Here is a 72,089-nt window from a genome sequence, read left to right on the forward strand (position 1 = left end):
GTTGAGACCCACAACCAAGAAGCAAGTGAAGGTGACTGCAGTAAAGCCCTAGCAGAGCATCTTGAGGGAGAAAACATAGTATATCATGATGTCCATGGGTTTTAGACTTCGGGCAGTCAATGACTGCAAAGGATTTTTATTCAGGTGTTTAAAATTATGGTAGTTTTTCCAGTTATACCTGAGCCTATAAAAATTAAGCTTTTTTAGTATAATTATCTTACCATCTGATGGAAGTCACTGGCTGACTTAAATTTAATCATCTATAGTAGATGATGAAATTTCACAAGACAAACAGAAATTTTGACATACTTGATAAAAAGTCAGTGACTCTTGAATGCCTTTTTAAAAACTCTTCTAGGAACATTTGCACTAAACTGATCCTTTAGCTGAGATGTTTTACTGGATCATGCATTTCATCACTTTAACATGCATCACATCATCAGCTTTTGGTAAATTGCATATGTTTTAAGGAATACATAAATGGCATATGTGCAGTACAAATGAAAAAGGGAATGGAAAGAATTCTTAGAAATATGGGATTATCATTAGCTTTACTGGAGAAACTCTTAGATCTCTTCCTGTTGCTCTATAAATGAGTCCATCCTGCACTCGCACCAGTTCTTCTTGGTCATTCATCGACAGACTCTCTCTTGGCGAACCGCCATGGTTCCTAATGAGGTCAGACTCCTGCCTGCTCATCTGCCCTGATCTGCAATATGTGTGCCATTATGTGAGGGTGTGTGGGAGAGAAAGCAAGTAGAAAGCCTTTTGTGTGTGTTTTTGTTTTGTGGCAGAGAAACCCTGGGATAAAGAATTTATGTAACTATGTATATCTGACACGGTGTGCTTTCTGTGCCATAGGTAATGACCTTGAATAGGGTTCGTGCTAATGAGGAGAGGGAGAGAGCGGCAGAGAAGTTCAGGGTTGCCAGGTCAGTCCTGATTTGAAATGTCATGCACTGGTTGTGCTGAATAGAAGTTGCTTTCAAGGTCTGGTGTCACACACAAAAGCTTGGCCAGTGATTTGAAGGCGGTAAGTGAATGTCTAAGGGGAAGAACCCTAGCAGCTACCACAACTAAAGCTTGGACTGTAATGCACACACAGGCTGCTGTGAACACCAAGACGAAGTAGTTTTTATTATATTATGTTCAAGTCTGATTGGAGGAAACAGCTGGTGCTCTTGTAGTGCAGGTATTACAGTAATAATAATAATAATGGATTGGATTTATATAGCGCTTTTCAAGGCACCCAAAGTGCTTTACAATGCCACTATTCATTCACTCTCGCATTCACACACTGGTGGAGGCAAGCTACGGTTGCCACAGCTGCCCTGGGGCAGACTGACATAAGCGAGGCTGCCATATCGTGCCATCGGCCGGGGATCGAACCGGCGACCTTCCGGTTACAGATGCGCTTCTGCAACAAAAATGCAGAGTTTGTGTGTGCATCTTGACAACATGTTGCTATTACTGGATCCTTTTCACCAGGGATGTGTATTGTGTCAGTACTGATACTGCTTATTGATGCAAGACGTACTTTCCTGTAATACTGTAACTGTTGGATGACGTTTTTAATCTCACTGTCACAGTAAACAGCTGGTAACTTGAGCTAGCCACAAAACATTAGGCAAGTTTAGACAGTAGTGTCAGTGCTAAGATAGCCAGTTTAAATATTGCATTAAAGGAGACTTGCAATAATCTTTCTTTTTGTACTTTTTTTTTTTTTTAATCTATGGAGATTTTTGTGAAGAATGTTTAGGCAGTGGACAACAGCTTTGGTACCCAAAGCTTTCTGGTTTCCATTTTGAATCTATTCAAAGTCGCAGTGCTATCGACTAATAAGCCTTTAGACACATACATAAACAATGTGTTTGGAGTGTAAACAAAAATGATGTTTAAAATGCATTGGAAACCAACACTTCTCATATGAACACTGGGTCCATTAAGTCTAATGAACCTTCTTCTTCTTCTTACCTCTATTTTGACCCCTATCAAGTCTGAGGGGAGATTGCATAGGTGGATCATTAGTAACAAAATCCTTGACATTCATTGTTCACTACTTTACTCCAGTATATTTCATCTAAATGCATCCCTAGACATTGAGGTACTCCCATCATAATTTGGGGAAAACGATAAATTGGCTCCCATTACTGTCCCAAGAGAAACAGATCTGGTATAGCTAATCACTGGTGTTACCATTTGGAACCAAAGAACAATAGCCATTCTAGAAACAGATATCCCCACTACGGAGTGACTTCTATTCATTTTATTGCATTATTGCCATGACAGAAATACACCATTGACGTGTTTGTCCCAAAGATGCCAACAAGAAAATCACTTTCCTAATTTTTCATCTTTGTTTTGCTGTGTACACCGCAAAAAACACTATCCATCAAAGTCTTGAGACAGCTGATTAACATCTGCAGCAAAAGTCAAATCAGGTCAAATCTCCCTAGCACTCTTCACAAAACAAATGTGAATCCTGGCAAAAGCGAGAGGGAGCAAACTGATCGTAAAATTGAAGCCATGAGTCCACGGCTGTGCCAGTTTTTTTTCATGTGTTCATGTGCAAAACATTGTTGAGCAGGAACCATTTTTGAAATCATGTGCCATTAGAGTCTTAGCCCATGTTGTCATTTCAATATTTCTCTCCTATACGCTAGTGAAACCCAGAGAATGTCTTTGTTTTACCGTCACCGTTCTCCATCTGTCCCCGGGCCCCGTTACACCCAAGACTTTGATTCAGTCGACAAACGGTGTGTATGTGCAGCAGCAGCAGCAGAGCAGGGTTTTTGTCCTGAGTTGAACTCTGCAGCAGCCGTGGTGAGGGCTGCTGCTGCTGACGGAGGGAAGAAACAGAGAGAGGGAGGGACGGAGGGAAGAGACAGAGGGAGGGAGAGCAAAAGACAGGGGAGGGTAAAAATCTGCCTGAAAGAAAAGAAGAGTGACACAGAAGGCGGACATGACAAATAAGAGAGAGAAGAAAAGTCTACGAGAGCCAAAGACAGAAAAACCAAAAACAGAATAAACAGCACGTGAGCGAGTGACACGAGGGGAGAGAATGAGCCACGAAAAAGAAGAACAATGGAAAAATTGTATGTAGGCACAAAAACAAGACAGGAAAATGAGAAAAAGCAATGGGGCAAAGACAGGAGGAAGAAGAAAATACAGATAGGGACAGGCAAGAGAAAGGGGATGTTGCAAGCAAAGACATGAAAAATCTCAAAGGAGAATGGCCAAGACTAAGAAAGATAAAGCTAAACAAAAGGATGGGGGTAGGGGAAATACAATGGTCTGGGAGAGAATGGCAGAAGAAAATTCAAACCGAAAGCAAGTGAGCAAGGCATCAAAAACAGCTACAAAATAAATATAAAAAATTTAATAAAATGAAGGAAACAGAGCCAAAGAAGAGAGAGAGAGCCAGGTACCCAGAGGGAGAGAAAGAGAGAACCCTTGCCAACTGTGAAATTTCCTCAACTCCTGGCGATAATAGCTCTGCATAATAAGCTGATTTAGCAGCTCAGTACCAATAAAACACCCAGGTGGTGCTCACTTTTCTCAGCTTGACGGACAAATGCTGTGTTTCAAGCAAATCTGCTTCTCATTGTTCTATTCGTGCTATGCTCGTAATGTTCAGCTGCTGTAAAACTGAAGAAAAAGGCGCTTTAGTTTAGGGTCACATGGTGTCAGTGATTTTTGTAGAGTAGATAAAGATTACATTGTCGTGCTGCGTTTATTGGCCTGCGTGCTTGAAATAGGTAGGACACTGCTGGTTAGAATGGACTTTTAACATAAATTTATGTGGTACTTTTTAATGTCAGCAACTCTAAATCTCCTACTTTTATTCTATTAGCATTATCATTTATGGATGCTCATTTTTGTTTTTTCATGTATGGTAATCTTTCTGTATATGAACTGGATAAAACACCTTTTTGAGATTCTTAAAGATTTCACTTCTGTTGTAAGGGGAGGGGACAGCTAGACATGCATACAGTGACATGCTAATGTTTGGCAAGTATAATAGTTTTCCATGTTAGTTTAGCATGCTAGCAAGCTAACATAATTGGGAAACAAACCATAGCTATTAGCTAATGATGGAGTCCGATGAAATGATAGTAATCATTTTTGAGATCAGCATGAACGTGTACTAATTTTCAGTGTTTTCCCATAATTGTTGAGACATTAAATCTATAAATAGTTTTACTTTGTGGTTAGCCTAAATGAGGCAGACAATCACCAGTAACATTAAGACAGCAGTGAACTGATTGGAAAGCACTGATGTATGTGCACAGTATTGTGACACTGCATCTAGTTCATGCTTAATGGAAATAGAAATTTTGACTTACTGGTGGCAGGAGATAAAAAGTTATCAAGACATCAAGTTTTTTCTGAACAATTCGTCCAACAGCTGCAGGCTCAGTAGAGGCTTAGAGTAAAAGTAGAACCGGATCCTGCTTGTAACTGGGAAAAATCCGAGTTTGCTTGGTGACTGCGCTGAATTTATTTGGAGTCAGTGGTTGTAGAGACTACGTGGTTGCACAGAGGTTCAGTGCGCAATGCTCTCAACTTCTGGTGGGAGGCATCATATCTCCAAACAATCACAGTCTGACTGGGAATGACTGCAAATACTTTCAGATATATCGTAAAAGGTCTACAAAGAATTCTCATCTAATTTATAAACTTTATATAAATTTATAAGCAGACAGATTGTTGACACATTCGATCCGAGTCAGTCTGCGCTGATGAGCTCTGTTCTTCTCTTTGCAATAGCGGACTCAAGTCAATTAGTCGCCAAAGGCTTGTACTCTGGTTACATTTTTACAGATACATTTCTATCCTGTAGCATCTACCTCATTATTTGGAGAGAATTTATTTTCTAATGTATGAGGTTCTGGAGTGAATGCAAGTAGTCATCACCATCAGGACTGGACTGGGACAACAAAACAACCCTGGCCAATATCATGCATACATGCATTATGTATATGTTTCATTTTGTTTGATTATTGATATTGAAACAGTTTTTCTTTTTAATCAGGTTGGTACAGTTGTTGTAAGGTTAGTTCTTAGTTGCACTGCACTACAGCGTGTAACAAATTACACTTTAGCTGTTAGGAGTGACCCGTGATCAAAGCAGTCATTTATTTTACTTTAATCATTGACTCTCTCGCTTCCTAATTTTGTCCCTGTTTTTTCTTACCATGGTAATTTCACCTTCCGGTGTCTCTTCCTCGCTCTCTTGTTGGGACTGCGGTCCTTCCTCCTGCGCTTCTCCACGGCTGGCGCTACCAGCAGCCTCCTGTGACTCAGAGGGCTTGTTACTAGTTGTTGCTGATACTGCAGGTGACGGTGCAGCAGCAGTCCCAACAGCTAACATGTCAGTTAATTTGACACATCTGCTGCATTTATTTCTTTTTCTGTCTCAGCTTTGCAGCTTCACCTTTTCACCACTTCTTCCACACTAAACTCTGTTCTACGAGGTGCATGAGTGCACAGCAAACATAGGGGAAGACCTGTTGTGTTAAAGAGATTTGATTGGGCAATAGTAGATGTAATGAAAATGGGCCGTGCACAGCGGCCCTTCTATTGACCCATCAGCCCAAAAGTGTGTCAGCCCACCTGGGAAATGCCCAGTATGCCAGATTAATAGTCCAGCCCTGATTACCATCATCACATTATAATCAGATTGCATGTAAATATCAACTTGACCCCATTCAAATGCAAACTGGTAGCAGACTGAATCCCATTTTATTGCATCTTGAAATACCAAAGTTGCATTGAAGACAGCAACTGACAGACACAACAAGAAGAGGGTTGCAAAAAGTTTTGTTCATGCTGCAGCCTCCAAACCCTGTTTTCTCTAGTGTAACTAACGTAACAGCAGAAATGTTCATTTCCTAAAGAAATAGGGAAAAAAAGTAAGAGGATCACCAGAGTTGTTAGGGTTCATCAAATGGGTACTATAAACTGTGGAAAATTTGAAACAATTGTAGACAACGAAGATGCATCAGCTCATTGGCACTGCCTTTTATAGAAAATCTTGCTGTTAACATATGTAAAAAAAAAATCATATTTCTTGCTGCAATCTTTATAAATATTCCTAAGAAAAACCTATTTACTGTACTTTGTTCTAAAAATCAAATGTGATTCTGCTTAGCACTGCACACTCTGCACTCGGAAAATAAGCCTTTAGTTACTTTGTCTCTTAGAAATGAAATAACAATCTGCAACCTGTTGAACTTGGCAAACTTGGTTTCTCACAGTTTGTCTTTGACTAATGAAACACAGCCACAAGCTAAATGTGGCTGAATACATGTTTAAATCCCTACTTTAGTTTCAACTTTTCCTTTTGATTGTTTAACATTTATACTGTATTCACTATTTACTTTGTAAATTTTTTTGTAGCTCTCATAACGACGCCTTGTTTTACTAAATATTGTTTCATATATTGTTTCACTGTGTCACAGGGTAGATATTTTGGTCTTACAATTCCCAGCTGTTTCTTACAGATTCCACGTTCCCACATATCACCACTGCCTGATGCAAACCTCTTAACTCCAATAGGGATGAATTGTAACATTACATGCCCCGCGTGGCCTGGGAAAGTTCACCGACCTCCTGGGTTTATGAAACCCTCACAAAAGCACCAACTGTTCTCAAAAATGTCTCGCCTTCATGATGTAAACAATGTCATTTTTCCTACTTCCTCAAAAGCTGACATTTTGGAGATACACGGTTTGCATCTGAAAGTGACTATGATGGAAAGAGACCACAGAGCTGTGAAATCCTGAGTTCTCTGCTTAACAGACAGCTGCTTTTGTCTCATACCTGAGTATCTCAGTCTGTGAAGCTATAGTCTTTTTATTATGTAGAGCTTGGGTCCATTTATTGTCCTTGGCTTCAACCATAATGATTAATGATGCTTAGTATGGTGGTGCACTATTGTAAACTCACCCAAGCTCAAAAGACAGGTTCTTTAGGGTTTTTTTGTCCTCACAGCCAGACATTTCAACTTTAGATTGTACCATCAGGTGTGTTACTTATCCTGTTCAGAGTTTAGTGAAAGTGGAACACCTGTGTTCACGCTGGACCAGTGGGTTGAGTTTCAAAGAAGAAAACAGGTTTTCCGGCGAGAGTTGATGAAAGCTTTTCATCCACGATCCTTGATGAGAGACTGTGGGGATTATGTAAACAGGCAACAAAGAGGAATACAGTATGTCAGTAATCTCTCATTCTGCAGCTTTGCTGGCCATGAGTTGGTGCATTGTTGTTGAGCGGAGGCTGCTTTGAAAGCTGCCTGTTTTTAAGCACAGGCTTTTATCTAAAATATGAATTCGACTTTTCGGTTGATACTGCGCTGTGACACATAAAGGAGCACACTTATTTTTTTCAAATAAACCCATTTTGAAATTGTACCTTGTATAAGACGTGCATTCATAAAAAATGCATTTAGTGCTTTGCTGGATCTGAGAGCAGTATACTGTATGCATGTTTTAAATGCCTCAGTTGTGAAAGCTTGATGAATGTATTCGTTGCCCACCTGCTGCTGGACTGTGCTGACACAAATCCAAACTGGAATGGTCTTTTTTTTAACTGAAACTCTTCATGAATGAACTGTTGCCAGTAAACAGTATGAAATTCAGCAGGCTTCCTTGTCACAACAGCGTCCGAAACCGGCTTTGCGATTACTGTTTGTTAGCTTTGTGGGAGTATGAGTGAGATATTATACTAACATAGTAGTGCACAGTATGATCATAATGTACGTGCAGGAGGATGATGGGATTTTAGATCCATATCTCTGGCTCAAATACTACTTTCCGGGGTTTAGAGATGTCTGTCTTTCAAACCCACTTGTGGGGTTGTTGGAGCTAAAAATCTTGCAAATTTAAGTGTGCTTCTATGAATTATGGCTGATCACGTGATGTTTGTAGGAAAGAGGAGTGTGAAATGGGCTTACACAGCCTGTTGTTGAGTTTCCATTGCATACATGGCTGCCAGCAACTAGACATTAAAGGATGGGTTCGGATGTGTTTTAGGTGTTTGTAGCACAGTAGTAATATGGCATTTTTATAATATGCAATGTATACAAGTTGAGAATTGGGATAATTTCACCTCTGCAGACTGGCTCTGACCCACAAAGAAGTATTAAGCTTGTTTGAGTTCAAATATTAAATCAAGAAGAATCTGCTTTCCAAAGTTATGGTCTATTTATCATTCTCTATATTTGTTTCCATAGCCACTGCTGGCAATAATATGTAGGTTTGTTCATGTGATAAACTGTGGGATTAGAGCTAATGTTTCCCTGCCAAAAAAAAAAAAAGATACCCATTTGATCTGTCTAACTCAGCTTCCTTTGTGACTGAAATGACACATTTAAACTAACGCTCATGTTTGCACAAGGGTTTCATTATCTACTGCCCATCTGTGTGTTGCTATTCTTTGGTCTGCAACTGACCGAAAGGAAACTTTTTTTTGTAAATTAAATTTCATGCACTGTTGCTATGTCACATGATTATAATGTAGGTACAATAATGCAGTCATGACGTTTCTTGCAAAATTGGTCATTTGTTTATTTTATTAGCAAATCCTGTTGATTGCAGCCTGTTTGCCAATATAAGTAAGAATATTACACATAGTATTAAAACAAAATTCACATAGAAACATCTGCAATCACTTTTTGGCACAAAACCTGCAATAAAATAGTTGGTGACAGGAAGTGGGCAGGTCCTGAGATGAACTCACTTTTGAGGCAAGCGATAACCAATGAGAGCGCAGGATAACGAGTGATACCGGTGACTAACATATGACAGGAAAGTTAATCTATTAGGGGTTATCTAGACTAGCGATCAGAGGTCAACTTCAAAGCAATTCATAGAGCAAATTACTTCCTGTGTGTATGCAGCTTAAAAAAAAAATTAGTTTACAATAGAACACTGAGTGTAAGATTTTATTGATGAGTCAATTATAACACATTTTTTCTTTGTATAGTGTCACTTTCAGGGCAAATTGTTTTTTAAACAAACAAACAAAAAATCGCTTTAAAGCAGGATTTTGTAAAAAATAAATAATAATAATTATTATTATTATTAATCAGTTAATTATTAATTAATAATTAATAAAAATATTTCCCAGATAATCTAAAAATTAAACATACTATATGTAAAAAACAAGATCTACACAAACTTCTTCAGAACAACATAACACATAAATGTAGCAGTTAATGGATTTAAAGTCTCTCTCTCCAACCAAATTGCAGCCATTTCCTCTTCGCTGTGAGTTTGGAGAAATTCACCTTTATTTCAGGTCACAGTTTTAACAAAGCTCGCAGGCTAGTAGTTCCAGTCAATCTAATTTGAACGCCACTGAGATGAATGGCTCTGCATGGCTGCACTCGTGTCATTATAAAACTGGAGGGACATATTTAAATACCCCATTGTAAAATTTCTCCACAAGTCTGCCACTTGGCTGCTTCTTCACCAAATCATTTCTGGCACTCATCCCAAGATGCTGACTATTTATACTTGTACAGATGCCAGTTTCCCAGAACAACAGTTAACATTTGGAGAATAAAACTGGTCTGACATGATGTAGAGTCGTGCTTGAAGTCTGATTTAAATTGTTCAGCTATAGATTTGAACTTACACATTCTGTCCAAGAGTCAACGCAAATTCTTCGATGTGTTTACTCAAGTTAATTGATTAGTAAGAATGACTGTTTGGTGATGTTTACAAATTGTAATTTAGCATGTAATTAGTAATGTAATCCACGAAGCAAAATCTGGCACATACTCATTCATCTCTGCACAAAAAGAGGATTTGTTGAATGCATACAGTATTTTCTTTTCCAACAAAGCTTTGCTCTGGCTAAAGTCTCATAATCGAGAATACATCTGAAAATGCAGCCTTTATTTGTTTTGTCTCACTAAGCTTCGATCAACTGAAAAGGCTTTATCTTGAAAACCCTCTTCAAAGTGTATATTTTTGAAAATTGTATGCAGAAGTTGGAAAATACACAGATTAAAGCTCAACATATGTGATCACAAAGAAACTTGGAAGTAAGACACCAGCCGCGCGCGCGCGCACACACACACACACACACACACACACACACCTGCCAAAAAGAAATCTTTTCAGTGTTTGCATTCTTGTGAGGATTGCTGATCTCAAGACAAGCTGGGAAATATGTTCCCCACAAGGACACGAGAATTAACAGCATTTTGTGATTCGACAGTCACCTTGAGCCAGCTTAGATCGAAGTACACGCAGGTTTCTGTGAAGCCAAACAAGAAAGCTTGTAGCTAAAGTGCTAAACAGAGATCACATTTACTTAAATGTGAATTCAGCACACACGTGGCTCTCAAAGGCATGCACTAGTTGAAGGCCATTGGGTTTAAAATACCTCTGGAACAAGCCAGCCACAACTGTCTCCATGTTGTGTATATTGTGAGGGAACTTGTTAGCGCTGTATCCAAAACAAGGGCATGGGTGGAGAGCAACCAGATGTGGCCACTGGCAGACGGTTCATGAGGAGATCCTCCAAGCTTGGACAGTGCACACTGCATGACATCAGTACCAGATGGTTCATTCATTAACACCCACCCTCTCAAAACATACAGAGAAGCCTGTGCTGAAGGTCCAAAAGTCTAAATGGCACTTGAACGGCTATTTGGTGCATTTTTTCATGACATTTTGGGTGGTGGCAGTTAAACCTAATTATTCAATAGAACCACTTTGTTCAGATTTAACTCTTTGGTTCAAAGTTAAGTCTTTTTGAAACACAGCTGAATGTTTTCACTGTATACTTTGCATCGATTTGGAATTTGAATAGGAGATAATTCACAATCACAGCCAAAATCCAGTAAAAGCACCCAGTTTCTTTATTGTGAAACTGCGTAAGATTAAATAAAAATGCTATTAAATCAAATCTTTCAGCTACTTCTGTTAGAGCTCTCTTTCAGTTTGCTTTTAACTCAAATGAACAGAGTGAAATGCAGGAGAGGGGGAGGCCGCGATAGCACTTGGCACACTTGTCTGCTCCACTTCAGCGTGATCCATGTGTTGCGATGCCTGCAGTGTCCTGGTTTGGCCCTCTATATCAAATGACCAACAGTGAAGTAGGTATTAACAGCACATGCTGTAGTTTCACAGCTCCAATACAAGAGAGAGAGAGAAAGGGAGAGAGGAAAAAGCTGTCAAAAGAATACAAGTACAAAAATATACGCATGGTGCAGATTTTTCAGGTTTTGGTACATCCCCATAAATCAAATCTCTTTCCTTTGGTGGCTTTTTTATTATCCATCTTGTTTTGGACCATTAACGGCCAACACAATCATTTCTGTCAGCATACTGGCCTCAACTATCTGGCACTGTTACTATAAAAGGATGCGAAATGAAATAAGCAAAAATGTCTGTTTCAGCAGTAAAGCAAATATGTTTATTAAGCACTTTAATATACATCAGAAAATTCCACTTCATAGAATACAGGAATTCTTTTTAAATGAAAGTTGAATGTACATTGGAAGCTATTTACAATCCAATCACTGACAGTCAAATCAAAGATGGCAGACAAAACACAGTCAAGACAAACAAGATAACTGCTTAATAAGACTATACAGTATGTTTTTCCAACACTGTTTCTAAACCCGGTCCTGCTTAGAATCCTTCTACCGTCCCTTCATGGCATACATTTGAGCTACTGTAGTACTGAAGAGCTGAGAGCTTTCACTAGGGCTTATAAGTGTTCGTGCATGCGATAGGCTTCTACTCCTCGATCCCAGTTCTTGGCAATATATCTCACCGTTAACATTATGAAAAGCCTGCAAAAAAATATGACACAGCCTGTAAACACTAACGCAGCTCTATGGAATTCATAAGAAACAGATGTTTCAGTTCCCTCAGTGTCACAGCTGAGCACCTCCTCCCCTCAGTCTCCCACAGGGGTAAGTCGTGTCCAACTGATCCTCAGTGTCTCACAGGGAGGAGGCGGGTTAGAATATACCCATTCAACTTTGGCTTTACAACTTTGCATTACAGACAATGTCACTAACAGCTAGTAGTTGTCTTAATGGCTGAAGCCTTTCTGAGTCTGTGTCATGCCCCTGAAAAATCCAGCCAGGAATTAACTGAAAATGAACCACATGACGATACGGAAACAAAGCTTGGATTTTGTTTCTTGCGATGCAGTAGGTTATACATGTAACTGTGCTGACAAATGTATTTTTAATCACTTGACATTGCTGCTTTTAGCACCAAAATGGATTATTTAAATATTTTTTTTAAATGCACACAAAACAGGACTCACAACAACAACAACCAAAAAAAAAAAAAAAAAATCCCATAGGGACAAAATTATTATTATTTTTGTTTACATTTTCGATGAACCTCCCTCTTTCTTAGATATTTTAATAATGCACAAACTTACATAGCCAACAAATTGGGAGTTCAAAATGACTGCAGGCAACGTCTGAAAACACAGCACCATGATAGAATGTAATGCAAAACCAAAAAGTGGCTTTTTTTCCCCCAAAAATAAATACACTTTTATATACTTGTGATGAAAATAGCTATTGACACATCACACACAAAGTAAGTTTAACACGCTGCTCAAAGTTAACACAGATTATTTGGGGTCTCTAGAAAGGCAGACTATCAATGCGCTTACTTCATACCATGGCATCAGTTACTGTTATGTCCTCTGTTTTGTTACATTGTACTCGCAGTACATTGTTGTCAGTGTTTAAAAAGTAGAACAAACATTAATATAAAATAACAGGAAAAAGCATTGGTACGTTTTCTCAAACAGTTACTTAGATAAAACATGGATGGGATACGAGTGACTAGAACAAATGCATGTCTGTCATTTTACTCTTAAAAGTGCATACACTGTTTATTAAATAGCATTACATTAAATTAAGATGATAGTTTGCATGGATACATGGAGAAGGCTGTAACAGATGTAGGCACATTGAAGTATCAGTTCACATAAGCCTTAGGCAGAAAACAATCTTCCCTAGGTAACATTTTGAGGTCTCCCACTGATGAAAAGTTTAAAAAAAAAAAAGTGTTTTTTTTTTTTTTGTTTTTTTTTTAAATGCAGATGAAAACAGTTGCTTTGGCACATTCCCTCCGCCGTCTGCATGACGAATGGCATTCAAGACATCTGAAATGGCACAGGAATGATTTGGGTTAATGTTTTGCTTGGGAGGCTTTCTTCACGCAAGTCTGATTAAATAAAACTAATGGTGGTTCTATTCAGTGCATTCCGGTATCATCTATGTGCCCATTTTTTGCTCCTTTATTAGTCCTTAGACAAGCCAAAAGCATGTGTTGTTTGCTATGTGCCCTCACCTTTTCTTGATTTCAACATATAAACACATGGTTGCTGTATTACATTAAAATCACATGCTGGAATATTAAAAAAACAAAACAAAAACAAACTCTCTCTTACCAGCTATAATGGAGTCTCCTTTTTGTAGTTAAACCCATGGTCTGATCCTTCAATCTGCAGTTTCAGGGCTTGTTTAAGGCTTAGCTCCGTTTCCCCTATGGGATAGTTCTCTAGAACATCCTGGTGGCCCCTGTTTTGAACAGTCCGTGGAACTGATACCCTACCCAAGAAAACCTGATTACCCTGTAGATGATAGTTGGGGTTTGTCATTATCCCATTCCTCTTCTTCTCAGAACAGCTTTGCTGCTGTATGAAAAACTGATCCTGGCACTGTCCCCTTTCCTGCTGAACTGAACCACCAATCATGATCTTACAATGAGGATCTTTCACTGCGATGTTAGCTACCGATTTATTAATGGCAATTCTCTTGTCAAACTGGGTCATCTCATACTCCAGAACCTGACCTTGGGTTGAGCCACTGTTCTTGATTTTCTTCTTGTCTCCCAGTGTTGTTTTGCTGTTTGCTGTGCTATTTCCAGTTTTAGTTCCCTTTGTTGATTTAAGACCGGATTTCAGCTGAGACCAGTCAAAGTCACTGGATGGGGATGATGGCTGCTGACTAATGGACTTTGTCGTAGAGGACGGAGATACAATAGACTGTCTGCTCCGGCTGCGGGGCAGTGAGTGCTGCTGAATCTGTTCTGTAAATGTCAGTCCGTGAAAACTGTCAATGGGCACTGTCTGTGCTGTGGCTGTAGATGATGTGGTTCTCAAAGAGGAGTTTTTTGAACTCTTGAGAGAATTATTTGACAGGGAGGATTTCTGTCTATCTACAGTGGAATCAGGAGACTCTGACGGTGAACTGAAGGCATGAACAGGCCCGTTCTGTAGACCTCGTCCAGATGACTGCACATCTCCTGCCCCAGTGCTGCCAGAACTACTTGATTTGATGGTGAGGGACTGCATTTTACCAGTCACTGCCAATGGTGTTTTTTCTTCCATGGTATGCACTGGGGAGGGGTTGCAGCCATTTAGAGTTGTAGCTCCATATTTTTCTAGAAGTTTTATAATCATTGAATGGCCACCTTTTGCTGCTACTCTCATTGCCGTTCTTCCAAACTGATCAGCGTGGTTGGGGTCAGCACCGTTTTCAAGAAGTATTTGTACAACATCGATGTGACCCTCCTGGGCAGCTATGCCTAGTGCCGTTGCTCCCTGATTGCATGTGTGATCTACATGTGTGCCATTCTCTATCAAAAACTGCACGACTTTTGTATGGCCTTGCCATGCAGCAGACTGGAGGGCAGATCTTTTTTCATTGTCACAGGCATTCACATCAGCATGGTAGTTAATCAGCAGCCTCACCATTTCAATATGCCCTTGCCAGCAGGATACATGCAGGGCCGTTCTGCCCTCAGTGTCACAAGCTTCCACATTTGCGCCATTTTCAAGGAAATATTCTGTCATGGCCAGCTGATTTTCAAGTGCTAGTATGTAAAGCGTCGGGCGTCCGTCTGCATCTTTGTAATCTATATCAGCACCGTGGCTCAGCAGCAGTTCAACAATCTCCCTGTGACCTTCTAATGCAGCTACCCTGAGAGCATTCCTCCCATCATATCCCCTCTGGTCACTGCATGACTTGTGTTCCAGAAGAATTTGCACACAGTCATAATGTCCCTCTTGTGCAGCTAATATCAGCGGTATTCGACCATCATTATCTACCTCTGTGCAACGAGCACCTTGTTCAATAAGGGCATCGCAAACTTGCCGGTGGCCCTCAAATGAAGCCATGTGAAGCGGGGTCCAGCCTGCATCATCCCTGTGATTCTCATCAAGACCTCTGTCCAGCAGAGTTCTGACCACCTCCACATTACCCTGAGCAGATGCAATGCTCAGCACAGTCCTTCCCTCACTGTCAATACTATCAACAGCAGCCCCCCAAAAAAGTAGTGTGTTGACTACAGATGCATGGCCCATTGATGCAGCAGCCAGAAGAGGGGTGCGGCCATTGTTGTCTGTATGATCCACATCAGCCCCGCCTTCTAAAAGCAAGTCAACTACATCTACATGTCCTTCATAGCCAGCCACGAGGAGAGGAGTCATGCAGTCTTTGTCACAGTGGTCGACCTCTGCACCCCTGTCGATCAAAAGGCTCACAACAGATGCATGGCCTTTACTTGCAGGAACACAGAGAGCAGCGACTGAAAGGGCAGTCCTTCCATCAACGTCTTCATGATTAACTTCGGCTCCATGGTCCAACAGGTGCTCAACAATTTCTCTGTGTCCCATATAGGCTGCAGCAATAAGAGCTGTTCTTCCTTCATTGTCTGCTTTGTTGACCTCAGCGCCATGTTGAAGAAGGTTCAACACAATGTCTTCATGACCTCCCCAAGCAGCAGCTCTTAAAGCAGTTCTGCCATCGGCATCAGCACAGTCCACTTTGGCACCAGCATAAAGCAGAGCAGACACAACTTCTGAATGTCCACCCCATGCTGCTGAACGGAGAGCAGTCCACCCATCGTGATCTGTATGGTTTATGTTGGCCTCACAGCCAATAAGGCAGTTGACCACTTTAGTATGGCCCTGCCTTGCAGCAAGGGTAAGTGCCGTCTGTCCATTGTTATCTTCTAGCTCCATGTTTGCCCCTCTAGATATAAGCAAGTTGACAACATCAAGGTTTCCGCTGTATGCAGCATTACTCAGCAGAGTTTTTCCACCGGAGTCACACTGGTTTACAGATGCCCCATTGTCAAGTAGTGTCCTTATCGAATCCTCTCTTTCTAGGGCCTGTTGTACAATACATGAAGCATGATCATCCTCATTGTTTACGTGTGCACCAGCTTTGACCAGTAGCTGCAGAACCTCCTGTTCCTTTGGTATGGAGGTGCTCAAAGAGTCTTTAGCAGGAGTTCCATTCCAAACCATCCAAAGAGCCAGATTAAATGCTTCAATCTGTAGATTGGAGTTCACAAGATGCAATGCAAATTCCTGCACCTCAAGCGGCTTGAGCTGCTTTGCCCGGCAAGTATAACTCATTGCCAACATCCTATGTCCCTCTGCTGCATTGCACAAGTACTTTTGGGTGCAGTGCTTAACATCTAGTAGCCACTCTGCAAAACTGTAGTGAAAGAGGATTTTAGTGCTCCCAAGGCCATCGACCAATAATTTGGAGAGAATGTCCATCTTTTTCTGAAACTCTTCCATGGTCAGTGTCATGTTTTTGGTCCAGACTGCATGGTACAGTTCTTTGACTGTGAGTGGCCTACAAGTTGCAAGGATTACATTAAGAATTGGTTGTACTTTGGCAAACTGTTTTCTGACAAACAGTCTCTGGCAGAGCCACAGGTAGAGGCCATTAAGAGTGCCCGGGATGTCGCGGATCTCACGAAGCATGATAAAGTTTTCCACCACACCATCCAGGACACGTTCCAGGTAAAGGAAACAACCACTGCTCTTGATGTGAAGTTGGTTAAGCATCTCAGCTGTCTCCTTGGTTAGATGCTGCCTCAGGGCCTCCTCCTGATCCAGCCTGTGAAGGATGTACTGTTGCACGTCCTTGACGATGTAGGCCTTACGCAGATCATCAAGGCTGATTTTGCGGAATCCTGAAACAGAAGGGAAGGACATAAGATGAGACTGATGGCAAATTGAGCTAATAACTTACTCAGTATATTAAAAGATCCAAAAGATTAATTCAAGAATGACCTTTGCTGCATTATTTGCTAATGATGAGTAGAGTTATTCTCCCCACACTGGTCATGTCTGACCTTGAGATCCTGCCCTGTACTTAGTCACTGATCATGTACCTTTGGATAATTAGGTTAAGTCAATCTTATTTCCCAAGGTTCTTAAGATAATTAATAGTAAAGCCAGGTTGTTAAAGAAAATCCTTTCAGAGGAATTGAGAGCATAACCCCTCTAACTGCTGGAAACGGAGACAATCAGTGAGTGTCCACTCTCAGCTTAGCCCATGAAATACCAACAAAAACAAAATCATGTCAATTAGTGGCTTTAGTGTATTGGCTAAAACAGCTATTTCAGCTTAGATAGAGAGTGCCAGCATTAGGGAAAAATGTATAATAATTTAAGTATAAACATGGCTGAAACAATGAATACAGCGTAATAATAATAATAATAAAAAAAACAAGCTAGAAAGCCTTGAAGTAACAATGCAGATAACCATTTAAGAAACAAATCTCACATCCTGAGAGAAAACATAATTTATTTCAACACTGGAATCCACTACATTGGTGATTCAGCCCATTCATTAATTGCAGAGACTAATCAGCTAAAGCATATCTGCTGTAAAATGGAAGAGAGCAAGGGACACGTTATTTGCATGACTGTAACACATCAATGGTCTGTAAAACATTTCTCCAATGCCTTACTTATCATGCAACATGCTCCCACATTGACCTTTAGAAATCCTACTGGGGGGAAAAAATAATCACAATCACTTAATGAATGATCTTTAATGGGAAATCCTCTCTGAGATGTGGAAAAATGGCTCCATAATGGCCTCTGCTAATGGGCATAAAGTGAACTTTCCTTCATGCTTAAACAATCTGTTCATGGTCTGTGTAGTCTGCAGCCTTGAGGGCAGTAGGAGCATTTTTGCATACTTTTATTTACAGTTCCCATGCTTCTCAGGGTTACTAGGACAGGAAAGAAAGTCACCAGGGTCTGTCTCAGTGTTGTTGACATACTGTTTTTTCCCCAACATCTAACAAGCCTCCTACTATGGGAACAACTATCTGGCACTTTCGCTCCCTAAACTGATGTGCTTCTTTGCCAGCCTGAGCATCAATTCATTAAAATAAAGATATTTTATCTTCAGATAAAACAGCTTAAAAGAAGAGAGCATTTAGAAAGGTTTACTAACAAGTTCAAAACTTTTATTCTCCATAGTGAAATGTGATTGCTTTGGTTATATAACATCTCTCCTCAGTATGAATCAGATTCTGTCACCAGGCCTGGAGCAGTCCTCTCTTCATCCGACTGCTATTGTGTGGGTAGAAAAGACAGTGAAATCTTATTCCACGTAGGCCCAACGGTAACCACACACTTCCAGGCCAAATAGCAAACCTAATGACTTTAACAAGAATTCCCAAGCAGGCAGATCCTGGTAAACAGAAGGAGCAACAGGTTCCCTTTATCGCTGGCTTCTGTGTTGGTTTAAGATAAGCAGGTTCCTTCAAACAGTATCTCACAATAATTCCCTTTTACTCTGTCCTTGAGGCCCTTCGTCACATTTCAGCCTGTGAAAAACTGGTTACTTGGTGAAATTAAAACACTCACACTTCGGATAATGGTTACACTTTATTGTAAGGTCTTTACTGTACAACATAAAGCCCACTGAGAAGAGTGTTTTAATCAGTACTGTATAAATAAAACTGAATGAAAGAATTTAATCTGTGATACAAGACAAATATTTACTTTGTATTTACTTTTTAAAAGGCACTACTTAAGTGTCATGAAACATCTTATGACTGAGATGCTAAGGAGTGAACAGTTACTGGGATTAAGACAGGACAGGATGAAATAGGATTCATGTAAGATTTCACCCAGAGATCTATTATACAAAAAAATCACGTTCCATTGTTCTTTACATTTGTCTGTATCGTTTTATTTCTTTAGTGATGTGGTGGCCTGTGGTAGATCTAAATGAAAAAGAGGAGACTAAGAATGCTTCTTAACTACAACAAAAAAAAAAAAATATATACATCTAAGAGACTCAACAGCCAATCACACACTCCCCACATCTGTCTGCATACAGCATTATGTAGTATTAAGTCTACAATCTGGGACAGAATGAAAACCTGAGTAAGGAAAAAACCAAACTCCCATATAAAAAAAATAATAAATATTATGAAAATATTAAATATGAACATGTAAACACAGGTTTATGTATGGGGCGGTTATGGGAATTCTTTACACTTTAACAAGCTTTAACCCTTGTGATGTCCTCCCGATTTGCATACAATGTGAGCCATCAGGGGTCAAAAGTGTCTCCACTTCATTTGACTGTTTTTTAAAGTATAAAGTATAAATTGTCAATCAATTCAGTGTTACACCTTAGTTTTACTTAAGACCAACACATTAACACAAAATTTACTCAACATTTTACATTTTAGGGCCACCAGACCTTCTTTACAAAAAATAAACCCTGTTTTTTTAGCGAAAACAAATTGAGAAAATTAAATATTTAATTGTTTAGATAATTTTGACTATCTGAATAACTAGAGAGTGCTGTATGTTGAACTTTAGTGAGAATTTTTTTTTTGAACCATTTAAATTTTTTTAATGGCAGCAAATAATCATACTTATTCCAAGTCAACACCAACACACATCATACACCTCAAATGGGAGCACGTTTGTGTCATGAACGACGATCATCTATTGTGTCTTTATCAAGAAATTATGTCCTTTTTGTGCTTCTATGATTAATCTTGTGTCAGCATGAAAACTTCTCTACCAGACTCAGGATGTCATAAACTGGCCATAGCGACTCTACTGGATGCACGGCAGTAAGAATCAACACACCCACATATGCCTACAGCTGCATTCGGTCCATTTTTCTTCCTCTCTTGTTGTCCCTCCTTGTTCATCATTGAGTTGGCTGTAGAGCAGGTCATCTGCTAATTGGATGGTTGTTGGTTCAATCTCTGTGTGCTCTAGTCTGGAGTTCTTACCAAGGTGTCCTTGGGCAAGTTACTGAACCCCAACTTGGTCTCTGATGCATCCATTGGCATGTGAACGTTAAAAAGCAGAATACAAGCAGAATACACTGTGTGTAATGCTTTCAGTACTCGAGTAGAAAAGCCACTGAAGGAGTATGGGACCAGGCACATGTGCTTGGACTGTGGTAGATCATCTTTCTCTGAGGCACATGAGAGAGTCATGCATCGTCTGTCACTGGGAAGGTTAGAAGACCAGATCAGTGTTTCCTCACCTTACTGCAAATATTCCTCTGTCTCAGCTGATTCCTCTTTCCTGCTTGATTCTTTGTCTTCATCATAATTGAAATGGATGATGTGTAGTCCTCTGACACATCTTCTATTTCAGTTTCACATTCTGAAAATTCAAGAAACTTCAAGAAGCCCAGTCACTTTCTCTCCAAGCTCCTCAGACTACCATGTCCTGGATGCCTGAGAACCTACTTGAACATAGTTCAGATTCTTCATCACTTTTCTTCACTTCATAGCCTTCTTCCACTTCTGCAGGTGGCTGATGTGCTTTTTCAGAGAAAGGGTAGCATGTGCTCTAAATATTGACAATATTTTCTATATCTTCTAACCCTGGATCTTCCTGAACATTGATTCTCCCTCCTCATTATACTAGAGGACAATATGTGCTTTGTCCTACTGGTCATTGCTTTGCACAACATGGTAAAAAAAAGTATGCTCATCAAAGTATGCAAATCTCCAGTGCAATGGAGGCTTTTGAGGATACTTTCTGTGTATGTATTATTGTAGAGTCTACCTTACAATACGAAACACTTTGATGCGGCTGTTGTTGTGATTTGGCGCTGTATAAATAAAATTTCATTGAATATAGAGCACCTGCCTCCTCATTGTGCTGCCTGTTGTGGTTGTTATGACCAGTGCTTGACCCCACACATCAGTGATCCAAGATCAAAGATGTTTGAAAACAGTATGGTGTGAAAATACGGCTCTTTGCAACACTTTGTACTTTGGGGTCATTTTTGTCCACGAGGACCACCAACGTTATAAAATTCAATAAAAACCACATAAATAAATCAAATTACTTGAAACTTATTCCAATCATTCATAGTATAGTAATGAATAACTTCTGTTATTTTCAGCCCATTTGATGAATAACAAATACATTTTTGATAGCAAAAGATTTCTTTAGAGGACAAAAATGACCCGTGGACAACACAAGGGTTCCCCATCATTACAGCCACTGAAAGGCCCTAACCCACTTCTAGTATGCCACTGTTTTCAGTAACTGTGCACATTTTCCACACTCCCTTCAGCCTCTTCTCTCCAGCTCCATGACCTCCCGTATCAACTCCCACTACTTCAGTCCTGGAGGAGTCACTGACATTACAAGAGCCAAATTCATGGCAAGCATGTGATGTAGCCATGTAAAAATCACTTCTGTTTCTGAGTACTTAGAGCAGTTGTGATGTCTTTATTTCATTCTTTGTTTACAAACCTTGGCTAAGTACTCATTTAAAAAGGCCTTTGTTATCATGACTCTGGGGTTACTTCAGGGTTTATATCAAAAAGATACAGACTTGACTGAAGGCACCACACGATCCTAATTCGCATTCCTGGTCTCTCTGTGTGCTCACAACTCCCCTGGCTGAAACTTCAAGCAGTAAAGATCAAATTTCAGCCCATCATGTTATCATCAGAGGATCTCTCACTCATCCTTATATCTCATTTTGTCTAGCCTCTTGTTTCATGTCAGGTGTCCAGTGTGTGGGGGGTTTGTTTTCTTTTTCCCTCAGCTTGAAAGCTAATCTAACTGGTGTACATGCTTCCTTTCTCTTCTACTGTTCTGCTTTGCAGGCCAGTGCACAATCACAAGTGCTCCACTTGACACAAGCACACAGTTTCAAATTTACATTTACAGTCTCTCTCGCTAACGACAGAGAGCTTATGTCTTGCGACTTTCTGATGCTCGGATGTCAGTGATGGGTCCTCCTACTTCTTCTGGACCAAATCCTTCTTTGGGCATTCTGGGTTTGCTCCAGCTGGAACAGGAAACCCACTAGCTTGGAAGGGGGAAAGAGGCCATGAAAGGGAAAAATAAGACAAAAAATGCTTCATGCTTTAAGAGACCTCAAAATGCATTTGTTTTTTTTGTTTTTTTATATCCATCGATATATCTCTATATCTATAGATAGATAATAGATATAGAGATATATCTCTATATCTATTATCTATCTATCTATCTCCTCCCCGTGATGATTTCTTCTATTCACAGTGGGACTAAGAAAAACATTCAGTATGCATTACAGCCCAATTCTGGAGATGCTGCTCTATCATGAATATTTTCTCTGGGGAACAGAAGAAAAATGCTTCTGTGCCGTAGTTTATGATAAACTGTTTCTTCTACATTCCACGGTCGCTGACACACCAATTATGAAGATACAGTGAATAGGAAAGCTGGAGGAGGGAAGAGATCGAAATTTGACTGCAGCCACCATGAAATAAAGCACTTGCTCAGATAAGACAAAAAAACCTACAACAAGAAATAAAACAATAGACCTACTTAAGTGCCTTTGCTCACCAAAATTACATCTCCCTTCAGTCACATACTGAAAGATAGCCTACAGCTTCTACTTAAGTCATCAGCAGACATCACTTCAACTGTGAAGTCATGGCAATATTATTGCCCTACTCCTGCCGATAAAGCAATAAAACAACCGCAGGGGGAATGTCATCCAACCTGCATTTGATGACTGCGGTGTAACAGGAACTACTATTAAGTACTACACAAGAATGCATGAACTCTCATTGGCTACAAATACCCAGACGCCTTCCAAGAACCATTTTCTTTCTTTCCAAAACCCAGCAGTCATGAAGGCCTAGATTTTGCACCATTTTAAGTAGGTTACACAAACTGTAGCTGAGCATTGTGTGTGTGTGTTCACTGTGTGTGTGTGTGTGTGTGTGTGTGTGTGTGTGTGTGTGTGTGTGTGTGTGTGTGTGTGTGTGTCTCTGTGGATGGTTCAGACCCAGAACAAAAGCGACTGCTAAACAAGCAACAAATGACACATTCATCAGGGTGAGGGATGCAGCTCCTGAGTGCAGGCCTCTGAGCCAGCTGCTGCTCGTTACAGAGCTGGATACCAGCCACAAGAGACAGGGTCTCGCGTACAAAAGAGTGACTGTTTGCTTTCTAGATTAATTTTTCAAATGACGAATGAGCCAGCGTGTGTGCGCGCATGTCTGTCAAAAAAACTTGAGGTCTAAGCTCATCAACTGGGACTGTGGAACGGCAGCTTCTCAGATTCAGCACGATCTTTCGCGAGACCCCATCTTAAGTCACTGGATCCATAAAGAAAACAGAAATCCAAGCCTCACTGCCCTCTCCTCAGGCTCTCCAGTAAACCCACGCTCAACCAAACGTCTGTTCAACAGCTGCAGCGTTCCCAGCTCCAAAAAACACGAGAGAGCCAACCTCCTAAACACAAGTATGTGGAAGAGAGTGAGCTCCAATGGTCTGCAAACTCGAGTCCTATGCAAGTGTGCTACTCTTCAATCTTTGAAAAATACTGCTGAATTCTTTGTTTGATTGTTTACAGACTCCAATTTGGAGTTTAACAGTCAAAAGGCAACAACTCTTTCTGTTTTATTTTGGATAAATGTGGCTTATTCACAAGTGAGAACAGACTGAGGAGCTGAGATCTGAGAGGTTTCGGCTCAAATCTGGAGCTGATTTAACAGCGCAAAGATGCAAACAGTTGCCATGCTACGCGACCACCAGGCGAGACGCAGAAATGATTACACTTAACAATTAATTTAGGTTTGCTTGAGGCGAGGCACATGAAAACACTCCCGCCCGAACATGCCTCTGCTGACTTTCAAACGGGATGTGAAAGAGTTCCAGTCAAACCTGTTGTAGGGCAGCTGAAGAGGGCTGATGTGTTGGGGGTTGGGTTAACAGGAACATATTCACAACAAGGCCACCTGTGCAAAGAATACTACATCAATCATATAAAAATCTATGCAAAACACAGTAGAAATACTAGGTTTTTTCCCACTAACCCACAAAGAGCTTAGTTATTATTTTGAATGGCAGAAGCTCATTAAGATGGTGACAAGAGGCTGACTCAAAGCAGAGCACCTGTCTACCCCATATGAGATATCTACTCTAAGAGACTTGTCACTGCTATTACAGCTAGCTTCTTGCAGCTGCACAGATGGCTGCAAATTTCATTCATGCCAAAGATTCTAACAGAAACCCCAAACAACAGACATAAATCATAAAAAGTAGCATGACATTTGTTCCAAGTGCACATTTATCCATTACTCCATTAAACGTTCAGACTGTCACAGTGTCCACTGTGAGTCAAATGCTAGTGTTTTCGAGTTTTAGGGAATAGGGTGATGATCGGAGCACATCAGACAATATGAGCGAGGTGTAAACTAACTGTGGGAATTCTTTACTAGTTTTGGATGTTATACAATTCTCTCAAATATTTAAAAATTTTAAAATAAGTTGCCAAGTATACATTGGCGGTTATGAATATACCTTGGCCCCCAACCTAAATAAGGGCTGTTTGGAAGTGGATATGGAATTCCCATGGAATCTGTTCCAGACTAACTGTCACTGAATCATCAAATAGAACTGATTCTTTCTGAAGATGCAACGTTGTAGCTTTGCAATAATGGTAAGCTTCTGCAACTGACCTTCTGACCATGTTTTTGTTCATCATTACACGGGTTGACCTATGAGTAACCTCATTTGGCTCTACCGCCACATGTTTCCATTCACCTGCATAAAAACTGCTCAGACTAGCTTGACAGCAATCAAGTCAAATAATCCATTATCTAAGATCAACAAGTGTTGCCAGGTAGGCCTGGAAGCATTTTGGGAAGACTTCGCATGTACAGATTACAGATTCAGCATGAGGAAAGCTTTGACGGCTTGCTGCGGAATCAGGCACTTGCAAAGTCATTCTTGGCACACAAGTGAAGAGACAGTGTGGTATATTTAAAAGATAAAATATGTCTTTAGTTGCAGCAACACACTGAAAACCATCCCAGGAATTCTTGAAGGGTATTTTAATTAAGGCTTAATGTAAAAACCCTTCAATTAAATCAAAAACCAACAAGTCTTGCTCTGTGCCACCAAAAGAAATGTGAAAAAATGAAATAAAATCACAGGTTCATTAAAATCTGGCAGAGGCATGCCACATACCAAAGGGCATCACCTCAGGTAGGAAGAGGCCAGCCAGTTTTGTTCGCCGTGCTCACAGTCATGTGACTGCACTGCAGCACCCAAGGTGTTATAGATACAGACATGGTAGACCTGTAATTTGCCCGGCTGACAGACGGCATGGTGGTAAAATTACAGTATTCAACAGGGATTATGGTCTCCAGCTCATCCAAAGTGAGGCTCAACATGCAGCCTCACAGACGACAACTTATACATGAATACGGACATAAATCAGTTTGTCCGTGTAAGCCAACTAAAGAAGAAGAAGAAAAAAAAAAAGAGGGGTAAGCTTATTAATAGCATCTTGCTTGCTTTTGTTAGCCATGGTGACAGAGAATCTATAACGAAAACTAAAAAGAGAACAGAGTGAACTTTGTGTTTTAATAGTAGGAGGCATTTGCTGAACGTGATTTTGGTTTAGTGTTGAGCAATTTAGTCTCTGGTGAAGGCCGCAGCATGACCAAAATATGTTGGAATCAATTATTAAATTCTTTTGACTATTAACTGTGGAAGTGCTTCTTCTTTCACTGCTGAAAAGTCTTGGCATTGTTAAGCTCCAAATTCATCTGTTGTTTGTGCAACCATATATCCAGTTGTCCAAACTGTGCCACAAAATGGCATTTTACTGTGGAGTCAGTAAGCAAAGCCGTTTTTGCCTCTCTTCGGGGAGCATTCCACAGCAGAAAAGAAATAAACTGTCCTCGCTGCTTTATGACTGTGTTTGTCTTGTCAGTTGGCCAGTAAGATCTTGCGGTCCCTCCAGAGAGGTCTTACATTTGACCAAAAAGAAACCTTACCAAAAAAAACACATCTAGTGCGATGTTAAGAGTTTTGCTGACCTTTCTGTGAAGGGATTCAACCATAGGCCTCCAGACAAAGGGCTTCTTGAAGAAGTGCATGCACTTTAAAACAGAGCTGCTCTTTTCTTTTGTGGTCACTAGTGGTAAATTAGTTCAGCTTCTTGGCATGTTGGGTTAAGAAAGCTCCATTCATGGTGGACAGAACGAAGGTGGAAGATGTGGTTCAAGCCCTTGCTAGGGTGGTCTACCCTCACCCGAAAAAGACACAAATACAGGAAACAGAAACACAGTCCCACCCCAGAGTAGCACAATTTCCTGAAAGTGTAGCTTTTACTACACAATAGCTGTGAAATCTAATGACTTATCTATATGCAAGCAGTCCTGCAAATTACTCTTGGTTTTTTTTAAAACAAAAATCCTCACGAGCATGAGCAAATGTGTCACGTTGGGAAGGAAATGAGTAAACCCACCATCAAAATGTCTCAAAGGATGAGTGTCTTTTTAAAGCAGCCACACACTCCTGTAACATTCCTAAGACTAAGCTGGGGTATAACCGTATTAATTAAAGCTGTGATTCATAACCAAGACAAGCTTTTATGTGAGGTTTTGTGGTGGCTACTTTCCAAGTTTTGACTGGTAGGCCCCCCTTAACGCTGGCAACGTTGCTCCTTTTCACCCACTTGAAGAAGTAAAATCGGGAAAGGAGTTAAAATAATTATGTATTTTATTACAGTGGAAATCAATCTAATTGAAGTTGCTGTAACACTCCTGAGCAGGAATGTGCTTGTTTAAGGGGAGTCATTATGTTTCACAGCTTCAGGAGCACACTGATACTATATTATTATAACTACTGGCACTCCATGCCTTCTCCATCCTTCCTCATCCCTCGCTCATGTTGGCTTTTCACTCAAAATCCTAAATACAGCTTGCACGAGGTTTTGTTTTGCGTTTCCTTTAAAACAGGCTCTATCACAGTTACCTTCCTCCTTCTGTACTCGAGGATTATTCAGAAGATGCTTGCAGACAGAAGAAAAGATTTCGGTAGCAATTCTCTCCTCACTCTGATTATCTCAGATCTTAAAAACACATGCCTTGAGCTCTCCATAAGGTTGGCTGTTAGCCGGTAATACTTGAATTAAATAAAAAAAATAAGCTAAAATATGGACATTAGGTAGGAGTTATGATTTTTGAGTGCAGAAGCTTCAGCAGTAATCATCAGCAAATGAAATATTCAGCGTACAGCTCGAACATTGCACAGCCCTTTCTGGATGCTAATTGGTGGAGAGGTTTGCCTCACTGTCCCAGTGGGAGTCTTGCAGGACAGCAAGACTTCCATCCACAAGTACTGCCCATATATGTTTGTGCCAAGGTTGGCAAAAGAAAGGTAAACAGAGTGAATTGAAGTGACAGTATACAGGACCCAGATACACATGTATCTGAGACGCTGTGGCCTGTTAATCTTAAAATTTTTTGTTTGGTTCTTAACCAAAAATGTTTTATCTAAATTTTTTAAAGTTATTAGCAAAAAGTTAATGATGCAGTTCATTTCTGATAAATTATAAAACATAATTTTAAGCACTTTGTACCTAGAGAACAAACCAAGACTTTAGATTATCAGACTGAGGCAAAGTGTCTGCTAAAAATACCCCCCCCATATCGTTTACAAGTAAGAGATGGCAGTGATTATTACCTTAGTCCAGTTGTATATATTTTTTCTATTTATAGCACCAGACTGGATTTACACTTTGATCTGATGAGTCAACCCTGTCTGCATTTTTGTGTCACTGTCAGGAATGTCGTCACCGTGCTACAACTGTGACCTTAAATGACTTGTTGGCTGGATGTCACACTTTCTGACTGGGAAGAAGAAGGGATTTTTACTTAAAGAAATGAAAAATGAAGCCTTGCTTTTCCAGAAGTAAATGTCAATATGAGCCATTCCCTAATAAAAAAAAAAAAAAAAAAAAAAATATTCATCAGCTGATCAGACACCTTCATGTAGTCCGTGCAGTACTCTCTCGAGCCCCCACACATACATGCCTGTTGAGAAACAGTGACTTTAACAAGTATGAATCAAACAGTATTGTTCGGATAGGAGCCCTTACAGTCCAGTGATGCTTTCATGTGACAGACGGGAAAAAAAAACAAAAAAAAAAAAATCACATGAGTCTGATTCAAATGCTATGTTGGAACTAGAGCTGGGCGATAGAACGATAACGATATGTATCGCGATATAACTTTTACTCGATAGAGAAATTAAGCTATCGCGATAGACCTCGCCGCTCTTGTCCTCTTAAAAAAAAAAAAAAAAAAAAAAAAAAAGGTCAGCCAATCCAAATTAAGTAGCGCAGAGCCGAACCAATCACAGCCGCAGCGTCACGTCGCGTGACTTGTTACGTACAGCACAAGTGCCAAGCCGCACGTGTGTTTGTTTGGGAAGCAGCCAGCGGGTAATGGAGCCAGCGCCTAATGGAGGAAATGAGTGTGCCGACTAGAAAAATCAACCGAGCGTGACCGAAGAGAAAACAGATGATGGTTCCAACGCCGGAGAGATTGTCGAACGGAAGAGCCATAGAAGTTCTGTAGTGTGAAGGTATTTCGGCTATTTCAAGTCTGACAAAAAACAGAGTAGCGTGCACTGTAAATTGTGCCGAAAGCAAGTCTGGAAATACAATAAACTGGTGCATGCGTCACACTGTGCGCCACGTTATTGTTTCGGTGAAATTAATTTCTACAATACTGTTACTGTTAATTCTACTCTCTGCAGTGTTTAAATGCTTACATATACACACAGTTACTGTCCGTCCACACATACGACTCGGTTCTGCTTCTATGCCCCAGCTTTGTTTACTTTTTCCCACCGAGGCTTCTAGACTTCTGATTGGCCAACATTTCTGCACGGTTAGGAATCTAGCGCCACCTGCTGCTTTGGCATGTTCATAGCAGCGTTTTCTTTCATTTCTCCCTTTGTGTGTGGACGGGATTATTTTTTAAAACGAAAACGGAAAATCTCCGTTTTCAAAAATACCCGTGTACGTGTGGACGTAGCCTCAGTCTCTGACTGGAAGCGCTAATTCGTCATTCGGCTTTTGTCAGACTAAAGTAACTGTTAAAACTGTTTGAAAAGCTAAGCTATACAACAAGAAGAGATTGAGAATTTCCTTTTAGTTCTCAGTTTATTGGATATTGACAAAAGTTAGTCAGTTTTGTCTGTTCTTCTGTAAAATAAACTAAGATTTATTTTTAGAATTAATATTTTGTTTCTAAGTGGATTTGACAATTTAGTCTGTTTCGTTTGTTCTATTTTGAAACTTAGACGCTTTAGCGGCTGCCTTTTGTGTAGTTTGCAATATTTGCCTTTATCTATCTGAAAAAAGTCTCATGTTCCTTAAGTACATCTACCCTGTTGAACTTATTATGGGAAATAAATATTTAAATAAAAACAAGCTGCTGATTATTTCACATTTTACTTGTGAGCAACGGCACATTTAAATCTTACAAATATAGTTATTTGGCTTATATCGTGATAGATATCGTTATCGCCTGAAATGAAAAAAACATATCGTGATATGAAAAAATCTCATATCGCCCAGCTCTAGTTGGAACTATGATTTAAAAATGGGCTGTAAGTATTTCGATGAGACCAATAGCAAAGTAGGAAGAAAAAAGATGGCAAGAGATTGAGGTTTGAGCTGAAAAAAATAAATACACACACACACACACACGCACACACAACGGGGGGGGGGGGGGGGGGGGGGGGGGGTATTTAAACAGCCAACCCCCACCTTGCACCTTCATACAGCCCTCTTTTCTCTGTCCCTGCTCCACCTTCTGCTGGAGGCCTTGATAAATTGGCACAGATTCTACCCGGCTCCCAACCAAAATCGCTGCCTAAGTGTTTCCACTGCACTACCGCTACAATGCCCTTACAGTAGCACAGCTCAAAGAGAAGGTAAAGTCAGAAAAAGCAGGATTTTTTTTTGCTACAATTTGCATCTCAAGAGTGAAATTTTAGTCCAAGTCAAAGGTAACAAGTCCGACGCTTATTCGAATCGGAATGATCACATAACACGGGTCTGCCAGAGGGATACTGTGCAAAATTCTTGTACTCCTCACAAACTGACCACTCTTTGTTTGTGAGGCATTAGCCAAGCGGATGTGAGTGAGGCATTCTGCAGCAGAAGTCAGTATGCCTCCTTCCTGTTCGGTCTCTGAGGTGCTGAAAACTTCCCAAAGCACATTCCACTCAGAGATAGACACAAGGAATAACAGTTGAGCAAGAGACAAGGAACTCTGAGTTTTGCTCCTGGGGAATAAAGTCATCTCCTTAAAAAAAATTAAATGAGAAATTCCAGCTGAATGCACTTGCTGTGAGTCAGACTGAAGCAAATTTTGCAAAAATCAAAGGTAACAGAAAGCTTTGAGTTACTCACATAAAAGGAGTCTGAATTCTTTTAGTCATTTTAGAAATACAGGACCAAAATTCAGGTCCAGTGAGCTCCCTTCAAAACCTTGTGGTTAAAGGTCATTCCTCAAACTTTATCAGCACTGTATTTACAAAACCACAAAGTTCGCATTACCACAAACCAGAGTATACTGGGAAACTGACAACCTCCACTGCGACTAAAACGGACGCTCATATAAAATAGTAGTTTGCTTTGCAGCAAGCATGAAAGTGGACGCTTTTGGCAGGTCACTGCCATCTCTAAATTGTAAACAATATGCAAGATATTTTTAGGGGACACTTGGCCTCAGTCTGATACTCTAAAGTTCTTTGGTCTATTTTCAGTCCACTGCTGCATGAATAAGGAGCATTCATAGTGCCATATTAATAATAAGGTACAAAAGGCAATAGAATACACTGTGAGTGAGTGTGTGTGTGCAAGTCCACATCCGTCTAAGTGTGATGGGAAAAAAAGAAAAAGTCAGTCTTGTAGAAGAATTTCCAGCACTGGACTAAAAGCGGAAGACTGGATCCAGACAAAACAAAGACACTGCTAAAAGCATTAGATCAAGGCTTACTGTAGTTCTGCAGGAGGATTTCAGTGCATAGACTAGATAATACCTTTTATTTCAGTTCTTTAACTGTGGAATATGTTCATAGAAATAAAAAGACATCAGCAAGTCTAAACGGAAAGGAAAAACAAAACCAAATATGTCCTTCACTCCCTTCAAGCAGGGACATCACATCTCATATGTGAGGTTGGCACTCTTTTCAAAAGTAGATTAATCTTTTTGAACCAATTGCTTGGCAATTGGAGTAAGAGCTCAACAAAAGCTTGGCCATCATCAAAGAGGCAGTAAAGAGAGAATGAGCTTCAAAAATGGAGAAAAAGAAGATAACTGCCACTTATCAGATTGTTCCACGATGAAACTCACCTCAAACCATATATTAAAAAACAAAACAAAACCAAAAACAACAGACAAGTACAAACAAAAGAGGTGCAACAAGCAGAAATAGAATTAACAAGTAAAAAAAAAAAAAAAAAAAAAAAAAAAAAAAAAACATATACCAAAGACGAAAATGTTTTTTAAGACTATGTTCCCCTGCTGAGTCCGCTCTGAACATGAAGTGCACACCAGATAAAATCTCACTATTGAAATTAATGATTTGGGCCAGACACAAACTGCTGCCGAAAGAAAATCAAATATAAAACTTCTTCCATCTGTGTTGTCTGTGGACACAAAGTTTTGGAAAACGCTTTAAACTAAACTGATACCAATCCACACGGGTTCCTACACAGAACCTTTTAAGTTAGAGGAAAGCGTGGGTGGGCGTGTCTTTGAAATTATGAAGTGGGCAGCCTGCATCACGGTTGGTTTGTTGAATTACATGCACGATGCCCACGAACGACTCAAAGTGAGACTCTAGTGTCCTGAATTCCTGTTTCCACTCTTATACAAACAATGACTAAGAAACAAACTCACAATGGAGAAACTAGACCCATGGAGTGGTTGGAACTTTTGCACGGAAATAATGATCAAAATAGCTGACAATTCATTTTCTTGCAGGAGACCTACAGCGGGTTAAATAAGTACTAAATGTGTTACCAGTTTTCTAAGTTAATACAAAATGTGCTATTGAGATGAAATTCTCACCAGATGTCCCATCCAAGCCCCACAAGCAAAGAAATCAAACCATAGATGTCCATAAAATTAAGTGTAATAATGAGAAATGACACAGTATTGAACACACTTACTGAAATGTATTTAATACTTTGTACAGAAGCCTTTGGTGATGCCTCCTGTATAGAGAAATTCTTCTCATGCATTGCTCAGGGGTGATTTTGGCCCATTCTTACACACATACCTGAAGGTTTCCTTGACCCCTTCTATGAACTTTTGTTCTTTCCATAGATTTTCAATTGGATTGAGAGCAGGTGTTTGACTCGGCCATTCTAGCAGCTTTATTGTCTTTCTCTGAAACCAACAGTTTCCTCAGCTGTGTTTGGGATCATTGTTTTGGTGAAACATCCATCCTCGTTTAGTCTTCACCCTCCTGACGACAGCAGTTTCCTATTAGGAATGTCTCTGTATATGTTTTCTATTTATCCTTCCTTTAATTATATGACGCGTGCCATTGTCGTATGCTGGAAAACAGCCCCACACCATGATGGTCCCACCTCCAAACTTATTTACTTTTGGGATGTTATGCAGTGCCTTTTGAGCTTCTCAGCAAACTTTAAACTTGCTCCAACATGCTTTTTCTTTAGCAACAGTCTTGTGTAGCGAGCGTGCATACAGGCCATGGTGGTTGACTGCATTTCTTATTGTTTTCTTTAAAACAATTGTTCCTGCTGATTCCAACTCTTTGTGTAGCTCTCCACAAGTGGTCCTTGGCTCCTGGAAAGCTCATCTGATAATTCTTTTCACTCCTCTGTCTGAAATCATGCTGGGAGAACCTGGTCATGGCCAGTTTATGGTGAAATGATATTCTTTCCACTCCTGGATTATGGCTCCAGCAGCGCTCACTGGAATCTTCAAGTGGTTTTGAAATTCTTCTGCAACCAATGCCATCAGTATCTGTTGCAAAAAATAAGGTTGCAAGGTCTTGCAAGAGCTCACTGGTTTTACCCATCATGGGTTGTATATCTTTGGTAATGAGATACCTTTTTATAGGGACTGAACCAGCTGTTATTCATTAGCATTAAGTGGCAGGATTGCTTTCCAATTACTGATAGATTTCAGCTGCTGTCATGACTTTCTAGGTCTTTTTGCACCTCCATTTCTTCATGTGTTCAACAGCTTTTCCCTGTGTCATGTCTCATTATTGCAAACAACTTAAAATATGGACAGTTATAGTTTGATTACTTTGCATGTGTGAATTGGATTGAGGGGTTACCAACATCTGGTGAAAATTTCATGTCAATAGCACCTTAAGAAATATAGTTACTAAGAAAACTGGTGACGCGTTCATGATTTACTTTACCTGCTGTATATATGAAAAGCATATTTTAAGAGTCCTGAAAACAACTTTGAGCGTGACCTCTTAATTCTAATTACACTGTTGCATTTAATTTGGAATATATACAGGAATACTATTTGTATTATCTAAAATGATAAGAGGCAAGCAACATAATCCACTGAAGACAAGCCAGAACATGAACAGACTGCCAAGCAAATTAATTTGCTGCTGGGACTAGATATTAAAGAAGGATGCTTGTTACCTGTCCTATTAATTTTATAGGATTTTAGGCGCACATTATATTGTTACCATGCATTTCTGTACATACTATGCACAGAGACCTAATCGCGATCATACCCGATCCAATATAAAATCAATAGAAATATCAGCACTACAAATAGAACTGCTTTTGGAGAATTTGATCATACAAACATAGGCATTTCATAATTTATGCAGGAACAAAAGGAAGAACGCATGTAGCTTGTTCATCCCCAAATCTGACCGCAAGCACCTCCTGAGGAGGGAGCAGCACAACTATTCAGACTGCTGGGATGTTGTGTAACAGTAAAAAAGGTAAAGTGAGGGCACTAGAAGCTCCCACATTCAATGGCTTTGGAAAGGTAGACGGGGGACACGCAGCAATGTGAGTCTGCAGAGGCAACTTCCTCCCACACAGTTAGGTTTTTGATTAATGTTATGCCAGCTCATCGCCACAGAGTAGGCTGCTGGCCTGACAAGGAGATAATAGCAGTGGGTATGGTACAGTGTCACAAGACAAGGAAAAGCTGCATCTCTTACAGAAGTCTGCAGTGGTGACTAATCCCTTCAGGCATGTCATAATGTTAGAAAGCATTCGAAGCAGTGACAAAAAAAAAGAAAAAAAAAAAAAAGAATGATGCTGCAGGCTTTGTTTGTAACTGCTGTATTTTTTTTGTCAAAATGTGTATTATTAAATCTGAAAAATGGTTGCCATCAAGCGGAACAAGCATACAGCAGTACTGACAATTGCAAGTACTTTCTCATACATCAAACTGTCTCTTTTCAACAGCTCAGCTGTAATAATGGTATCATAGTGATTTTGACAATGATGTATTGATTTTTAAAAAACTACATGTAACACCCTAAAGCTTTTGGAAAATTGCCTCTACACTTGGAGAACAGTTATCTTAACTGAGCAACGAGAAAAGTTGAACCATTTACCTGTGAACAGTTTGGTAATGGCTTTGTTCTGTCGTCGTGCGGAGCAGATGAGCAGCAGCCAAGGAGGCAGAAACTCATGGTGACTGGCCAGGAGCTCTGCAATGGTCCTGGGAGAACCTGGGGAGGACCTCTGTTCCCCCTCACCCAGCTGACTGCCTTCATCAATGGAGTCCACAAGCAGGAAGAGTGCCTGCTGAGGAGGCTTCACACTCAAGAGAGGCAGGAGTACACACCTGATGAAAAAGGATGAGACATGGAAGGAGAAAGAAAAAAAAAATCTGTTACAATGTTTTCATCTTTTTGATTTTGTTCAATTGATGACATAAATCATCTTCTTTCAGGGGTTGCCACTGCAGATTCTGGTCTCTAGCATACTCATCTGCATGTTCCCTTTCACTACTTCCATGAATCTTCTAATTTTCTGCTTCTTCTCCTGCCTAGCAGCTTCATATCAAACAGCCTTGGTACTCTACATATGTCCAAACCATGTTAAGCTTGCGTCTTTACCAGCTCCACCTGTGGTGTCCCTCCAATGTACACTAATGTAATGTTGTTGGCCACTCCCAGTAAAAATCTTAAAATCTTCAGTTCTGCCACCTCCAGTTCGGCCTCCTGTCTTTTTGTAGCATGTATTTAAAGTCATGTACCTCCACTCTTTGCATCTTCCCTGTTACAACTGTCTCCCTCTCATTCACACACACATATTCTGTCTTGCCTCCACCGGCTTTCATTCCACTTCTCACTAGAGCATACCTCCAACACTCCAGACCATCTTCCACCTGCTCCCTACTCTGACTGCAGATCAGGGTCATCTACAAACATCCTAATCCATGTAGACTCTGTCCTGACATCATCTGTCAACCTATCTTGACATAAAGAGTAAAAAAAAACCAAAAAAAAAAATTTTTTTTATGTTGGTTTAGCTAGCTAAATTCTATATTCACTCTTATTTACCCAGAAAGTGATGCATGTTTTTATTTCCCCTTCTAATGAGCTCAGATATTCATGCTTATGAAATAAAAACTGTTAGTAATAGTAATAAACATACTATTGACATTCTCTGCACAGCAAGTGCTTCGCTTCAAGATGAATACAAACAGTTGGTCTAATACAGTGAAACAGTGGCTTTACAAGGACACAAGAGTCACAACACAACCAATTTCAGTTAAACTGTTTAAACAGGGAGAGCAAAGGTGTTTAAGTACATCTCCATCCAGCTCAAATTGGATCCATTAACAGGCCTGCTACCGATGATCTGCGCTCAAAGAGAGATTTACAGATGATACAATCACTATAATTCGTCCGCCTACCACCCCCCCCAGTGAAAAAACTTTGCCCGACAACTAGATTTTCAGCTTTGAGATTATGCCAAAGATGCGGAAGGAGAAAAGTGTTTTGCAACTTTAACCACAACTAAACATGGATATTTTCTTCAAGTCGAATCTCAACTGATCTCCCAATAACATTAAAATTGATGCCTGAACATTAACATCCATTAAAAAAAAAAACTGTAGCATTCAGTAAGAAAGCAAATGTGTATTTTAAGCATATGCCACATTAACCGTTTATGAAAGTCCAAATGTAAGTGAGGCATGATTCTGCTTCAAGGCTAATATGCAGATCACACGTAAATGTACACTGAACTAATTTTTGTTCGCAGGACTTCTGTTCCACTGTGACTGCAACTAGTTTGAATCCCCCATAAGATGTCTGCCTGGGGAAAATGTCATCTCCTAATACTCACAAAATTGCTTCCAGCTCAGCTGGCTGTGATAAAGGATCTGAGGATTTCATATTAGTGACATTTTACTCTGGGTCTAGGTTAATTAAACATTTAAAGGAGGTTGAACAAATTGATTACTCAACATAAAAACTTGACTCAAGAGTAGACGTGGCTGCGGGGCATTTGAGGATCTTTTAGGGTAGCTGCCGCGCAGATAAAAATCAGTCACCTTCCGGATGATGGGATGGTCTCTTTAACTACCACTCTTCTTTAATGGAACTGACATTGCTTGTAAGCGTTGTCATAAAACACCAAGACGCAGTTTTAACAAGATGTTTTTTTGGATGTTCAACAGCCTGTTACTAACCCTGCGGCTGCAAAGACATTCCCTTTTTGAGGTTCTACCATTCAAGACCTAAATTTTACTTCAATTTATTGTCCGTAATGAACATGAGTGCAGGAAAAGCCATGTTATTTGGGATGCAATTTCAGTCTAAAATACAAAAGACGCCACTTCTACAATTAATTCTTCTTGAATACTAAAAGAACTTCGACTAAAAAAAAAAAATCCCCAAAACTCTGATAGAATAAAATAAATACCGTATTTCCCGGACTACAAAGCGCACCTGAATATTAGCCGCACAAGCTAAAATCAGGGGAAAATCCTGTTTTGTACATACATTAGCCGCACCTGACTAAAAGCCGCAGGTGTTTCAATGTTGACTTATCATATGTAAGAGAATATGCACAAAGGGAATTGTCAGGAAAGAGATGGCTGTTTGGAGACACACCCCTTTTATTAATATTCTGAAAAACAAGTTATGGGTACATATTTGCACATGTAGTACATAACAGTAACCTACAGCACACCAGAAAAATAGATTCGGACTACCTTTTAGGCTCAGGTGCAGTGACACGGCTTTAACAAGAAGAAAAGTCAGTCATTCACCATCTTTCTCTTCTTCCTGCGCTCTAAAACCACCAAAGTCCTCTTCTCCAATGTCGGAAACGAACTGGCTCAGGATGGCTTCGTCATCCACTCTCCGCTTCTCTCCTTCGTTGTCACTTTCAAAACCAAAGAAATCCTCGTTGTCAGTGTCAGAGTCGAACACCCTCAGAAGGGCCGTGGCGGTGTCCTCCTCTCCATCATGCAGCAGTCCAGCCCTTCAAAATCCGTTGGTGATCGTGGATGTTTTCGCACTTTTCCACACTGTCAGAATCCACCGGTGGAGTTGGGCATAACTTGCTTTTCGCAAGTTTATCGCCGCTCGTCATCCACGTCTCCCGCTGAATGCGTAGCGCTACTTTGAAGTTTGTTTTTCGTGCTACTTCGTACGGCACTACGTTGCCTGGCGGACGGACATGTGACTAACATACCACTCTTGAACCCCGATCCTTCCGCCAGGCAACGTAGTGCCGTACAACAGCGGAACAAACAAAACAAATCGTCTTACGATATCACAAAAATCATGGAAAATCCATAGAAAAGCCGCACCTGACTAAAAGCCGCAGGGTTCAAAGCTTGTGCAAAAAGTAGCGGCTTATAGCCCGACAATTACGGTACTTTTATGTTATACAGAAATCTGACAATATGGGACTCGTATAACACCCTAACTTCTAGTATTCAGGAAATTAAAAGCAAATCCAATGTCTATTCTATTCTATTGTTGTTTCGATAGCCCAAGGCAATCTCTTCAAAATATGTTCTTTTTTCTAAACAGACATAACCTCCAAATTACTGATGTTATAATTGGAAAAGTAGCAATCAATCATAATTAAAAAGCTGGAATTAAAAGTTTGTTCTCTTTTAATTGGTCATTTCAGTACCAGATGAAATCCGTCCAAAGTCAACAATCAATAGTTATACATGTTTCTGTGAATCTTCAACTTTTGTTGAAGACTTTACAGAGAAATCTGAACTCTCAACAGCAAAAAAACAAAAAAACGACAAAAAAAAAAAAACAAAAAAAAAAAAACAAAACAGAGTTATGGTTTTATAACCTTCACACTCCAGTGTGATGCTGCTCAGCCTTTGAGAAACACAGTCAATCACTCCTTCTTATGGTCGCAGCCCGCACAGAACCTGCAGTGCCATCTGGGAGCCCTGCCAAAAGGAATGTCCATCCACAGGGGTGACTGTGTGTGAATAGTCATGTTTGAGGCCATGTTGCCTACTGAGACAATCAAATCCACAGCGACAGCAAGCGGTCGAAACAAAGAGCCATTCTTCTCTCACTATTCAGCTACTTTCGGGCTGTCAAAGAGTCAAAAGACAAGGACTGCAGACAAAGGAAACTTAGCGGGATGTGGGACATGGAGAGAAAATGAGCTCAGGAAAAGCTGATTTAGTTTGCCAGACAAACCTGCAGCATACCTGGACCAGAAAACCAAAAGTATTTAAGCTTCACATGGTGGTCTCTGACTTTTTTACCAACCTTTTAGTTCTTGTTCAAATCCTTAACATATGCCCAACTCAATGCCAATTGCCATTTAAGTCTAGAGCAAAAAGGAAAAGAAAAAGTAGAAGAGGGGGATGTGAAATGCACCTAACACAGTCACCATCTGTCATGTTGTATTCGCGACTGCGGCAGCCGTCACTCCCACCACAATGGTCAAAGCGAAGCTTCCAGTGAAGATGTCTGGGGCGACAAGGCAGCGCTGGGCACCGAGCCAGTGCCTTGTAAATTTACGCAGCTCATTTTAGAGAGCTAGCCCATACCCACACACTGTATGCACACCAAAACTATGATTAGAAAATAAGATCCATGCATGGCCTTGACACTGCTCTGTTAATTGAAGAATAACCAGCAGCGGAGTTTAGCTCTTAGCTTCAGACAGATCACAACACGGAGAGATACCGACAAAGCTTTCCTCCATAATGGCTTAAAAAGACAAAAGTTGAAGCGAGGCCTTTGCTTTTAAAAAACAAAGCAAAAAAACCCCCCTCTCTCTCTTCATTTAGTATTGAGTCAATTTGGAGGAAGCCTGCTTAGCATCTTTGCAAAGTCAAGACAATTTAATACCACAGAGCTCAATGACATCAGCTGACTCATACACCGGCTCATCCAAACTGAAAGGGACGACTATCTTGCAGATCGTTTGCTCACAGTTTCCTTTGCGATTCGTACATTATGAATTATATTACTGCAATCATCCCGTCGAAAGTAATCACACTGACAAGAACAATAAGAGTGACTGGTGCTGTGGGCAAAATGTTCTGAACAAAGAGGCTCACACACTTTAACTGTATTCTTCCCATTATGTTGGGATCGACCATATGGTCTTGTTTCCTGCTCAATCTGTTATCATCCAACTCCAGTTTCATCTGATTGGACATAAATTGCAATTCTATGGGTTTATTACAGACTTGGGGAAAACATTTATGCACTGAAAAAAGCTGGACTTTTAAGCTTTAACAAAAACAAAAAAATGTGGTCTGATCCAGAGTGGTTACACAGGAGCAGAACAGCACTTATGTAAGCTTTGGACTGGCATATTTACATTAATTTGAGTTGAGTTATTAGACAGATAATCCTCTGAGGATGTCAACCTTGCAGCAGAAAACTAGTTGCTTTTCAAAAATACTGAAATGGGCATGATAATCATTTGTTCAAAATGACTGAGCGGAGAATTAGGTGATGTTAAAAAAAAAAATCCCTATTAAACTCAAACAACTGTATTTTGTTGGAGTGGAATATGAGCTTAAAACATGTCATGACATTTTTCTGATTAACGGCACCATTTTATTAACATCCCCCCTGACATAAAGCTACTCTGCACACACTTCTCGTTCTCTATGTGAGCTTGTAAGAAGCAAGTACGGCCCATGATTCAATAGCTTGCAGAACCTCATTTCGCATCAATAACTTATTCTCCTCATTTTCTGAATGACTTATCAGTCTCTTATGTCGTGGTGGATGAATTCTCTTCATTTCAACATTACTTCTGTCCGTTGAGGTTCACAGGCATTTAATCATAGTTCTTTTTAGCTACGAGACAGTTCATGATCAACTCCGCAAAAAAGCCCATCACCAATTTCGCTGCCCCTCGGCCACCTTGCTTGACAGGTGGTATGAGAAGTTTAAGCCAATAATGATGACATGAGGTAGCCTTTGTCAGTTGCAGTTGCCAACAACCGAGATGACAGTAAGCGTTTGGTTTTTGCCAAAGTGGTGCTTTGCCTTAAATTCAGACATCTCCACTTTGGTCTCATCTCTCCAAAGGACACAGCGGTCTATTAGTTTATTCAGATCCAGGTTGGCAAGCCTTAAAATGTGCTGCTATGCTGTTTTTTGAGAAAAGAGGCCTTCGCTTGACAACCTTTACAAGCAAGCCATCCTTGTTGACTCAATTTTTAATTGTGCCGTGATCAACTTTTAATATGCCAATTGAGGCCTGTAGTCTGTGAGACCCGATGCTTTTGGGGTTTACCTAAAGTTTGGACTGCATAGTCCAACCTTTAGATAAATCTGTTGGGGACATCCCCTCTTGGGAAGATTGTGGAATTGTGTTAAGACACATCTGAACTCTCCTGACCTGTAAATGGCACAATATCACACACGCTGATGATCAAGTAATCAAGTCCATTTGATTATCAGCACATGGCTACTACTTACTGATTCTATAGGAATTAAGAGAGTAAGGATATATTTAGTTTTCACAAGACTCTGCAGGACTGTATGTTGTTTCATGGACAGGGCTGAATTATAATAGATTTATAATTTCGATTTAAAAAAAAAAAATTATGACAATTTATTATTTATCCCACCACTTTACTCCTGACTTGGGTATTTAAATTACTTCTTGATGGATTGCCATTCCAGGTCCCCAAAGGACACAGTCTGTTGACTTCGGTGATCCCTTCACTTTTATTCCAACACCACTTTGAGGTTGACATTTCCCGTTTGGAGTAAAAAGCCAACTAAGATGGCTGCTATTAACTTCGGTGATCCTTTGACTTTTCAAATAATGTCATCGTGAACCACATTAGCACACCCACACAAACATTTTGCTTAAAACGCACCACTCTGTTCATGTCTAGCCTGACAAAGCCACCAGTATGTTGCACTAAGTGCACCAGTATGGTACATTTAGTGCTGCCTAATCAGCAAAAAGACATTCGAGTTGTCTCTTAGAAAAAACAGTAAACGTGTAATCTAAATAGAGATACCCAACTGTAAAGCCTCTAAGATTGTGTTTACATCCTGTAAATATATTAAACAGATTTCTTACAAAATATCAATGTGTTCAGGACTAATTTATCTAAAATAGAAAAAAAATACCACATCAAATAACAGAAACTGAAATTTTACACTCATCAGCCACAGCAAATAAACCACTGTCAAGAAAAGCAAACAACCTTATCGCCTCACAATCCAGTATTCAGCTAGAAAACCTTGGCATTCATGTGAATTCACTCATCCCAACAAATTCTTAGTGAGAATTCAATTTCCAGTGTTACTTTCAGAAGGAAAAAGGTGAGAGTTCAACAGCCTTTCAGAAGAGAGACATTATTTTTGTCAGGTGGAGGAATGAGCTAACTGTGGAAGTGTGACCTTGTCTAAATCTAAGGGTAACTAGCATCTTAACTGAAAACCCCAATCCACAAAGGCTCCAACCATCACAACTAAAAGGGATCAACTTCTGACAAATATTTCCATCCACAACCAGACAGACATATGACTACTGCCAGAACTGCAGGTAGACCTGGGGCTGGGTGACCAAATAATTTAAGTATCAGTTCTGCTTTGAATGATTATGGAAGTGGGAATAATGCGAAAATTATTACTGTCTTGCATTAAATTTTGCTATGAAGCACTTGCAGCAAATCAAGCGCACACCTTCCCTTTACAGCAGAGAAATTCAAACCCACACTAAACTCACTTGCTGCTTAGAGCAGCTTCAGCCAGGATGACGGAAAGCCTTCGGTCAACAAGACGCATCTACAGGACGTAAATCTCTCAAAGTTTCACAGTTAAAGCTGTAGGTGGGTTATTGGTTCCTTAGTGTCTCCAAACTGTTCAGGGTCTCTTACCCAATCCAACTTTCAGATGTCTGCACCAGCTCTCTAATATTCACCCACTGGCTGCTGAGCATGTCTCAAGCAGGCATCTGAGTCCACTGCCTCCTGGGGCTCTCTCTTCGCCTCATCTGCCCCCGCAGACATTCCCAGGTGGAAGCAGACTGCCAACGACCGGCGGCTGCCCTTGCGAGGCAGACTTTAGAGTCAAAACAAAGCCTAGTTAGGGCCCAACTCCTCTTCTTGATGAACTTGTGTCCACCACCACCCTTTACATCTTAATTTATTAATTTTTCAATTGAATTATATATTTTTTAAAAGATTCCCTATAAAAAAAGATTTTTTAAAGGCAGTTTATGGACAACCATAAAACAATAACAGAAAAAGTATGACAAAATATGTGAGTATCATTTTTGACAGCTTAATGACAACTCTAAGACCATAGCTGATCTGGTGTATTTCTTCTTTTATTTAGAGTAATTTGAGACAGCATTATTTTTTGAACATTGTATAGTGTTCACCACATTTGCAATAGGTGGGGGTTTATGTCAGGCTATAATGTGGGCATACAGCATGAAAAGCTGCACCTACTTGTGCCATTGGTAGAAAAATGAATTACTATATTGACGTCTTAAGTATCCGAGGATTTGGGAAAAGGGCTCCGACATCTCAGCCATGCTCCACTTCAGGCCACGCTTTAGCCTGTGGCATCAAAACAGGTGTATAAACCTTGAAGGCAGATTATCTGACATAACACAAAAGTAACAAAACAAAAATCATTTTAGAAAAGCCCTGTAAGTATTTGAAAAGTGTTCTCTTCAGCGGTTCTTTAAACCTGCTGGACAATGCAAGAATCTGATCTCTTCTTAATGGATTTGCACGATCAATTCTGCGCTGAATCCCTCAGCAGACAAATGCCTCCTGCTTGACCGAGAAATGGTGTGTTGGAGACTGCTTGGTCAGGGGGAAGTGAGAAGCATATGAAAAGAGATCCAAGTTGCTTTCATGCAAAAACAGCTACAGCTTTCAAAGGCAAGTCCGAAAAGAATCTTCTTAATAGACCATTGCTAAAGTGATAAAGATTAGATTAACTAAAATGTGAGTCTTATGACTTTTATTTTTTTATTTGAAAGCATCTCACGAGACTGATCACACACAATGACTACACTGTTCACTGTGTGAGAGTATTATAGTCAACTTATTACCCAAAGTAATTCCAATTGTAGTTGTTCAAAATGGACCAATTTCTTGGTAAATTATAATAAAACGGGATCTCCTCATTCAACGTTATGCATCTATATAATGATGCTCTTTAATGATTTGACAAAGTGTAAACACACTTCTTTCATTGCCACCATGCATACCTCCTCATACCATAACTATTCCAAATCCCCCCGAGCTCTTCCCAACCCAGACGAGGTGTGCATTCCTGGCCAGCTATCCAATACCGTCAAAGGAATCTGAAATTTTATCCTTTTTGGGCCCCCCTCCCCTCCCTCTTGTCCTCATCCAGTACTCTGCTGTGCTCCTGCTCTCTTCACACACAGATGTACACAGACCCACAGCTGGGTCCATGCAGCTTAAGCACACAAATACACACAATGGGAAGGATTTCAGCACTGACAGGTAAACCTTCAAGCAGAGGTTTTACCTGGATTCACAGATTTCTGGTAACAAAGGGCAGCAGAGTGATGCTGAAGCTTTCTGCTTTCTAAAAATAATCTCAATATTCGATTAAAGCCCCCGAGAAGTGCTCCAATGAGCAAAATTTGTCTTTGTTTTTGGTCCTTAGTTGTTTCGATGGGTTGAAAGTGGGTGTCCGTCAAGGTCATCGTAAGCTAAGGAGCTTGGAAAGACAAGCATCTGGACTTCTTTAAGTTTCTCGAATACACTTCAATAGAATAGAATAATCCTTTAATTGTCCCACAAGGGGAAATTTGGTTGTAACAGCAGCCAAAAAGACACATATACAAACAAACAGTACACAGGACACAGAACAGAAAGATACACAATTTTTCTTACATATTTACATTAAGGACAATGGTTACTATATACAGAGAGTACTGTACAGTTATTAAATTAAATAAAGATAACTACAGATAAGAGGTAAACCAGGTTGTAGTCCGAATCGGTTAATTAACTTATTGCAGTTTCAGCACAGATGTAAACATCTATGTTTGTTGGGAGCAGTTCTGATTGTACAGTCTGACAGCTGCAGGGAGGAAGGACCTGCGGAAACACTCCTTCATGCATCGAGGATGCAGCAGTCTGTCACTGAAGCAGCTCTGCAGTTCAGCAACATTTACATGCATGGGGTGGGAGACTCTGTCCATCAGAGATGTTATTTTGGCCAGAGTCCATCTGTCTCCCACCACCTGCACTGGGTCCAGGGTGCATCCCAGAACAGAGCTGGCCTTCCTGATGAGTTTATCCAACCTCTTCCTCTCAGCTGCCGATAAACCGCTGCTCCAACATACAACACTGTAAAAAAATGACAGATGCCACCACAGAGTCATAGAAGGTCTTTAAAAGTGCTCCCTGTACTCCAAATGACCTTAGCCGCCTCAGCATGTGGAGTCTGCTCTGACCCTTCCTGTAAAGAGCATCAGTGTTGTGGCTCCAGTCCAGTTTATTATTCAGGTGAACACCCAGGTACCTATAAGAGTCCACTATCTCAATGTCCACTCCCTGGATGTTCACCAGTGTCAGTGTGGTGGGTCTGCGTCTCCAGAGGTCCACCACCAACTCCTTGGTTTTCCCGGCGTTGATCAGCAGGTGGTTCTGCTGATACCAGTCAACAAAGTCCAGAGTCCACTGTCTGTACTCTGAGTCGTCCTCACCTGTGATGAGGCAGACTATGGCAGAGTCGTCAGAGAACTTCAGCGTGGGGAGTTGATGGAGAAGTGTGCAGTGTAGAGGGTGAAGAGGAACGGTGCCAGCACAGTTCCCTGTGGGGCCCCAGTACTGCAGACCAGCATGTCAGAGACACAGCCCTGTGTCCTCACATACTGTGGACGTTCTGTGAGGTAGTCCAGTATCCACTGGGACATGTGGTGGTCCCACATGTGGTAGGGCTTAAAAACTGGGACTCTCCACCAACTGCTCTTAGAACTGAAGAAGCTTCTCGGATGAGAGGTGAAACATCTTCAAGGAGACTTAAAGAAGTCCAGACACTTTTCTTCCAAGCTCCTTAGAATTCAAGTGGGTGGAACTCTGGTGGAAAAAGGTGATCTCATATTCATCTCTACCAATCAGGGTTCTGCAGCAAAATGCGATGACAGTTGTGGGATTGTTTGCTTAGGTTTCCAGACCATTATCAATCAAACGGGTTTAAAACACACCCACACAATCCGGATGTGCCACAGAAGACTTGTCCAGTTTGTTTTTAACCCTTTTCTTTAAACCATTCAAACACTAGAAAGTCTTAGAAGTTTGCTTGTATTTAATTTGAAAGTTTCAAATTGTAACTGACTCATCAAGTTTTCATCAAGTTTTCAGGGGCTTTAACCATTTAAGTAATATGTCAGGCAAACATTCAGCAAGTCTAGCTTTGAAAAAAGCTAGGATTTGCTGTTTTCCTCTGTTCCAAGCCCTAATAAATTAGACTTTTATTTAGACTGTGAGATCATATGGAGATTTAATCTTGGGTTCTACAAACATGATTTACATTTTCCACAATTATCCAATATTCTGTAGACTAAATGAACAATCAGAAAGGAGCTCCACTTCATGAATGAGTATAAACTTGCAGCAATGCTGACTGTGAGTGTGTGAGGGTAACAATTACATGAATCAGTTTTGTATATCCACATGCAGCATGTAGGCAGACATATCCACAAACAAATAAGCTCTAACAAAAAGTACACACATAGCCGGTGGTGTGGAGACAGACGTTGGCATTAGATTGCTGAGTCATCGGTGCAGCCACACCAGTGCTGCCATTTCTCCTCATCTGCTCTACTGGAGCTGATGCGTCACACTGGGAGTCTTTTTTTGGTTTCTAAAATGTGGGCCTAATCTGCAGCGAGTTTTCCACAGCCGTGCACCACATGAAAGCCAGCGAGCTGCTTTCATTTAAGGTCCCTTAACCCCAATAAGCACGGCCGCCCAACGTGTAACAGTCAAAAAGTCAACACAAAGAGAAAAAAAAACACCGCAGAGCTCCCGCTTGGTTAGTTTTACTTCAGACTCGGGCAGCCAATATGGGTGAGGTCACAGTTTTACGTTAATTTTATATTATTTAAAGCTTTCTCTTGTTTAGGTAACAATCAGATCAGAGGCCTTCGCAAACGTCACTACATTTATCTCTCTGGCATAATCGGTCACATGTCAAGATGCTTAAAAAGGAAATCCCATTGTTGCAATACTGTCTAAAAAAAATGACTAGGGAAAAAAAAGGTTTAACAATATTCATGATCTCACCGGAGGCAAGAACAGCTGATCTAATTTTTCTTTAGCTTTGACTGATGTGACTATTTTTCCAGAGTATCAACAGTTGTTTGGAACAAAGCAACAAGCAAAATCTTTTACAAAGAACCGTCTGATGAAGCTGCCAGAAAATCAACATTTCTAACCATCTTTTAGGAAAATCTCAAAACTGCATCATCAATTTCTTCCACAGACAATTCTTCAGGGAATAAAACATTGCCAAGAAAGTTAAAATCTTTTTCACCAGTTAAAGCCACAGTCATTCATCATTTCTGAAGTCTGTGCCCTTTCTATAAAAATAGAAACTCATCCAGCTGCAATTCAAACTTAACTCCTGCTTACTGGATAATAGCCTTACAACAGAGCCACATATAAGTCACACCTACACTAAAAGCCTGCTTTGTCCCATCAGGGAAAAAAAAAAAAAAAAAAAAAAAAAAAAGCAACTGTTGCCTGTCATTTGACCAACGCGACTGAGTTAATTCCACCTATTCGAAGCCAGCTCTTTTGTCCTGAAGGGAGAAAGTGACGCATGTTGGATGACAGGAGGCTGACTGGTTGTTTAAAAATCACAAACTGATTCAAACGGGAGGACTCCAGTCAAAACATGGCAGTGGCCTTTGATAGCGCTAAGACACAGACTACAGAAGAAGCGATAAAGACAGAGGAATGTGCTTTGGCTTTGTCTGGAAGTCGAATCTTTGATGATACACTGCAACTCAAGTGTCAAAGCCTTTAGATAGCTCTGACGGCAAGCAGTGAATGTACCAAAGTTTATTTTATGAAGTTTATTGTCTGAACAAGACACACGCTGGCACTGGCAGACTTGAAGCACACAAAGGGCAAATTAAAAGGTGAAACTGCCTTTTGATGCAGGCATGAATTAAAAAAGACTTTATAGAAAGTCTGGCTAAAAGAACTAAAGTCATGATAATAATCTATTAAAGGATTTTTTTGTTAATGTTACGATTAAGGCCACAGATTTTTCTTTTTTTTACTGACCTTCGGATTATTTCCTTTCTATTATTTTAGGCCAAAAAAACTCAGAAAAAGCATTTCAGATGTTTTTGTCTATCCAACATACAAAAAATTAAAAATAAAAAAAACAGGATTTGAGAAACTTGAAAGCATAAATTCCCATGTAGATTTCTGAATTATTGCTTTTCTGTGCCTCTTTCCTGTATTGCCTCCACTGCTCTCTGTTTCACCACTTGCTCCTTTGCAAACTTTACAGAGCAGTTGACAGACAGGTTAACTCATTCACTGCCAGCCATTTTCAAATCAGGTAACTCCCCACTGCCAGGGTTTTTGAGCATTTTTACTCATTTTTGAAGAGCCACAGAAAACTGTGTGTTATGATCATATAAACGCTGAACCTACCAAAATGAAGAACAGACTCTCTTCTTTCATCCAAAAAAAAAAAAAGCTTGTTTCTACCATTTTCCATTCTTTAGTAATCAGCTGTAGAAGAGAGGTGGGTTCCACCAAAAATGCCTGTTTTGACCAAAAAAGGGAGAAAACGTGCTTTTTGTGAAAAATACATTTCAAGCAGAAAAGTGCCTTTGACACTAATATTTCTTGCTTTGTGACACCTCTAACATATAAAATAGTTTTTCACTTCTATAAAACAGAAATAACACTGAGAAAGGTTATGTTTTATCAAAACAATTTATTTACAAATATATGAAAAAATAAAATGTACATACGTATTCTAGCCCCTCCCATTGAAAAACGTAATTGACGTCTATAGACGTCAATGGCAGTGAATGAGTTAAGATGGAAATTCATCCGATTGAGCAAATTGGACTTAAGAGCGGGGGAAACAAGGAAAACCTCCATCGACTGCTCTTTTCCGTCATCGTCGAATCACCGTTTGCTGTTGAATCGGTAAAGTTACAAACAACTGCAAAGAAATGAACAAAACTTGTGTGCCAGTGTGAAATGCCTCCAAAGTCCTGACCTTTCGTCATTAGCACTCTCCGTGCTCCACACGCAGGTTTACGGATGCACTGCTGACATCTGATCTAGTAAACATGAACTAACATCAAAACTGAACTGATCTGTCCTTTAACAGAGATACTGGACCGACAGATAAGTATCCAATCAATGAATCAATGAGTAGATAATCAGGTAAATTTTAAGAACTTGCTTTAATTCTGTTTATTCACTTGATTGCCATTTATTGTTAATTTAATCATCATGTCCACAGGACCCATCTTAAAATGCAAGATTGTTCTAGTGATACTTAAAAATTAACTCTACTTTGAAGATATTCTTCATTTAAATAGTACATTTGCTTCTTATTATTAAAGTCACTGCTCATGCTACATCTGTTTGTAACCTGTCAGCAATAAAACACTGAAATTAAGGATTACAACATAAAAATGTGCAGGGATTTATTAAAATGTCCAAATTTTGGTTAGTTGTGGTATCGGAGTGGAAGTAAGTGGACGTAAACCCATGTAAACCCATTGTATTAACACAGTGCTGGTGATTACTACCAAAACTGACTTGTTTGTCTTTGACTAGGCCAAAGAATTTTGCAGGGCCTCTTGCACTCACTCACTAGGTAATGTTTAAAATCACAGCTGGAAGGCAGGGGAGGAGGAGGAGGGGGTCAACAGCTCCTCAAAAAACAAAAAACAAAAAACGTGTTAAACAAGACCCTTAACTAAATGAAACTTGTGTGACTTTTATTGCAATAAATGTGAACCCAAAGGTAGTTGAATCAAAACAAGATGTGAATCCCTGTGTAAACGTTAGTCCTGATGTAAATTACTACTCATAGAATAACACTGTTCCACGTCCTTCTTTGTTTTGTACTTTTCTAAATGCCACTGCCAGATGCAATCTTGACTTCCTGAATCCAGATAGCATCTCGATCAGCAGGGGATCTGTTCAGATTTTTGTGTACAACAGCGCCTGGGATGCTTTTACACCTGAGATGGCGATAAGGCATTTACTCAACTGTTTATGTGGCTGACGAACACAACAGTCAGAGATAATAAGCCTTGTGCCTTTGTTGTCTGCAGATTTAAAGCCTGAGGTCTCGAGTGTTACAGAATATTTGCTTAACGAGGCTGGGTTCAGTGAAGTGTCCGCAAAAGGCCCTCAACATTCAGAGTGACACAGAGCAGAGCTGAAGTGAAAAATCTGTCCCTGTTGGGTTCAGTCTATTTTTCAATGTTTCTATGATAACCTGTGTTTTACCTCAGAGGGGCAAACTGAAGTCTGAATCATTGGTGGAAGCCTTGTGATTACAAGACGATGACAAGACAAGCATTCCCTTAGGAATGAGTGGGTTTAAAAAAAAAAAAAAAAAAAAAAAAAAAAGTGGGTTAGGTTGACTCTGGTGAGTAATTGAAAAATGATTTACCTTACTGAACATTTGACCTACTTTTCTTCCTGTGTGTGATGCTGAGATGGTACAATAAGCATCACCAGATGGCCAGATGAGAAACGTGAGCGTGTGTGTACAGTGCTGCATTCCAGCCTGTGTTGAATAGACGGCCTGACCTATACTGTGTAGACAAGTCGTGCAAGTAACGCACACACGCAGCTCCGTTTAAAGCCCCCGTCTGCAATAACAGTCCATCTTGATCGTATTACATGTCCGGGCAGGGTGCTCGAATCCCACAAGCCTACTGTACTTCAGCCTTACATGTGCACTTCATCATCTTGCACAGTGTTGGACTGACCCAGGTGAACCTAACAATCACAGTTCAGTTCACCCAGGTCAGTGAGTCAGTGCTACTTCAAAGCTTCTTTCTCATGAGTCTCTCACCTCGTGAGCTAAGCTACAACTTAAAAATATCTGACCTTTCCTGAATCCGAAGCCAAGCAGGGACAGTCCCACCCAGCATGTCGCACGGGGGGGACAGACAAAACCATGACAAGAAATAACTGGAGAGGCTACTGGGGCGGAGCTATGTCATGAGTGTGTGCAGGGAAAAAAAAAATAAACGGGGGGAGGTGCATCAGGGTCAGGAGGTGGAGAGGGTAGGTTTGGGGGGGATGGGCTGACTGCACTTTACATTTCTAGTCAAACCAAATTCCTAGATTTCCGTTACTACCTGAAACACCGTTTTTTTAACCATTTCTTTTTTTTTTAAACTTAAAGTTGCAAGAAGATATGAAGAAACACTTAATAGGCAGATTTATATTTTCCAAAAAGGAATCATAATTCAGGTAATTTTGTGCAGTGCTGCAATAGGTAGCTGTTTCAGTAAGATATATAACTGCATCAGTTTATTTTTTTTAATGAATCAACAGGAAAAAACTGATAGAGACTGAAAAACAGGATGGTGGTGTACATGTCTAATCATCCAGTATTTAACAATGAGATAAAAGCTGACAAAAACAGATAATAGTCACATTGGGCAAGCTGCAAAATTTGCTTTTATTATCAATGTTGACTAATTGATTAAGCAAAGAATGAGGTCCTGTCGACATGGATTAGTTATCCGTCTCACTATAAAGAGGTGCTAATCTGTGAAATCATCTGCTTGCAGTCATACTTTAACTGTGTGAGTGTGTGTGTCTTTACCTCTTGAAAGCCTCTGTGGGGTTCCTCTCGCACTCTCCAGGCTGCAAAGTGTTCTGCACAGCCGGATCGCGCACCTTTTCCTCATATCCTGGCAGTAGCCCGCTGCGGCAAATCTGAGCCACCAGACCTCGGATGAAACCGCCGACGCACAGCGTGTCCGAGTCATCTGCCCGGCAGAAGTGGAAAGCCAGGCTTTGCTGGTGTAGACCGCGGTGGGTTCCCTGGGCTGATGTGGGCCATAACAGCTCTGTACACAGTGCAGTTTTCCCACTCCCTGGCCCTCCCACCAGCAACACACCCCAGGAGCTACCCGACTTTGCAGATCCTGCTGTGAGGGTGCCAGGGTTGGACGCACTACCACCAGGTGCCAACGGGGGCTGTTTACTGGGAGTGCTGATTACTCCACTGAGGTTGTTGGTTTTCTCCTGGAGGCAATGCTGGATCTTATGGAATACCCACTCCCGGCAGTAAAAGCGCTTCCCTTTCAGCAAACTGGTTTGGGCCATTTTGATCTAGTGCTGCTGTTCCACCTATTCCTCCTCTTCAGGTTCCCTTCATTACGCCCCTTCACATTTTCATCTCCAACAAAGGCTGGCTTTAAATTCGAACATCCATTTTGTCAGGTGCAAAAGAAGGATGCACTTTAGATGTCCTTGGTTTTAAGAAGCAGCGAGAGTGAAGGCAAGCTGGGTGAAAAGTAGAGAAAAAAGCAGAGTCGCTGTGGATGGCAGGAAAAGCAACTGAGCTATGAAGCGTTAGAGAAAATGTAGGTCAAACTGAAAAAAGGAAGTTTAAAATTGAGGTTTAAACCATAGATTTTCCACCAACTTTTTCCATAGCTTCCCCACTGGTTGAACTAAGTGCTCCTTGTTATTATGAATGTGTTGCCTTAGCATGGCGCTGGGCATGGCAGGGCACTCGGCTCTTGAGTGCATCCACTGGCAAACTCAAGCCACCGCTGCTTGATAGAATTAGCCATGGAAGTTACTGATATATTTCCACTGATGCATTTCAGATGCCACCGACCAAAAGGGTGTTTCCATTACATTAACATGGAATAGACTGCCAGTGCTGAATGGCTTTCTCCAATAACACACTAAGCCTGCCTCCTTCCCTGGAAAACAGAAACAAAATGAGAAGACACAAATTTAAAAAAAATCATCAATATGTCCTAATTAGTCAAGTAAGCAGTTGATGAGACATAGTTTACTCTCCTAGAAGCAGGCAGTGGAAAACACAAGTGCGTAATTTATTTACACATCTACTGCCCTAAAGAGTCTCCATATAAGCTGAAGCAGTTTGACACCATTTATCATCATGCACAGTACTTTTACAGATATTTTCCAGCCTACAAAGAAGAGTGAACTCTATTTAGTGAGCTACAAGAGGTGGGCAAGCTGGTTTTTCGGTGCTTTCATCCTCCACATCCCACATCACTGCCTGCCTGCCCTGCAACTAAATTCTTGGCAGGGGTTCGTCCAGTTTCTCTAGTCTATCCACTGATCCCCTCTTCCTTCCTATGTGGCTTTAAATCCCAAACAGTCCACATCCGTCCTGAACTGTGAGGGGGAATAAAGTCCAAGTAACAGGACCCCCTTTCCTGCACGTACAAAGGTCGTTAACATGGGCGTAAATGTAACATAACCGCTTTTTTCTAAGGTTTTGCAGCAATGATTAAACTTTAGAGGGCAAAAAGGCCCATTGAAGCTCTCACCGAGAAGATTCTGGCACTTTGGTGGTCAGCTGCACTTTAACCATCTTCCTATTTAGTTGTTCATCATCGCTGTTGTTTCTATACTGGACCAAATGCAAATATTCCCCAGTCTCCCCAGCCAAGAAATCACACGCTTACACACACCCAGAGGCTTACACGCACACGTGCGCGCGCACACACGTAGTCTTGCTGGTTACTTTGTAACACTGCCAAATAACAAGGGTTTACACGGGCTGCTATGCATTTCCACATTTCTGTTTTTCTAAGGCGCTCCCCGCCGTCAACACAAAGCCTTCCAAATAAGTGTTCAATACATCAAACCTTAGCTGTCTTAAGACGGAAGGCGACCAAAAAAACAAACAAAAAAATACATCCATCAGAGAAAACGACATAAATTCACTTCAGCTGACTGGAAAGGAAGCGCAAGTCTTTTGTATAGCAGACAAACCTCACCCATTTCTAATGGGATACAATTTACACCTATGGGGGCTTTTAAAAAATGACTAGACCGGCGAACAACTGCATTTATTAAGAAGGAAAAAATCATATAAAGGCTAACTGAAGACGGTCATGTTCCTACAGCCCACCAGAACTGTTCCTTCAACTTCAATTGAGCCAATTGTGGAGCGTTTCTCTGTCTTCGCTAGTTTTAAATGTCTCACAGTCCCAAACGGTTTTCCTCTCACCTCTTTCCGATTCCTCTCGCTGTTTTAGGGGGGGTAAAGGGGATTGCCGTGTCCGTAGTCTACACCCTTTCTGTCCAAACCAAAGGCTCCGAATAAACCACACGACCGTTGCTCCCGGCGTAATTCAAAGCCCAATTTTGTGCATTTGAGCAACGTTCACGTCTTTCTTTGAATCGCTCCTTTCTGTCGGTGTCGGCTCCTCCTGCTGCCCCTACACAGCTCCACAGTGAGCAGACTGACTCTCCGCCTCCTAACACTCTACATTTCTCCCCACTGCATGCAGAACACACGCTAATGAGTGGCGCAAAGCTTTTTGGGATTTGTAGTTTTCAACCTTTGGTCGCTCTTCATTGTGTACAAACAGGTGGTTCAATATAAAAGCGGAATAACAACTGCAGATGAATTATTTTCTCATGGAACAGTTATTTCGCTTTAAAGCCAGGGTGTCAAACATGTGGCCCGGGGGCCAAAACGAACGGTACAAACCGGTACAATAATGTCATTACAAAGACTGGTTCTGCTCATATCCAATCCAGTTTTTCAATATAATGTACTTCCTGTTGTGGAGATGCTAATTATACTAGACAGGTATGAACACTTTCATTTTATGACAGGTGAGCACACCTGTCAGGTTAAGATCCCAATGTTTTTCTTTGATTTATAGTTTATATCTTATTTGTTCATTCAATCTCCACTTATCTCTTCTCTTACACAATGTCAATCTTACATTTACTGTTTTTAACTAACTTTAGTGTTTACTTTTATTTGTTTTTAATCATTGTTTTAAATATAAAAAAAATCTCTCACATTGTATAAGGCCCTCACCGAGTGCCTGTGGTACTTTTATTTAACTGTGTTGATCACCAAGTTGTTTTAATTATAAAGAGATAAAATATGCACCTTACTTGAAAAAAATGAATAACTGAATTTTGTTTGTACATAGATAGATAGATAGATAGATAGATAGATAGATAGATAGATAGATAGATAGATAGATAGATAGATAGATAGATAGATAGATAGATAGATAGATAGATAGATAGATAGATAGATAGATGGATGCATGGGATGGAGGAACTGTCAATCATGAATGGCATAACATTGACTAAGATTTATAGTTTGCTTTTCACTCACACTATCGCCATTGCAACCGATAGCAGCAAAGTTGTACATGCACATGATGATGTCTGAAAATATTTCATTACTTGAACATGAGAAAAATGGCCCTGCTTTGATTCTGCCTAAGGCTTTTTAATTAAGGACACTGCAACATTTGCATACTTTTTATGAATGAAGTGCAGCCACTGATGTTGAGCAGAAGATTAGCTGTGAACTCACAGTAAATCAACGATGCCTTATACCTGGCTGAATTATGGCTCCAAGGTCTTTATCTGGGGAGTATATGAGAATGTCTTTATAATTACATTATACCGTCTATATATAATCAATCTCAGGTTTTTCCTTTCATTAGAAAGCTATTAACTGTGATGTACTTCCTGCTTCATGGCTGACACACCAGATGCTGTCATTGTTAGAGAGCAGAAGGCAGGTGCGTGCTTTAGAATTAGGTTTTCCTTTTGACTCTGATGAGGCATCTAAATTTGGCAGCACCAGAGTAATGACAGGAAAAAAGACTGAGTGTGCTCACACCAAAGACAAAATATTCAGTCACTGCATGTGACAAAATGGAAAAGGGCTACACAATAAACAATTTAATGACTGAATTCTCCGATGATTAAATTGTAGTTCACCTGTGTGCAGACCTTCCCCATTTTAGTCTCTGAGTGATTGTTTTTGATTTGTGAACAAACCAACTAAATGGCTGCATGTGTTTTATAATTCATGAGAAATTCACTGATGAGCAACACCAGCTGATTTGTGTGTGTTTCGACCAAAGCTGCACAAAGAAATTCTGTTTGTTACATAAGCCACTTTAGAAATGAAATCCGTAAGCGATCAAGATGCAGCAGAAATGAGTTTCCCAAAAGTTTTTTTTCTTCCTTCCAGCAGGGAATTCAAATTCAAATTCAAATTCAAATTTTTATTTGTCACGTACACAGTCATACACAGTACGATATGTAGTGAAATGCTTGGACAACTGCTCGTGACCTAAAGAAAACAAAAAAGGAAAAGGCTATGAATAAGAAAGGAAATAAATATGAAAAATTAAAAAGGGTAAATTTAACTAGGAAGGAATAAAATATAAATTAAGGTTAAAAATGAAATAATTGTACAACACAAATTAGAATGAAGGGTAAATTTAACTGGGAAGAATAAGATAAAGATAAATATATAAATTAAAGTTGAAAATAAAATAACTGTACAACAAAATACACAATACACAATATAGAACTATATAAGAATGTATGAAGAAATCTAAATATAAATAAATATATACACAATAACAGCAGCTGTACAAGTATTAACCGGAAATGAAGAATATAGTGACCAGTGTTGTGCAAAACCAAAGTCCAGAAAGTCCAGTGTGTGTGTAAGAACCATATGTGTGGGTCAGTACTGTGTGGTGGTGTGATTGAGAGACCGTATCGCCTGCGGGAAGAAGCTCCTCCTCAGTCTCTCTGTGTTGGTCTTCAGGGAGCGGAATCGCTTTCCTGACCTCAACAGAGAGAACAGTCTGTTGTTGGGATGGCTGAGGTCCTTCACGATCTTCCTGGCCTTGGTCCAGCACCGCCTGCTGTAGATTGAGTGCAGGTCAGGGAGCTCGGAGCGGATGGTGCGCTCAGCTGACCGCACAACCCTCTGTAGAGCTCGTCTGTCCTGCATGGTGCTGTTCCCGAACCAGGTTAAGATGTTTCCCGCCAGGATGCTCTCTATGGTGCACGAGTAAAAGTTCCTGAGCACCTTGGAGGGCAGTTGTAAGTCTCTCAAGCGTCTGAGGTGGTAGAGACGCTGTCGGGCCTTTTTCACCACGGTGTTGATGTGACAGGACCATGACAGGTCCTGCGTGATGTGAACTCCGAGGTATTTGAAGCTGTCCACTCTCTCCACTGGGCACTCGTTGATGACGGGGGTCTGGTAGTTCCTCTCCTGCTTAGTGCTGAAGTCCACTATCAGCTCCTTTGTCTTACTGACGTTTAGAAGGAGGTTGTTCCTCTGGCACCAGTTCTCCAGATTCCTAATCTCCTTCAGGTAGGCCGTCTCGTTGTTATCAGAGATCAGGCCCACCACGACGGTGTCGTCAGCAAACTTGATGATGGTGGTGGAGCTGGTAGTGGCCACACAGTCATATGTGTACAAAGAGTACAGCAGGGGGCTCAGAACACACCCCTGGGGGGCTCCAGTGCTGAGAGTGGTGGAGGCTGAGACATGTCCGCCCATCCTTACTGCCTGTGGTCTGCCAGTTAGGAAGTTGGAGATCCACTGACACATAGATGAGCTGAGTCCCAGATGCTCCAGCTTGGTGGTGAGTGTGGAGGGAATTATGGTGTTAAATGCAGAGCTGTAGTCTATGAAGAGCATTTTAACATAATTCCCCCTTCTAGTGTCCAAGTGAGTGAGTGATGTGTGGAGGAGATGAGAGATGGCATCGTCTGTGGAACGATTTGGACGGTAAGCGAACTGTAGTGGGTCCAGTGTGTCTGGTAGTGAAGAAATGATGAAGTCTCTGACCAGGCGTTCAAAGCACTTCATCACTACTGAGGTGAGGGCTACAGGGCGATAGTCATTGAGAGAAGCAGGGTGGGGTTTCTTCGGGACAGGAACAATGATGGACTCTTTGAAGCATGTGGGGATCACCGACTGAGATAAAGAGATGTTGAATATCTCAGTGAACACAGGAGCTAGCTGGTATGCGCAGTCTCTTAGGATACGACCTAAGAGATGCACACGGGGGCTTTCACGCTGATACTTTTTCATCTAACTGGAGGCTGCTGATCTCACAACTTATTTATCACTCCCTGAAGAATAACTTCAGGGACTTTTACTGTGAGGTGTAGCTGCAGTAGGTTGTAATAGCTGACAGTGTGTTGCCGGCTGAAGCTGACTGTGCTCAAATGAAGATAATTCAGTCTTGTGCTAAAGTGAAGTTCCACTTCAGATCTAATTTTCTATACTCGCATAACAGCCTTTTTCTTCATGGTAAGGTATTACAGAAATGATTGCTTGGGGATAGGCTCAAGGCTGGGTTCAAGACAGACAGGAAGAAAAAGACAGGAGCTAGGATTGGTGGTTAAAATAAGGCAAAACAAGACATGATATAGATTCAGACACAAAACAAGTAAAAATAAAAAAAAAGTCTGAGGATACGCAATAATAGAAAAAGTTTGAAAGGTGTAACCTCTAAACTGTCCCAAACCTTATATAATTAAATTAAGCAAAGTGTGATGATGTGGGTGGCACAGCAGCACAGTGGTTTGGTGGTCACCAGTGTTACCTGGTTCTAGGTAACCCAGTGTAACCCAGAAGTTCCTGGGTTTAAGTCCATCTGCCTGTGTGGAGTTAGCATGTTCTTCCTGTGCAGTTTCTCTCCGGAAATGCTGGTTTCCTCCTGCAGTCCAAAGACGTGCATTTTGGCTGACTTCTAGTGAATTAGGGCGACCTGTCTAAGCTATGCGCTGCCCAGTGGCAGCTAACATAGGCTCCAGCACCCTTGCAACCCTGAACCAGATAAGCAGAAGAGGACTGATGATTCGTGCGATGATGTCAAAACTGTAGACTCAGTATGATGGGAAACTCCAAACGATGTTGGGGCAATCAAGTCAGGACATTGTTCACACTTGACAGTTTTCAAATGATGCGCAAAATAGGTAATAATTCTGTTGTCACTACTGGAAATACTGTACTCACTAGTGAATGCAGGAGGCATGACATTGTGAATCCACTGAGTATACCTGTGCTATTCTCACAGTGACACCGCTTGGGCTTTGCAGGTTCAAGGCTTTAATGTCTTAACAATTGCTTTCTCCCAACAAAAACCAAAAAAGTGAATGATTAACTAATAATTAATTAATCAGATGAATTAATGATTAATCTGAACAGACTACATTGCACACAAACAGAGTGATGAGATCATGATGCCATATGGATAGCATCTTAGAAGGTATACTATTAAAGAATAACTAAAAACATTAATAGGCTTAACTCTGAAAAGGTTCTCTAAAACTACAAAGCACAAAGTTCCACAAATACATTAGCTGCATCCACTGGAATATTGTTGGAAAATGATCTTTGTCATAGCTTTATCTCTTACACAAAATGATTATTCCATCCAGATAAAGGCAGTTTTGGAAAAAAATACTTAACAAGTATAGGAAATATCCCATCTTTAGAGAAACAAAACACTTTCTCTACATCTACCAGCTGCTTCAGTTTTTTGTTCTTTCAGATAGCCTGTTGTTGGTGTTACCACCCAGAGCAGGAAACATGGACGTGCCCCCTTTGGATGCAGAGAGGAGATAAGCAAATCCATATATTGAACTCCCCTCCAGAGTAATCACAAACACTCATCTACCTTACATGATACTCAGTCTGCTAATGCTGCCCCTCAGCAAATAAACAAGAAGAAGACAGGAGGCAGATAAATGACTCAGGTTTTCCATTTTACATCTTACTTTGGGCGATTATAGGGCTGAAACTAATGATGCTTTCCATTAATCTATAAACAACTTTTAAAAAAAAAAAATTGTTCATCACTGTCCAAAATTCAAAGGTAGTCACTTCAAACACAGTAATTAAATAAATATTTCATCAGAATTGTTCAGCACAACGGCTATAATCCATAGTAAAAACCTTTTTTGTTGTTGCATAACAGAAAAGCTGTATTTTTTCTGAACTCCGGCCCATTTATCTTTTTCTTTTAAGTCTTTTTGTTCACCGCTTCTTTTAAGTTGTTAATTCCAAGGAAAAATCATTTAACCCTTGTATGGTGTTCGGGTCTGTGAGACCCGTTTTCACTTTTTTTCAAAAGAAAAATGAAACAATTAATTATTTTTTCAACCTGAAATTCATTGGAATTGAAATTCAGCACTCAGTAAATCTCTGCTTTGGTTTTAATAACTCTGCATGTGGTTGCATTATAATGTACATGCAAAACTCTTGCATGACAATAATCAGCAGTTTAGCATGATTATAAAAAGTTTAATTACACACACTAAAGTAGGTTAAAGATATATCTTATATTTATGTATACTGAAGCACCAAACATTTGTCATATTCTTTAAGGTCACTTATATATTAAATGGATTCTTGTATAAAATACTGTACAGCAAAAGCAGGTGAACTGGATATTGTGAAACACCCTGTAGATTATAAAGCTGCAAATAAAGCCAAGCTGACTGGGACGTGTTCCACATCAACTCCTGTAATGTCATACTGAAAGATCTGATTCATCTCAGCTTGAGAGTGACAGTGGACAGGGGGCTCCTCTACGAGTCTGAAAAAACAAAGAAAAAAAACACAGCTTGGAAGAATAAAGTATATGAACAACTTGATGCCCTGAGAAAAACAAAAAAGTACAATAGGTGCCAATTGTGCACAATCTACGCCTTTAATACTTTGACAGAATGATGAAGCCAACAACATCATGTTAGATAGTGACAATGGTTAACATTATGCACTAAATATCAACAGGACATTGTCATTGTGAATATTTTAGCATGCTAACTTTAGGATGTACCTCAAAGCTAGAGACTTGTTTGTGTCAAAATTTGGAATGCATATTGTCACCTGGCACTAGAATTTGTTACACACCTTAGATATTACAAAGTAAACCTTAGTCCTGAAGTAGCTTAGACATATTTTCTTATGCACAGTGAGTGTCAGGATAATGTGTGTAGTTCTAAGAGTGCAAAACACTAGTACTCTCCAATCTGCCTGCCATTCCAGGATCAGCAGGAGCCAAGTTACAAGCTCACTCCTCCCCTTAGGAAAACTGCAAAGCTGCATGCCGTTTATTCAGGGTTTTTTTCACACTGTGCTCCTATCCACACTCCCCAATCTGCCAAATTCAGATAATTACGGCTATTTTTTGTCTTTCTGTCAACTAAATATCAACCAGTCCAAGTCATAGTCCTCAGGAGGCCAGACCAACTTGAGCTGCCATAATTGTTCCCACTTTTGTGTATACTCACGATTATTCTCCACCTTGTTATTAAGAACACGATGACGCATGTTTGGTGATTGGGGCTTGGCTAGAGAGCGTTAGGTTTGCTTTAGAAAATTGAGTTGGAGTGGTCCGTTGATTTTCTGTTTTTGTGTCTTTTCCTCTCTGGAGAAACAACTTATCTATAAATTCTGGTTATTGTGGTGTTTTGCATGTTTGACCGAAATGGTGTCAGGGGGAGGATGTCAGGAGAATCTGGCCTAGATATTGTCAGAACCTGTCCTTTCTCATATGCGGTACACAACAGGAGATTATCCAATTCAAATGGGTTCTCACTAATGGAAATAGCAATGCTCTCTTTGGTTTAACCACTCACTAGCCCTGAATACACACAATTGGATTCTATACTAGGGAACAGGCAGGTTAAAGGCTATTTAATGATTCTTTAAATATTAAACAATGTTAAACAGAGAGAAAAACTCCACCAGATGTGCCTGAAAATGTAAGCATCACAATTACAAAATGTCTGCAGTGTAAAATATTTAAATACATCAGTACTACAGCAGAAAAATGCGAATGTGTGTGTGCATACATATGAGAGATAAATGTGTGTGCCCTGGCAGGGTATTTTGTTTGCTGACTTATAACTGACACCGCAATGAGGACAATAGAAATTACTACTGGGGCAGGGGGCCCTTTTTAAAATTTCAGCCACCACCTCTCAAAATGCCCGTACACGTCCCTGCAGAACAAATACTGTGTAATATTTATGGCCATGATTTCTACACAATGACAAGCAAAATCAATACTTCACCACCCAGAATGATAATGTGGCAATAATGAACAATGAGGATGCTGACCGTGATAACTCATGCAACAGCACTCCACTCAGTCTCTGAATAGAGGCTGAGTAAAACATAATTGGCAATCATGGAACCTGAAGCTACAGGCCTGTAAGCGCTAATTTGCAATCACAGAATGGGGCAACGCTGGTACTCCAAGAGTATTCGGGGTGTGTGCGTTTGTGTGTGTGTGCTCATGAGTCACAAACTGCTGAAATAATTTGAATGCATGATCAATTTCTGTTACTTTGAGCGATAATAAGCTGTACGAGGAAAGATTAAACCTGGCATGTACCTTGGTAGCATTCGCAGCCAATTAGTGTGTCCATTTATTTATAGAATAATATTTCATTTAAATGATTGGTGGTGGCACACACTCGATTCATAAAAGAGTGTTCATCTTTCCTTTTATACAATACGTCTTTGTGTAGCACCAGACAAGAAAATTCAGTGGGAAAAATCAATCTAACTTAAACCATTTTTGTTGGTAATACGAGTCCCTAAAATGGCTTATCGATAAAGAGTGAAAAGAAGAAAAGAAACAGCATTATTCTCAGCTCGCCTCAACTTTGACAAAAAAAGAATCCTTTGTCAGTCTTTGATATCGGCCCTCAGTGGCAATTTTATTTTTATAGTTCACGTAAACTGAATGTGCTTAACTTAAAAGATAAAAACATAAAAATGTGACTTAAATTAATATGAAGTACAAGATTAATTTGTACAAATAAATAAGTTAAGATACATACACACTAACAGGGCTATTAAGTGTAAGACTGTGGGTACAAAAAGGTTTTAGAATTGTTTTTGAATATAGACTTGCCTTACTGACCTCAGATCAGCAGGCTGTTTGGAGGAGAAATACAAATTCATCATACATTCACTGAAATGTGTTCTAAATGCATTTTGCAATTATTGCATGTCGGATTCTGTTTTTCACAAAGCTCCAGCATTGTGTTACATCTGGTTTGTGTTACATCCAAAAGTTGTTTCAACATGTGTTCACTGGATTGTTTTGCCAATTCCTGTTGATATCTTGTTTAGTTTGAGAAGATCACTCATTTGCTTGAAAATTCATCTAAAACACACCAAACTTTGGAAAAGATGATGGAGTCCAAAGTTATCAGATAAACCGCTAGCGCTAACTAGCAGGGACAGTCCTTGCTAGTTAGCGCCAAGCAAAATGCTACAGATACAAAATATTACACCAAGCTAAAAAAACCCAAATGATACTCTTCAAAATGCAGCTTTCAGAATAAAAAACTGCACAGTAACCTGTGTTATTTGTCAAATAATGTTATTACAAATGCTGTACCAACATCACAATTGGGTTGAGAGGTTTATTTCAGTCACTTGAATTACCTGATGCAGCATCTAGCAAACAGCATTTGATATCAGTCTGTTACCATCTTCCCTCTGCAGGTCAAAGACAAGGAACATCCTTCAAAGCTGGAAAATGAAGCTGACACGTATGTGAAAATACCTGCAGTTCCTCTATTGTACACTTGGGTTGGCTCCAAAAGTGAATCAGTCCACGTAGACGCCTTGTCAACCCTTTCACACACTATTCAAAAGCTGTTTTCTTGTATTTGTGTCAGTGTTGCACATAAACCACTACACTGGACACTGATGTGTCACTCCATACCCTGCCACCCACTGGTCAGCCAGCTGTCCACCTAAGTGGACATGTAAAAAAAACTCTTTGAAAAGTACATGTTTTAAAAGTTCAAATGTTTTTTTTTCATGCTAAAGATGAATAAAAACACTTGAGAAAAAACCCAGATTTAGGTTGTCATAATTCATGCATGAAAGGGTTAAAATACCAAGTCTGCGTAATTAAAAAGTATATATAAACCCTGTGACAAAATGGTTGTTCTCTATAGACAGTTTCCCTCTTCATAACAACTCTGAATGTGATGTTTGTTTAACTCATCCACCTGGCCAATTGAGGTGTTATTATTATTATTATTATTATTATTATTATTATTATTGTTATTGTTCCATCCCTTTCCTTCCGTTTATCTAGGGCTGTGTCGTGGAGACAGCAGCTTAAGCCCAGACCTCCCTCTCCCCAGCCACCTCCTCCAGATTGTCCATGAGTGAGACATTCCCGGACACCTTACCTAGGAGGCACTGTGCAGGCATCCTTGTGAGATGCCCAAACAACCTCAACTGGCTCATCAACTGGCAATGTGGAGCAGTAGCAGCTCTACTCTGAGCTGGTCCTGGATGGAACAACTCCTCACCTTATCTATAAGGGAAAGGCCAACCACCCTTCGGAGAAAGCTCGTTTCTTTTGCTTGTACGATCTCGTTCTTTCGTTCACTACCGAAAACTCATGACAATAGCTCAGGGTAGGGACATAGATCGACCAGTGAATCGACAGCTGTGGTTTTACGCTCAGCTCTCTCTTCACCACAACGGACTGTTACAACGTCCGGCATCACTGCAGCAGCAGCAACAATCCATCTGTTGATCTCCCCTCACTCATGAACAAGACCCAGAGATACTTAGACTCTTCCACTCCGTCACTTGGCTACGCCCAGAAATTCTATCCATAAAAATTATGAACAGAATCGGAAAACATATTTAGGCTTCCTGTGTGTCTGTGCACAAAAAACCATCAATAATGTTCATATCTCCACTCGTCAGAAGTGATGTACAAAGCCACAATTTTCCTCTTCCTGGCACACAAAGTGAAAACAAGCAGCTATGTGCACAGTGTCGAGATAACTGAAGAACCATTGTAAGAACTAAGAGCATAACTGTGACTGTAATGAAATAACTGACTTTAATACAGTACATTACTGCAGTACTGAAAAATGTAATGTTATTACATTAATAGTAACCACCAGCACAGGTGTGCTGCTACATCCACTTTGCAAGAAATAAATCCAAAAGGTGAGTTTCCCTGAAAGGCCCTGAATAATCTCACAATAGACAAGAAATCTGACACCGACAGGTAATGTTAGTACAGAAGAGCTTAACATGGATATCCGTTTGTAAGGTCTGAATGATGTTGATAATTAGCAGCTTGAGTGATATAGCAAACACAGACTGGAAATATGCTTATGCATTAGCACCAAATCTGATACTGTTGATGTTTGTTGTTTCCAGAAAATGCATAAGATGTAATAACTCTTTTTTCTTTTAGTTTTGCTGCTTTTAGCCTCCAAAAAAAGTTTTTTTTTTTTATCAGACTACGTTCTTGCTTTCAAATAATGGATTCACACTGAAAAAAAGAAATTGGGTGGTTGTTACATTGTATGAAATTCAACAACTTAATTTGTTCTTGTTGAGATGACATAATAGGATCTAGTAAGAGTGGTTAGTTGCCTGGACTCATGAAATTCCCACGATCAGACGAGATTTCAAACTGTAGGAAAATCACTGGAGTTATAAGAGGCAGACAACTACACACACACAGCAACAAAGTCCTGGGTTCAAATCCACAATCTGGCTAGTTTGCAGTGGGTTCCCCTGAGTACTCTGGTTTCCTTCTACAGTTAAAAGTCATGCAGTTATTAAAGTTAGGTTAATTGGTGAGTCTAAATTACCCATAAGTGTAAATGGTTGTTTGTCTCTATGTGATAGACTGGTGAGCTGTCCAGGGTGTACCGTGCTTCTTACCCTATCACTTCTTGGTTATGCCCCAACCCCCCTGCGAGCCAGATAAAAATATGAGGATGGAAGTTGTTGTAAATCCATTCAATTTTTATGTTAACCAGACTCTAGACTTGTTGAACATTATGTAATATGTAGACAACATGTAGTATTTAAGTGACCAAGTAGTTTTGGGGTAAAAGTTATTGAATAGTGTTGGACTAAAGTGACACATTCGTGTAGGACTAAAATATTCCAAGAGCTCAGCTTACTTCATCTAAACATGTTTCAATCATGTTTTATTGAAATGCACAGGTTTATTGAATATGAATAAGTTGTGTTGATTTTACTCAGTTGATTAATTTCCTGCCAAAGCAAAACAATTGTGTGCACCACTGTCCACTATTGAATTAAGTAAATCCAACATGTTCTTTGTGTCTTGCTTTGGTTGCTGCAAACATGGTGAAGATGGTACATTACAAAAAGAAGAGCCCAAAGCTTTTTGGGGTGAATATAGTTTTTCTTTTTTCTCTGTCAGATTGGACAAGTCGTCCATGCTCACTGTCCTCAGGCTTATACACAAACAGCTGACAGGCAAACTGCATGATTCAGATGAGTGACCCCTCAGAAAACGAGAGAGCACACATAGCAGTTTCAAGGCTACTGAGCTGCATGACATTTGAAAGCGGAAAATTATGTTATGTTTCACAGCACAGCGTTCCTCAGATCAGAGGGATATGGTGATAAATGTCAGTAGCTTGGTAGCATACTTAGGTATTTTTTTTGAGGTGGAAATTGCGGTATGTCTGCTAAGAAGAGGAGATCAAAATTAAAATGTCATCTTTTGAATCTTTTCCAGTTGTAATGCTTTAGGGCTTGCAGATTGCATTGCAGAAACATCCATCTTACATTTATTAAGCTCATCTTAAAATCTTTCTTGTTCTTCGCATTAAATTTTTGACATTTTGTGGAAAGTTTTTTAACCTCAGTTTATATTCACACCATACAACAATGAGAAGGATATGCTTTTATAAGAAAAAAACCCCAAGATAAAATAATTACTGCAAAATGTATTTAAGTAAAGGACAGACTGAGCTGAATAATTACTGAAGCTGTTGTGACTGAACATCTGGCATCTTCACCAAGCTAATGAAGCTAATTGATTTAATTGGAGTCAAAGGTCAAACTGAAGCAGAGCTGAGAAAAATCTACCTTCAGCACAGAAGATAGCAAAAGGAAAAGTTGGCACGCAAAGAAACCAACCTGTCCTGATATATTATTAAGCTTTCGTGTTTATTTTCTAAATTTTAACATTACACCAAAAGACTTCCCTTTGATGCAAGAAAACATAAAACCATTAAGCCAGATTGCTTTTATTGACTTTATTTCATCTATATGGGTCATGAACTCGTGTGCATCTACTCTGGTTTATGCTCCTTTGCTACGGGCTTGTCCAGCCCAGCAGACTGAAACTAACAACAACTCTCTGAAATATTTATGTCTCCAGAGACTATCTAAGGGTGTGTGTGTGTCTGTGTGGGTCTGTGTGTGTGTGTGTGTTTAGAAGTGGCACAATAAACTTCCCAGCTCTGTGTACCCTGCATAAAAGAAAAGGTTTTTCCTTGTTTTTTCCCTTTGCCTGCAGGCTGTTTCCTTCTTTGTCACTGTCAGCATTACCTCAAATTCACACAGTTATTAAGGTTGTCAGGTACATAAATCAGTCCTTATACCATTTTGTCACAGGCATTCAAAAAAAACCTTTAGTGTTTGTAGTTTAGGGGTTATTTTAAATAAGAAAAACAAAATGCATTTGGAAGTTTTTTCTTTTGTTACTTTTTTTTTTTTTTTTTTTTTTTTAGATATTTCCATATTAGTATATAATTTTCATCAAATTCTCCAGAATGATGGCTGCTATCTGAACATAGCTTCTTCAACAATGCTTCACAGTTGACCTAGAAACACAAGCAGTTTGGCTCTGATTACCAGATCCACTTTGTAAGAATTAAAGGCCCTGAAAAATCCCACAATAGACAAGAAATCTGACACGACAGGTGATGTTAGTACAGAAGAGCTTAACATGGATATCAATTTGTAAGGTCTGAATGATGCTTATAATTAGCAGCTCGAGTGATTCAGTAAACACAGACTGGAAATATACATTAGCACCAAATATTATTCTGTTGATGTTTATTGTTTCCAGAAAATGCACAAGCTGTAATAACTCTGTTGATCCCCTAATTGCCAGCAGGCTAAAATCTTTGATTCATTGAAAACTATCTGATTTCTTTAATGGATTGGTGAATTTGTTAGTATGGAAGCTAAGAAATTGAGCTTTCTAACACTGGGTTTAACATTTCAAAAGGGGGAACTTCATTCCAAACCATGACCTTTTGAAGCTTTAAATGGAAAACAATGGTGTGGTGACATTAAATGTGAGTAATTACCATGATAAACATTAGAGGTGTTTAACATTGCCACTGGAAGCATGTTAGCATGCTAGCATAATAGCAGCTAAGAGCACCATGCAATGCTTCCTTATAAAGTCATCTCTAATGTTGTGTTTGTTATGCCTTATTGTGACTATTTGGGATGATGCTAACAAATAATTAAACAAAACAACTAAATGACGAAGCCAATCAATTTAATTATATAAAGAAGGAGGGTGCTAATCAAAATGAATAAATTAATTTAACCGCCGTCTTCACCAACCTGCCAAAAGGACCTTGGCTGCTCTGAGGTGATGATATTACTGCAGTTTCCGTTTCATTGTAAATTCATAACTCCTCATTCTTAATTTATTCCAAAACAACAGGAATACGTACCTACATGTTATTTCCTGAAATCTGGGACATGGAAATCGACTTGCGAACACTGTAAAACAGCTCATACAGTTTGTGCATCATTAATGACAAATATGATGAAGGAGACAATAGAGGTGGGTGAGCTGTGTGATGTTTGTTTCTCTACCTCTGCACAGGACTGGGTTTAAAAATATCATCTGGTTGTGCTTCTGTTACATAACCACCACCACAGCAACAGCCATCCTTTTTTTCCCCTCCTCAGTTCTGAATTCTGAGGCGTTAGCTCTAAATATGACCGCCGAGCACTCGGTGAGCTAAAGACGGTTATTAAATGATTCATTTAATAATAAATGTTTTTTTATGTACAAAATATGAGTAGAAAATAGAATAAATGACTCAAATATACTGAAGACATTGAAGTCATTCCATCGTTTCTTCACTGCATATTTAGTGGAGTCATGCTGCTTGAGATTGCATTCCTCTAGAATGGCAGTTTTCTCCCTGCAGATGGAACAGGAGGCATTCAAATTAAACTCCATAGTGTCTACCCATTCCTTAAGGAGAGCTCGGAGCAATGTGGTCTCAGAAGTGTCATTGCTGTAGTGTTTATGTTAACAAGTAGCTGAATCCAATGCAGCCCTGAGTAATGAAATGCCTATTTGTTTCCTCTTTTTGCAGTCATGCCAGGAAACACAAAAGAAGACTTCAAATTAAGAGGCTGCGTAAAAAAAAAATGGTGGAAATGTAAAATGTTAATTTCAAACGCTTACTTTTGATATTTGATATTTATTTCAGTGGTGGTTAGAATACCATCATGTTTACTTTTTCTTCCTCCTAGCGTTTTTCCCGCTCGGTTGCAGGGTCCGCTTTTCTGCAAAGTCGTCTCCACTTGGGTCGGTCAAGGGCGTCGGTCAGATCGGCTTCAATCTTCTTCACGTCGTCCTTGATTCGGTCCATCCATCTCCGCTTTGGTCTGCCTCTAGGTCGACGTCCTTGGGGGCTGAGCCGCAGTGCTGTTCTCACTACTGAGTTCCCATCGCTCCGTACCACATGTCCGTACCACCGCAGCCTCGCTTCTTGCATCTAATCTGTGATTGGTGCGATTCCCATCCTCTTTCTAACGTCGGTGTTCATGACGTGGTCCCATCGTGTCAGGCCTAGGCACCATCGCAGCATCCGCATTTCCATCGTGTGAAGGGCTTGTTCGTGCTTTGCGGTGGCTGGCCAGCACTCGGATCCATAGAGGGCGACGGGGCGCACTACACTCTTGTAGATCTTTGACTTGAGGCGATTGGGGATTCTTCGGTCACACAGGACGCCGGTGACTTGGCGCCATTTCATCCACGCTGCGTTGATCCTGGCTCGTACATCTAGTAGGATATCGCCGTCATTGCTGATCATCGATCCGAGGTATTTGAAATGAGGTACTTTCGCCAGATCTTCTCCATCGACGCTGATCGTGCCGTCGGTCTGGGGGCCAGCCTCTAAGTATTCGGTCTTGTTGGTGTTGAGCCTCAGGCCGAAGTCAGCTAGGCGAGTCTTCCACTGCTGCGTTTGGTATTGCAATTCTATTCGCGATTCATCGGCCAGGAAGACATCGTCGGCGTAGAGAAGTGTCCAGGGATGGGGTGACTGGAGATCCGCCGTCGCAGTGTCCATGCAAAGGATGAAGAGCAGCGGGGAGAGTGCCGAGCCTTGGTGGACGCCCACATTGATGTTAAAGGGCGGCGATGTTCCCACTGGGCTTCTGACCACGCTGGTGACTTGTCGGTAGAGGAGCTTTGTCCAGTTGACGCAGGCTTCAGGAACTCCATGTGATCACAGGGAGTGCCAGATGAGGTCGTGTGGGACACGGTCAAACGCCTTTTCCAAGTCGAGGAAGGCCATGTGGATGGTCTTGGACTTCTCTCGGTGCTTCTCCAAAAGCAGGCACGCAGCATGGATGGCGTCCGTCGTGCCACGCCCCCTGATGAAGCCACATTGGTTGGGCGTTAAGTTGACGATTTCTCACATCCTGGCGTCGATGATCCGTTCGAAAACCTTCATGGTATGGCTTAGGAGTCGGATCGGGCGGTAGTTGGAGCATTCAGCCACATCGCCTTTCCCTTTCCAGATGGGCACCGTTATGCTGGTTGACCAGGCTGCTGGGACGGTCCCGTCTCTGATGATGCTATTGAACAGGCTGGCGAGGACTAAGGCGCCTTGGCGCCCGAGCAGCTTCCAGACTTCGGCTGGTATGTCGTCTGGTCCGGTCGCTTTGCCATTCTTCATATTTTTAACGGCTGTTTCCACTTCCTTGATGGTGATTGGCGGGACAGGTCCTGGGACGGGCGGGGCACTGTGGATTGGCTGGTGAGGGAACTCCACGTTGCAGATATCGGAGAAATACTCGCTCCAGCGATTGAGGATGTTTACAAAAAGGGGAAACCTAATGAAGCACAGAGGCTCTACAGCAGCAAAACTGAACAGTTTTAACAGAAAATCGCGTTGTTGGGTGTTTCCTGCAGCTTTCTTCAATGCCATTAGGTGCAGTCTTGGAGAGCAGTTGCGAGTCGGACAAATACACGAGCCAGGTTTGTGCAATGGGCACTTTACTCCCAAATCTGTGCGCAAACTGTATTCCTTTGTAAGTAAATGCAAACAGACGGCGCAGTTTGTTTGTTTGTGACTGTCAATTGGGGGAAAAAAAGCTTAATTAAAAAGGATTTTGTGAAATTAAAGAAATTAAACAAAGTTTGCCTTGGATTTGTTGACTTTCACTCAGAGTTTCCTTCTGTATTTAGAGAGGAGCTGCGCTGTGGGATTTTATGACCCTAACAGTGGTTGTTCAAAATGCAGTTTATGTTTGCAGACGCCATAAAGACAATTACAGCAAAGCTTCTCTAGGCTTTCCTCTTTACACTTTCCTGTTTGTCTGATCTTTTACATAACTGCAGAACACATCTTTAAATAGATGAATCTAAAGTGGAGAGGGGTGTGACACAGGAATATGAAAACTGTGACTAGGATGTCGGTCACAGAGGCCTAGAGATCAGTCCTGCAATGTAAGGACAGGACACTAAAAAACAAAACAAAACACATTTTTAAGGTTGTGTGACTACAAATGTGCCCATTTTGATAAGATTAAAAGGGATTATTTGATTTCTACAACAAACTGTAGGTAAGTGTATTTGTAAAAGTAACATTTCCTATATATATTTCTTATAATAAATATATATCTAGCTATAGTGGGTTTTCTTCCAGAAAACAGTGGAGAGTCTATATGTCATCAAATACAAAACAGAGTAAGGTAAAATAGGAATTTTACTCCTGAATTTTGAGGTTTTACTGTTTCCTCATTTATTAAAATTGAATGAAAAGCATTCGTGGTGTCACAGTGGTTAGCACTGTTGTCTCACAGCCAGACGGTCCTGGGCCTGCGGTCAAAGGTATACATGTTAGGCCAAATGATAATTCTAAGTTGACAATAAATCTTTCACTACAAATATAAAACATCTGTGTTGTTCCAAAAAAATTTTTACTCGGTGTCAAAGATGAAAAATAACTTAAACAAATCATTTTTGTACACATGCCATCAAACCCTGGCTTGGTTGCTTTGGTCATGGCTACAAATAACACATGGTTGTTTTTTTTGGTGGGAGGGGCATATGCTCTGCAGTGACCTTGCAACAAATGGCTCAATTATCCAAGGTACCAGCAGACTTCATGCATTCTCTGGTTAACCCCGCGCTGTCACACACAGTCACACTCACTCAAGTGTGCAATGGCCAAGGTTCAAAGGTCACTGCACTCTGAGCAGAGGCTCTGAACTTTTCTTCTCTCTCTTCCACATGGACTAATTTGGTGACTTAATGACCAGTGCCTTGCAGAAAGAGTTGACTTGCATAAAGCTAAAAGTGGTGCTGCAGTAAAACTTCTCATAAATGAATAAGTGTATAGAAGCCATAAAATGCATCATAAATG

The 72,089-nt window shown here is 40.4% G+C and overlaps 1 protein-coding gene across 1 annotated transcript; it reads right to left on the reverse strand.

The window, feature by feature from the left end:
• Window positions 1–11,409: 11,409 nt before the first annotated feature.
• On the reverse strand, window positions 11,410–54,071 carry ankrd50 (ankyrin repeat domain 50). The gene is made up of 5 exons (XM_080901722.1): window positions 53,824–54,071; window positions 51,424–52,537; window positions 34,708–34,940; window positions 13,444–16,988; window positions 11,410–13,155 (listed from the first exon to the last, which is right to left on the reverse strand). The coding sequence occupies exons 2-4, from the start codon at window positions 51,927–51,929 to the stop codon at window positions 13,447–13,449; spliced, it is 4,281 nt and encodes a 1,426-aa protein (XP_080757848.1). The 5' UTR covers window positions 51,930–52,537; window positions 53,824–54,071; the 3' UTR covers window positions 11,410–13,155; window positions 13,444–13,446.
• Between the last annotated feature and the right edge of the window lie 18,018 nt (window positions 54,072–72,089).

This window comes from Rhamphochromis sp. 'chilingali', assembly GCF_963969265.1.
Source record: "Rhamphochromis sp. 'chilingali' genome assembly, chromosome: 13".
NCBI lineage: Eukaryota > Metazoa > Chordata > Actinopteri > Cichliformes > Cichlidae > Rhamphochromis > Rhamphochromis sp. 'chilingali'.

Coding starts and splice junctions, on each gene's coding strand:
- ankrd50 (XM_080901722.1), bottom strand. CDS start 51,929: ATGGCCCAAACCAGTTTGCTGAAAGGGAAGCGCTTTTACTGCCGGGAG. Junction 34,941..51,423: donor CCCACAGAGGCTTTCAAGAG/GTAAAGACACAC, acceptor CTTTTTCATCAG/GTGTGTACTCCTGCCTCTCT. Junction 16,989..34,707: donor CATTACCAAACTGTTCACAG/GTAAATGGTTCA, acceptor CTTCTGTTTCAG/GATTCCGCAAAATCAGCCTT.